The sequence below is a fragment of the Phoca vitulina genome, unplaced genomic scaffold (assembly GCF_004348235.1).
Source record: "Phoca vitulina isolate PV1807 unplaced genomic scaffold, GSC_HSeal_1.0 scaffold4, whole genome shotgun sequence".
NCBI classification, from domain to species: domain Eukaryota; kingdom Metazoa; phylum Chordata; class Mammalia; order Carnivora; family Phocidae; genus Phoca; species Phoca vitulina.
Window position 1 is genome coordinate 59,890,992 of NW_022589707.1, and position 72,089 is coordinate 59,963,080.

The 72,089-nt window shown below is 36.2% G+C and overlaps 1 long non-coding RNA gene and 1 pseudogene across 1 annotated transcript; one reads left to right on the top strand and one right to left on the bottom strand.

Moving 5' to 3' along the window:
* The first annotated feature begins 32,007 nt into the window (after nt 1-32,007).
* On the top strand, nt 32,008-57,389 carry LOC116631018. The gene is made up of 3 exons (XR_004299065.1): nt 32,008-32,214; nt 50,224-50,317; nt 56,433-57,389. It is a non-coding gene; the product is annotated as an uncharacterized LOC116631018 (long non-coding RNA).
* Nucleotides 57,390-63,078: 5,689 nt separating this feature from the next.
* Nucleotides 63,079-63,180, bottom strand: LOC116631195 (annotated as a pseudogene).
* Nucleotides 63,181-72,089: the final 8,909 nt, after the last annotated feature.

Sequence of the window (72,089 nt, forward strand, 5' to 3'; positions counted from 1 at the left end):
AACTCTGCTTTCTCTTTCAATGATTTTGATGAAACATCTTCTTGACATTTTAGACAAGAATTTTACCACTGAGCAAAAGTTTGGGGTTTAATTTCCTGTTGCCAATCTACTAATCAAAATTGCTGCTTAATTACCTGATGCCCCAATTAACCTGCACCAAGAAGGTTCAGTACATGGAGTGGGTACATTTTGACTAAATTAATTTGAATTTTATCTTATCTTCACAAGTTCCTTTTCAGCATTTAATATTATTGATTCACTAAAGCTGTGGGGAGTAACTGATATGGGGTGTAGTGCTGATTGGGCAGAGAAATCTGCGTAAGGAGAAGAGGAAAATAAAAGCACAAACCAGCTTAACTGCCTTAATTGATTTGACTAGTTGTTAGACACAAAAATAAACCCTTCAAGTTAAGGCTTTAAAAACATTTTTGTCTGGCATGCTCCTTCAGCGTGTGTGTGTGTGTACATGTGTGTATGTTTACATCTTATATTTTGAGATTATGGGAGAATTTGTGTCAGCAATTAGACAAGGCATTGGGACTTTTTTCCCTTGGGACTCCAGAACCACAGTTGTGCTTATTACACTCATGATTCCTGGCTCTATGCCAATCTTCTCTCTTGTTTTATTTCTATTTTTTTCCCTTTCACCCCAACGCCTGCTCCTTCACCAAGAGAGCCATTCTTATTTGTTTAATATGTCCCTGGATATGCACATATCTTTGAAAACTGTGTCAATATGTGCACTGATTTTGTCACTTAACACTGTGTTTTTAAGATCTATCCATGTTGCTGTATGTACACTGAGAGTATGCTTCTATCTGCTGTATGGTATTTTAAATGCACTTGCCACATTTTATTTATGCCTTTTCCTAGTGATTGCAACTAGGTTGCCTCCAAGTCACTTATCACATACCACTTCATATGAACATCCTTATATATAACTTCTACAGATCTGTGAGTTTATCTTCTGAGGTATAAACTCAGGAATGGGACTGATAGGTCAGCAAATAGAGAATATATATGCAATTTATAGAAATAAATATGTTTTTATATATATGTATACATATGTATATGTATTTAAACATAAGTACTGACAGACTTCTTTCCAGAATGGCAATTCCTGTTTCCATTCCTACCAGCAGTGCTCTGGTTTTCCTGTTTCCACGTACATCTCACCAATACTTAATATTATCCTATTTCTAGTTTTTGTTTCTCTGATCAATAAAATATGACATTTCATGTTGTTTTAATTTTTTTTGTTTTCTCTTGATTACTAATGAGGTTGAGCATTTCTTCACATATCCATTGGCTATCTTCCATTTCGTGTATCACTTCTATAGCCATGGTTCCTTTTCTCTGTATTTTTATTTTTTTTAGTTACTAGACACTCTCTTTAGAGCTAGCAAACATTTCCTTCCAAAGACCTCTCTATTAGCCTTGTCTATGGTGCCCTTCATTGAATAGAAATTCTTAAACTTTATACAGTTATAGTCATCAATTTGGGGCAGTATTGTGTATACTTCCTTGATCCAAGAAGCCATTCCTCAGGATGAAGTTACAAAACATTTCTTTACATTCTACTTATTAGCTTTATAGTTTAATATATAAGCTTTATAGTTTATAGTGTATGGTATAAAGTAGAGAACTACTTTATTCTTCTTTACGTGGCAAACCAGCACAGTCAGAATCATACATTAAAAATCTAGTTTTCTCTACTGCTTTGTAATGCTTCCTCAATCATATTCTAGTGTTTATATGTTCATGGGTCTGTTTATAAACTCTCTGTTCAATCACACTGGTCTCTGCTCTTGTACCAATACCATATTGTTTCTGTTGCTAAGAATCAGTTGTGTATCTTAATGTCTGATGTGAGTCATTTAAAAATGACTTTGCCTTTCCTTTTAAAAATTGTCCTAGTAATTTGCGGACTTTCATTCTTTCATATATCTTATTATCAGTTGGTTAAATTCCTAAAAACATACTGCTAGCATTTTATTAACATTTTCAGGTCAATATTGAAAGAAAAAAATGTTATGTTGTAATTTTATCTATTTCCTAAGATTTTCTTTTACATTCTTTTTTTTTTAATTTTTTAAGATTTTATTTATATATTTGACAGAGAGAGACAGCGAGAGCAGGAACACAAGCAGGGGGAGTGGGAGAGGGAGAAGCAGGCTTCCCGCGGAGCAGGGAGCCCGACGCGGGGCTCAATCCCAGGACCCCGGGATCACAACCTGAACAGAAGGCAGACGCTTAACTGAGCCACCCAGGCGCCCCTCTATTAATGTTTTTAAGCTAATTATTGCTGGTTGAAATTTTTAAACTGTTTTTGTTTGCCAAATTTGCCAAACTCTAGCAAAACTCCTAATACTTTAATAGTTTGTCTGCTAAACCCTTTGAGTTTTTTTATATAGATAGGAAAAATAAATTTATATAGTAATATAAATTTATAAAATGAATTATAAAGTAAATTTATATAGTTGTTTGTTCCATTTTAATCTTACAGCTCTTATTTTGTTTCAAATATTATTGTTTGTCCAGAACTTCTGGTATTATATCAAATAATGGTAACCACTGCAACCAACCATTGCAACTAACCTTCTCTATTCAGTATAATGTTGGCTTTAAAGTTTTAGTAAATAAGTTTTATTCAGAGAAAAAAAAATTCCCTTAAAAGGAAAACAGTTTTTAAAAATCATCTTTATCAAATTCTTTTTCTACAGCTATTTGAATAACATAGATTTTTTTTTTCTTTTAGTCCCTTAATGTGTACATTTTCTTATGTTGAATGACCTTTGTATTCTCAAGAGAAAAACTTATTAATCATGATGCTATTTTTTTAAACACACAGCTTGATTCCATTAGCTAATAATTTTATTTAGAATTTTCTCATCTATATTCATAAGTAAGGTGGATCTACATATATTTTTTTCTTATACTCTTTTCATCTGGGTTTAAAATCAAGGTTTTATTGGCTTTATAAAATTACTTGAGCAGTTTTCCCTTTTTGTGTTTTCTGGGATAACTGATATAAAGTTTAACAGTTCTTTAATAATTTAGTAAAACTCAGCTATAAAATCGTAAAAATGCTTTGATTACCATAAAAATGTAATTATATCAGTCTATTAAGCTTTTCTATTTCTTCTTGGGCTAATTATGCATTTTTTTGGTTTTTTGTTTTTTCAAAATTATATATTTTATCCAGGTTTTTTTGCTATTCTCTATCTCATTGCTTTGTTGTTTTTTTCCCCCTTGATTGAATTCTTAGCTCATGTATTTTCAGACTTTCTTGTTTTCTGATAAATATATTTAAGTCTATATCCCACATTAGCTATGTTTTGATTGGTAAAGGAGGGATTTTCCCACCCTAAATAGTAAGAGATGGCCAAACACAAGACACCTGACAAGTCATATGAGCTTGATAGCAGTGTATTAGTCATATACTCACAACCCAGGAGAGGAGGACACCACACACCAAAGGGGGCCACACCGGTTGCATTTGGGATCAGAGTGATCTATTTTTTTCCTACTGGAAATATTTGTCCAAGGGTACATTTTATGGAAATCTTATCATTTTATCTGCCTTACATTACTGAGAATATCATAAAACCCTAAGTTCAAAGACTTCCTTTAATACTTTGTGTTAACCGGTAACACAAATATTACTCTATTGTCTTCCATCTAGGAAAAGTTTGATAATAATAATAGTTAACACTTAAAGAATGTTTACTGTGCAAGGGAGTGTTCGACACAATTTACATACATTAACTCCTTTAATGTTGATAATAGCAAACTCATTCTTGTTTCTTTATAGATCTAATACCCTGTGCCTACCCCCCACCCCCATTCTGGAAGCTTGTAGAATTTTTCTTTTTTGGTTGATGGTCTTAAATGTTAGTATATTATGCCTAGGTATGATTTCTTTTTTTCGTCCACTCTATTTACTAGTTCATGGTCTTTTTTATCTAAGGTCTTATATATTTCTTCAGTTCTGAAAAATTCTTGTTTATTATCTCCTCAAATATTCCCTTTCCTTCATTTATTTGGTTTGGTTTGGGGCTTTTTTCCAGCTTTACTGAGATATAACTGACCTGTAACACTGTGTAAGTTTAAGATGGATGTGATGATTTGATACACATATATTATGAAATGATTACCACAGTAAGGTTAGTTAATACATTCATTACCTCACATAATTACCTTTTTTTGTGTGTGCTGAAAACATTTAAGATCTACTCTTAGTAACTTTCAGGAATACAATACAGTATTGTTAACAATAGTCACCATGTTGTACACTAGATCCCAGAACTTATTCACCTTATAACTGGAAGTTCGTACCCTTTGACCAATACTTCCTCCTTTCTGTCACTCCCAGCTCTTGGCAACCACCCTTCTACTCTCTGTTTCTATGAGTTTGGCTTTTTTAGATTCCACATGTGAGTGTTATCATACAGTATTTAACTTTCTCTGTCAGACTTATTTCACTAAGCATAATAATCTAAAGGTCTATCCATATTGTTAAAATGGCAAGACTTCCTTCCTCCATCTATTTGTTCCCTCTTCCCAAAACGCCTATTTATAGATCTCAACATTTTTTTTTAACTTCTATCCTCTGTATCTCTTACCTTTCTTTTTTATTTTCTTGTCTGTTGCTTCCAGGGAGAGTTCTTCAGCTGATCTTCCAGTTCACTAATTTATTTTCAGGTATGTTGAGTTCTTTATTTCAAGCCTCACATTTTGATCCCAGTTTCTTTCATTGATTCATTCTTATAATGATTTGTGTCTGTTTTGTATTCCTAATAATCTCCCTTAGTTCTTTGAAAATCTTTATTACGCTTTAAAAATCTTTTTCTTCTATCTGGTACATTAATGGTGCTTCATCTAGTACAGGTTGTTCAGTTTGTCTTCTTTTATAGTACTTACACCTCAGAAAATTTCTACTTTGGCTGGTAATGTTTCCAATCTGAAGCAGCAAAAGCCTAGGTCCTGTCTAGCACCCATCTGACTGTATTTGGCATTGGGGAGGGAATGCTCTTCTTAGAAGATGAGCTCTGGTATTAAAATTCACCCTCTATCCCTCATTCCACTTGTTCTCCCCACCATCAACTTGGCAACTGGCTTTGAAACCTTATACCTTGGCCTATGGCGCGACTCTGTCAAAAGCTACCTTTCTGAACGACAATCACCTATCTCATGGGGTATTGAAAAGAAAAGGGGAGAGGGAGGGATAAATGCTTAAGGACTAGCCTCCTGCATGTATGGGTTTTGTTCGTTTAATTTTTTTTCAATTATTTTTTTTATTATGTTATGTTAATCACCATACATTACATCATTGGTTTTTGACGTAGTGTTCCATGATTCATTGTTTGCGTATAACACTCAGTGCTCCATTCAGTACGTGCCCTCTTTAATACCCATCACCAGGCTAACCCATCCCCCGAACCCCCTCCCCTCTAGAACCCTCAGTTTGTTTCTCAGAGTCCATAGTCTCTCATGGTTCGTCTCCCCCTCCGATTCCCCCCCCTTCATTTTTCCCTTCCTACTATCTTCTTTTTTTTTTTTAACATATAATGTATTATTTGTTTCAGAGGTACAGGTCTGTGATTCAACAGTCTTACACAATTCACAGAGCTCACCATAGCGTTTGTTTAATTTTTATCACTCTCCATCCAAGATAGGGAGCTCTTCCCTATTTGACTCTGATCCAGAGCACAGGATGGTTCCTTGCTTTTGAGTTGATACGATTCTAACACCTGGACCTAATCTTCTGTCTCCGAGGAGCTCCTCACAGTTTCAATGTCAGGTTCTAGGATTCCTCAACCTTTTTTCTTTCTCTTTTGGCATCCCCAGAAGTGAGTTAGGGGGAAGCCAGCCCCTAGAACTACTTTACTCTCTTAACAGAATCAGCCAAGTATGGCCTGGGTACTCCCAACTGTATCCCAGTCCTCACTTACAAAATATGTCTAAGAAAACATATTTGCCCAGAAATATGTTAAGGCTGAGTTTTTAATCCAGAAAGCTGTACTTCTACAATGATAGAAGAGGGTATTTCACAGACTTGAGGTGGCAGTTTTGTGCCAAGGTATATAGTTTTTAGAAAGAATATAGCTGGGCCGCCTGGGTGGCTTAGTAGGTAAAGCGTCTGTCTTTGGCTCAGGTCATGATCCCAGTGTCCTGGGATTGAGCCCTGCATCCAGCTCCCTGCTCAGCGGGGAGCCTGCTTCTCCCTCTCCTCCCCGCTCCTGCTCTCTCTCGCTATCTCTGTCTCTGTCTCTCTCTCTCTCAAATAAATAAATAAAATATTTAAAAACAAAACAAAACAGAAAGAACATAGCCAGGGCAAGACAGTATGACCAGCTTTGATAAGTACATATACCTCAGTCATATTTATTGGCCTCCAGTAACCCTGTAGAGAATTTTTCATTCATTTTCCTCTTTCTCTCCTTCTTGTCTTCTCTTCTCCCCACTCCCACCCCACCTTCTCTCCTTCCTGCCCTCTTTTTCTGCATGTGAAATAATCAGAAGCTGCTTGCCCAAAGCAATATGATTCCACACAGTGGGACACAGGTAAAAGCGGATTTGCAGCAGGAAGTTTGGTGGAAGGGTAAAGAAGCACTTTCCTCCGTAGTCAGAGGATTATGTCTAGACAAGGATGACTGATTTGACTTCCAAATTAAATATTGCGATGAAATTTCCCCAACAACAATAGGTGATTCTTATAAGCAAAGCATTATATGGTTCTTCTTTGCTCTTCTAATTGTAATGTCCCCTCTGATTTCTTCCATTAATGTGCTTCTTGCCAGAAGCAAGCCAGATAATTGAGTAAAGACAGCCAGATTAGTCACTCCAAATTACCTATACTCTACAAAAGAAAAAAAATTACCAGAAATCGACAGTCAATTTTTATTTTCTCCCAAAGTAAAAATGTGCAGGGTACTATTCAAAAAATGTTATTTTATTTGTATTCTACATTTATGTAAATTCACAAGAATAAATGGTTTCCAATGACATCATCCTCCCTCCTAAGTAGATAATTAACTGACTGGTACACTTTCCAAAAGAAGGATTTTACCAAATAAGGACCATTGCAAATGCAAATGCACAAAGCGAACACTCGCTGAATAGAAAAATAAGTCTACCCCCAGAAGAGAAAGAATATACCTAAGTAACTGCTTCTTAAGAATAATAATGTTATTCATTTACTTCAGATTTTCTTATTCAGATATTCTCGATTTATTCAATAAAGGAAAAAAGGTTTTTAAAGCTATTCTTTTGCTTTTTTAACATATAAATGTATTTCATTATGGCCAGAACCTATTTCAACCAATTAATTTATCCTTCAAAATTATGTCATAATCATTCCCTTCCTTCTTTCTATGCCACTATCTCATCCCTATCCCCTGTATCAGTTACTATTGCTGTATAACAAACACACCAAAACCCAATGGCTTAAAACAATTACTTAGTATTTATCATGTGTTTGTGGGCTGCCTGGGGTTAGTCGGGGCTCAACTGCTTCCCACTTCTCTCTCTATAGACTAACTAAGACATGTTCTTCTCTTGATGACCACTGAAGTAAGTCCAATCACACAAGTGCTTCTCAAGCCCTACTAACATTCTAGCAGCCAAAGCAGATCACATCATCAAGTCCAGAGGCAAGAGGTGAGAGATGTAGGGTGGAAGAGAGAGGGAATGAATATTTGGAAGAGTAATTTAACTTACCTCATCTCCTTATTTATATATTATGGTACATCAACCTCTTAACTGCTTTTGATGATGTAGAACCATCCTTGTCCAATGTTTTTTGTATATATTTCCGATCAATCTTCTTTTTTTTTTTTTTTTAAGATTATTTATCTGAGAGAGAGCATGAGCAGGGGAGGGGCAGAGGGAGAGGGAGAGGGAGAAGCAGGCTCCCCACTGAGCAGAGAGCCCAATGTGGGGCTTGATCCCAGGACCCTGAGATCGTGACCTGAGCCGAAGGCAGACGCTCAACCAACTGAGGTACCCAGGCGCCCCCCAGATCAATCTTCTCCAAAAAGCACTTTTATTATGTCATTCATTTGCTCTAAAATCATGAATAGGTCTCAATTTCCAACTATACTATGTCAAAAAACCCTGTCTTTCAAAATCCTTCATAATTTGGCCATTCTCCATTTTCTCAGCATATATCCTCCACTCTAATAAAGCTAGACTCTTCAATATTTTATGAACGTTTTTTACCTATTCTCCTCTAGATACTTCTGTTCATACAGTTTCTCCCACCATAAATGCCACCTTGTCTGCCTGGTCCTAATTTCATCTTCTCCACAAAGTTCCCGAGGTAATTTCCCCTAGCTTGTATGCCTTTTATGCTATTGAATCAATGTGTTACTTCTCCCAGGGGAAGATTTGTTTTTCACTTATTGATTCAACAAGGTTTTACTTAGTATTTACTAAGCATTGCCAGGCATTATAATAAATGTTGGAGATAACACAGGGAAAAAGACCCAGTCCCTATATAACAACAAACTGGATAACCTAGAAGAACTGGATAAATTCCTAGAAATACCCAACCTTCCAAGACTGAATCATAAAGAAATAGAAAGCCTGAATAGACTGATAACAAGTGATAAAATTGAATCAGTAATTTAAAAACTCCTAAAAAACAAAAGCCCAGGACCAGACCACCTCATAGGTGAATTCTATCAAACATATAAAGAGTTAGTATCTATCCTTCTCCAATTATTCCAAAAAATTGAAAAGGAAGGAACACTTTGAGGCCAGCATTACCCTGATACCAAAACCAGACAAAGACCCTACAAAAAGAAAATTATAGGTTAATATCCCTGATGAATGTATATGTAAAAATTCTCAACAAATGAATGGATATGTATATATCCATTATATGTATGTCTACACACACACACACACACACACACACACACACACACACACACAATGGACTATCACTCAGCCACAAAAAGAGAACGAAATCTTGCTATTTGCAACATGGTTGAATCTAGAGGGTATTATGCTAAGTGAAATAAGATTCTAATATGTAGAATCTAAAAAACAAAACAAATGAATAAAACAAAACAGAAACAGACTTGTAGATACAGGAAAGAAACTCTTGGTTATCAGTTGGAGCAGGGTTTGGGGAGTAGGAAAAATAGGTGAAGGGGATTAAGAGGTAAAAACTTCCAGTTATAAAATAAGTTAAGTCATGAGGATGTAATATACAACATAGGGAATATAGTCAATAATATTATAATAACTTTGTATGGTGACACACAGTAACTAGACTTATTATGAAGATTATTTCATAATGTATAAAAATCAAATCTCTATGATGTACACCTGAAACTAATAGGATATTATATGTCCATTTTATTTCAATAAAAAATAAAATAAATATAAATAAAAATCAATAAATACATTAGTTAAAAAAAAGTCCCAGTTTTGGGACTTGCTGATTGACAATCTCTTAGGAAATACTAAGGTGTGATAGAACTGCAGAGAGGTGAACATATAAGGGGGCAGAGAAGTGCACAGGAGGGGCATTTAATCCTGTCTTGGGGGACTATGGAAAGACTTGGAGAACAAGTTGTCTAGAGTTCATCTATGTGGCAAGTGAGAGTTATTCAGTTGAAAAGGGATTAGCAGAGAGCATTAAGGGTTGAAGGAACTAAGATGAGGAAGAAAGAACCAGCATATTTAAAGTGCTGCCCATAATTCTGTGTGGCTGCGGCACTGAATGTGAGACAGAGAGAGGAGAGAAATAAGGCTAGAAAGGAAATCCATGTGTAAGGAATATGAAACTCACTGAAGTCAGCAGGGAAGTAAGTACTGTGCTTAAGCAGGGACATGACATAATCAGGTTACTGTTTGGATTTTTTGTTTTATTTTGCTTTCTTCAATTGAGATATAATTGAAATATAACATTATATTACTTTCAGGTGTACAACATAATGATTCAATTTTGTATGTATTATGGTATAATCACCACAAATCTACTTAATATCCATCGCCATACATAGTTACAATTTTTTAGAAAGATTTATTTATTTGAGAGAGAGAGAGCATGCCCACATGTGAGCAGGGGGAGGAGCAAAGGGTGAGGGAGAGGGAGAGAATCTCAAGCAGACTCTCTGCTTAGCATGGAGTCCATCACAGGGCTTGATCTCACAACTCTGAGATCATGACCTGAGCCAAAATCAGGAGTCGGATGTTTAACCAACTGAGCTACCCAGGTGCCCCATTCTTATTTTTTTCTTATGATGAGAACTTTTAATATCCACTCTCTTAGTAATTTTTAAATATACAATAGGGTATTATTAACTATAGTCATCATTCTGTACATCACATCCCCATGTCCTATTTATTTTATATTTGGCAGTTTGTACCTGTTGACCCCCTTCACCCATTTCACGTCTCACTACCACCCGCTTACCTCTGGCAATCACCAATCTGTTCTCAATATTTATGAGCTCATTTTTAAAATTCCACATATAAGTGAGATCATATGGTATTTGTCTTTCTCTGACTTATTTCCCTTAGTATAATGACCTCAAGGTCCATCATGCTATTGCAAATGGCAGGATTCCTTTTTTATGTCTGCATTCCATTTCATATATATAAGTACTATACATTTATGTTATAATTACATATATTATAGTACATATAAATTTTTTTTTAAAGATTTTATTTATTCATTTGAGACAAAGAGATACAGAGGGAGAGAGCATGAGCAGGGAGAGAGGCAGAGGGAGAAGGAGAAGCAGGCTCCCCGCTGAGCCAGGAGCCCGATGTGGGGCTCGATCCCAGGACCCTGGGATCATGACCTGAGCCGAAGGCAGATGCTTAACCATCTGAGCCACCCAGGCACCCCAGTATATATAAATATTATAGATACATTATAAACATTATAAGTTATTTACAAATATTATAAATGTATTATGATATATAATATAATACTAATAATACATAATATATGTATACCATTTTCTTTATCCATTCATCCATTGATGGACACTTAGTCTGTTTTCATGTCTTGGCCATTGTAAATAATGCTACAGTGAATACATGGGTGCAGATATCTTTTTGAGTTAGTGTATTAGTTTCCTTTGGATACAGAATTCCAGAAGTGAAATTGCCAGATCATATGCACAAGTGCACAAGTATTCTCTTTTCTCCATATCCTTCCCTATTTTAAATCTTTTAACATAGATTAGTGTTTTAAAAGATCACCTTGGCTGGTCTGTGGACTATGGATTAAAGGGAGATAAGAAGAGAAGCAAAAAAAAAAAAAAAAAAAAAAAGAAAGAAAGAAAAAAAGAAAAGCAAGACCAGTTCAGGAGGCTGTTGTAATAATCCAGGAGAGAGATGAGTGTGAATCAAACTATAGTAGTGGAGAAGAGTAGATTATTTTAGAGATATTTGGAAGTGGATTTAACAGGTCTTGGCTACTAAAATGAAATAAGGGTACAAAGCAAATAGCAATGCCCCAAAATAGTTTGGGGAGCTTGAGAGGAAAAAGAGAGATACAGAGAAGTGGAAAGCAGAACAGGAGCAGGATGAAGAGGTGGACGATAATGGGTAGGTGGGGGGGCGGGGAGGATGTCACGCCTTGATGCTAATTAAAGAATGATATTTGTTGCAGATATCACAAAGCAGGCAGGTAAGGAAGACCTTCCCAGCACCCCTAAAATCACTCCACATAGGTGGCCACCTAGCCTGCTCATCAATGGGTATAAGTTCAAGTTGTAATGGGTCTAGGAGGAGTGCTATGGCCCAGTGTTGCCTGAGATTCAGAGCAGCCCAGCTGTGGATACCACAGGTGGGGTACAAATTTGCTGAAGCTAAGACTATGGGTCTGTGTGCACTTTCTCCTTATTCGACTTAAAAGAGTGATAGTTAACAATTCCTCATTCCTTAAATACATACCCACTGGTGGGGTTCCTGAGACTTGCAGCTCATCCTTACTCACTTGATGTTACTAAACTAATAGTGTTCTACTAAAAAAGAAATGAAATAATTAACTCCAAAAATTTAAAGTCAGTTTTGCATTAAATGAAAATTTATATTCCTTTTAAGGAAACTGAAATTAATAATTAATCCTTTATATCTGGAGAAATAAAATTTTCTTTGTTGGAAGAATGGTCAAAATATATACATTGGATCTTAAAAACAAAGACAGACAAGGAATTTTTATGGTAATATCAGTGATATTGGAAGGCTGCCCCCCCAAAAAATAGTGCCTATAATAATGACAGCTACACACTCAAGGGAGGGAACTGCATGCCTGGTGGTTTACAGTGTGTTCAATTACTGGGTAGATCAGCGACTCAAGGCTCTTAGCAGTGCAAAAGGCTATTAGATCACTTACCAACCCCCCCCCCCCCCAATACTCCCACCAGTGCAGGATTCTTCTCTCTGGTATGTTCATAAGGACTCTGTTCAGTCTCGTTTTAAAGGTCTTAGGCTTGGAGGTTTTAATCACCTTCTTTAGAAGACTCTTCCCTCCTATCATAGGAAGTATGTCCTTAAGGGAAATTCAGTGATACTTAACCCATATTTTACTTGTTATAATTTCCTATTACTCTAATTAATACCTTTCTCTGAGCTTTTTCCTTGTGACTCACCCACCATGTATCACCTCTTCCTCTGTGGTGTTTTTGCCATTTAGATCCCTTGCATGTGGACAGTTATCCTGAGTCTCTAGTCAGTCTTAATAGTTAGGAAATGTTTAAGCCTGTAGCACTAATAAATCAGCTCAAGGTATAATTAGAGGCTTAACTCTGTGAAGAGAAGATGTAACCCATTTGTTAATAACATCACTTAGGTCTTTTGAAAACATTCCTGCCTAAAATAACTGAGTCAAATTAAGAACTAGCCTTAGACAAAATGTCAAAATAATGGCCTTCGAGGACATTAAGAGCCCAATTTCTCTATTGAAAGTGTAGCTAAGAATGTTCTGCAGCTTTCTGCTAGTTATTCCATAGGCAAGTTGACTTTTAGCTTCTCCAAAGTTGATTAAAATTCAGATGAAGTTAATATTAATTGATGTGCTAGATGCTTTTATTTAATCCCCACATTATAGTCATCTTATAGAGAACTACACCACAGCTAAGAGATATTAAATAATGTTTACAATGCCACACAGTAGAAAGTGACAGACTTAGGATAGAGAACCTGGTCTTTTGACTCCAAATACTGAGCTCTTAAAATTTCATTCACCTGATTCAGAGATAATAACACTATTACTTAGTAGGCTTGAGTCTCTCCCTCACACCATGAGGCTTTAGCAAAATATCTGCTTTGTATTTTCTGCTGTGCCATAAAGCATATGGGCATTAAGCTATGGAATTCATATTCTCCACCTTGTAATAATCATGCCTCCTTGCTAAACTTACTTCACATTTATTCCTTTTGTGTTCTTATACGTATGGCCACTGTTCCCTTTTATGGACAAGGTACTCTCAAAAGTTTTCCAAAGAGCACTCAATAGAAAGTGGCTAAGTTCAAAATCAAACACAAATTTCTCCAAAGTCCTTCTTTCATTTGTTGAAAGTGAATGAAGGAAGCCCTACTTTGCTTCCTCATTAGGAATGGGAGGTAGGGAAGGGAGATAACCAAAGAGCAATTGCAACATGTTTTGCAAAGTAAAATATGCTAGTGAACTGATTTTATCATCCAGCTCCAGAGGAATCCTGCACATGATAAACTTTAAGACTCACTAAACCAGTTTTTCTGTTGTGTAATTCCTCCTCCTGTCACCCTCCTAAATATGCAATGTCATCTCTTATGTATTGTAACCTGTTCAGTGATAGCTAGTTCTAATTCTATTGCTATTTGGACAAATTACATTTAAAATTAAAGTTAAGAATTTTTAATAACAAGAACATTCTCTATGATTAAATGAAAATTCTAAAGAGCATGTAACCTGACAAACACTACCTGAGCTAGGTGGTCAAGGTGATCAACAGTGATAAATCATGGGATTAAATTGGCACTTTATGTCTGAGGTCTTGCTTCTAAAGATTGTTAACTTCCATCTAATCGAGAGAAAAAATATTAGAAAAATCTCAATAGAAGGACATTTTACAAGACAGCTAATATAGATATAGATATAGCCGAAACCAAAATACCTAAGTATTCCTCAAAACTGTCAAGGTCATCAAAAACCAAGAAAGTCTAAGAAACTGTCACTGTCAAAAGAAGCTTAAGGACACAGAATGACTAAATGTAATGTGACATCCTGGATGATATCCTGGAACAGAAAAAGGACATTAGGTAAAAACTAAGAAAATCTGAGAAAAGCACAGACTTTAATTAAAAATAAAGTATTGATATTGGTTCATTAATTGTGACAAATATACCATACTAAGGTAAGATACTAATTGTTGTGGGGGTTGTGGGAATCTCCATACTCTCCTCATAATTTTTCTATAAATCTAAAACTGTTCTAGAAAATAAAGTGTATTAGACAAATAACTGAAATAAAAGAGTATGTAAGTAGGGTTTTGTTTTGAATAAATTCCTTAAAATGTATGTTCTTCTGTTCTCATGTTTTTTTTTTAAATCACAAGCACACAGAATAGCATTTTTAAAAATTCACAGGAAATGCGTTTATCATGGAAGTGTAATAAATTACTTTTCCCATCCTGCCATCATGAACAGAGATTAAGAAATTCAGGGCTATTTTTATTTAGGTTTATTATTGATTATGATCTTTAAAAAGTCATTTTTCCATTTGTAAAATAGATAAAATTTTACCTCGTGGGAGGCTTATAAAGTTTAATGCAATGAAATAGATAGTTTATAGAAAGAATTACTTTAGGGCTAACGTTATAATATCAGAGCTTTTTAAAATAATCAATTTTCATCCATTTCATCCAGTGACCAGAATATTTGACTTTCCTGTAAATGATGATGCCTATAATGATTTTATTCCTTTGTTGAATTTTCTTCACACAAATCAGCATGCACTTAAACTCTGCTTAAATACCAAGACATGCTGACACAGGCTGGGGACAGGATTGCATAGACAGTGCACACCCTGGCTCCTGCTCAGTTTTTTAAATCCAGGACACGGTGTAACCCAGCAAGTCACTGTTTCATGAATCAGCCCCTCGATGTGAGGGGAAAAGTCTTTGGCAACCTGACTGTGCTGTTCTAAGGTAAGAGAGGTGATTGCCTAGGGAAAAGACATCAAGGCCACCACATGTACAGACTTGCTCTGCCCAGGATGTGGGGAATTTTACTTTGCTTGGAATCAGCCCCAGAATTCAGAATTAAGCTAACTACAGCTTGCTCTTCTAATATCCTGAAAATGCATGCTTTTCATAAGACCCTAGGTGCTGGCTTTCACTATCCATACTTGCTTTGCCTCTGCTCACCATCCCTGAGCCCTTGGAGTTGACACACCATTGCTTGATCTTGTCAGGTAATGTGAAACAGAGTGAGGCAATCAGCTATTCAATTCAGTCACAGGTGTGAGTGTAGAAACAACCCCACATGTAATCAGAAGTCACAAGACAGTAAAGATGACTGCAGGTTCTGAAAAGAGACCTGATTAGGTCTATATCAGAAACTAGGCAGCCAGAGGGTATGGTCATCACTTCTGTGGTGTCTGTTGTTCTTATGGTTTGTGCTATCATTGCCTAATTCAAGAGAATCTCACTTGGTAGGACCAACAGGAGACAGGCAGGTTCTCTGTGGAACCTGCTGGGTCCAGTCTCTGGCCTAAGGTAATTTCCAACTGCTCCTTTTCTTCCCTCATGTAGGTCCATGGAACTCATGGTGATTAAGACTTATGACTCATGGTAGCTACTGACAAGAATTTTATAGAACATAAATTCACCACATGACTTTAAAGTTGTAAGACTTGAATTCCATAGCTTGCATTCCTTTTCTCTTTAATACTATGCCTACTGCATCTATCCCTAGAGATTCCTGTTTCTTCTCATCTCCAAGATTGGCTGTGAGTGGATCATGTACTCCCTAGTACTTTATTGCTAACTGTACGGACATGCACACCATTTCTGCTTTAGAAGTTTAGATCTAAGTACTGTAGGAATGCTGACACCAGAAAAGAATGTAATAAGCATGGAGGAAGTTGTAAAAACTAATAAATTATATAAAAGTCTTCCAGTCATAGTCCCTAGTCTGAGGTTGTGGGATAACACCCTTTGGTTTTCAGTTCTTGTTCATAAGAGTGAAGTTCATAAGAAATAGTAAGGAAAAATGTTGATTTGATTCTTATTTGGGGGTAATGTGTATTTTTCAGAAACTTTCAACTGCATGTTACCAAATTTAGTGGGCATTTTCACAGGAATAGGTATTTAAAGAATTACTACCTCCCTTAAACATACTGAGGTACTTACATCCCTATCCAGAATTCTTTGAATGCTAAGGAGTTATTAAATTAATTTACTCAAAAAGAAGAATCTTACTTCACATTTTATTTCTATCATTTGACTCACTATAGTAACTAATGAGAATTTTATTGAGTATATATGTGATTCTGAAACAAATGTACAAGGCTCTATGGCTTGGCTTCTAATTTCATTATCATGTTCTACTCAGCAATGTTGCGTGGACTCAATGCTAGTCTAGGATTTTTTCCTTAGTTCTTACATCCAGAACTTCATCTAACAGAGTTTAGGCTTATGTTCCATAAAGTCACTAGAAAACTTTATTCATTTACAATGTGAAGTATTTACATTAAGAAATTTTTTTTTCTCCAGATATTGATCTCAGAAATGAACCAAGGACAAACATAGGCTTAATAACTATGGAGGCAGGGAATAAAGCAAAGAGAATGTTTTCAAGCTGAAACAGCTTGATGAAACTTCCCCTTACAATTATGGCACACAGACTTTTATCTGCCCAGGAGCCTAAATATTCCTGTCACTGGTCTGGGACACACCAAAACATTCTTACTTTAAAATTCTCATTTTTCTGGATGCCACATGCACCCACACCTTTATATTTCTATATCTTCACCCCCACTGCAACCTTCTTACAACATTTGGACAATGTTTTTTACATTCCATTTAGCTGACTTCCTATGGGAAGGAAGTATCTATGTACATTAATTACTGTCAGTCTCACAGTAGGACTTGTCTTTTTTCTCTCCTTTCTAAATTTTTTTTCCTAGCATTTATCTTATTTTGGTCTCTTTTGTATATTACTACAATTGCATATAGCAATAACTCACTACATTTCAAATTCGTAGCTATCAGTTGAATAGGTACCATAAGCACAAACAAGAGGGGAATGGTATTATAAAATCACAAAGGAGAATCATATAGGACAAACATTCCTTTGTTCCTCATCCTATGTGTGTGAATGGGAGAATTAATATAGGTTGACATAATGGCAGGGATGTTGGAACTTTAATACATAACAGTAAATGAAGGAGTGCAATTGAACAAGCCTATCTTGTGGTCGGTCATTACTGACTTGAAGTTTTAATTCAGTGGATATTTGTTTTGTTCTAAATACACTGTTTACAAAGCTTTGATGGAATAGCAGGGAAGCACCCAGAGGGGGAAAATAGTATTGTAATTAATATTAATAAACATACTATAATTAATACAGCCTCTGAAGTATTTTTACCTAAGTTTTAAAAGGATCCTATGATCAGCAAATGGTGCTGGTATAACTGGATATCCATATGAAAAAGAATAAAGTTGGACCCTTATTTCACACCATGTACAAAAATTAACTGAAAATGGATCATTGACCTAAATCTTTCATGACCTTGGATTAAGCAATGGTTTCTATATGTGACCTAAAAGTGCAAATGATAAAAAACAGATAAATTGGATTTCATCAAGATTAAAAACTTACTGGTAACTATGCCAGGAGATGATATGTTATTCTGTTTAATTGTACTAATCATTTCACAGTGTATATGTATACCAAATCATCATGTTGTACACTTAACTATATACAGTTTCTATTTTAAAAATATATAAATTACAAGATTAAAAACTTTTTGCTTCAATGGACACCATCAAGAAAGTGAAAAGACAACCCACAGAATGGGAGAAATTGCAAATTATATATATCTAATAAGGAACTTGTGCCCAGAATACATAAAGAATTCTTATACCACAACAATAAAAAGGCAACCCAATTTAAAAATGGGCAAAGGACTTGAATAGACATTTCTCCGAAGAAGATATACAAATGTCCAATAAGCACTTGAAAAAATGAACATCATTAGTCATTAGAGAAATGCAAATCAAAACCATAATGAGACACTACTTCACACCCACTAGGTTGGCTATAATCAAAATGAGAGACAATGACAAGTGCTGGCAAGGTTATGGAAAAACTGGAGTCCTCATACATTGCCAACGGTAATGTAAAATGCTACAATGCTTTGGAAACAGTTTGATAGTTCTTCAAAAGGTTAAATATAGAGTTACCATATGAGTCAGCAATTCTACTCCTACTGGATCCACTCCTAGTTATATCCCATGAAAAAATGAAAACATATCCACACAAATTCATAATAACCAAAAAGTGGAAACAATCCAAATGTGCATCAACTGATGAATGGACAAACAAAATCTGTGCACCACAAAAAATGGTACAATTTTATATTATTTGACCATAAAATGAAGTATCAATACATACTATAACATGGATGAACCTTGAAAACCTTATGGTAAGGGAAAGAAGTCAGACACAAAAGCCACATATTATATGACTTCATTTGCCTGAAATGTCCAGAATAGGCAAATCCATAGAGAAAGAAAGTAGATTAGTGGTTGCCAGGGCCTGGGGAAGAGGGAAATGGAATGACTGCTAACAGGTATTGGGTTTCTTTTTGGAGTGATGGAAATATTTTGGAATTAGATAGCAACGATAGTTGCAAAACTGTGAACATACTAAAACCCTGGAGTTGTACTCTTCAAAATGGGAAATTTTCTGGTATGTGAAGTAGGTATATGAAATATCCACAGTTTAAGGTAAAGAAATTATGGTTCAAAAAGGCTGAGGACTGTATTAAAATTGGAGGCTGGTGGTATAAGTGTATTGAATTAGGCTAATGGTTCTCAAAATGTGGTTTGCAAATCAGCAGCATCAACATCACCTGGAAACTCATTCGTTATGCACATTCTCAGGTTACACTCCAGATCAAATGAGTCTGAAACCTCTGGAGGGGGAGCTCAGCAATCTGTGTTTTAACAAGCTCTGCAGGTGATTTTGATGAACACTCAGGTGTGAGAGTCACGGGGTTAGTTACAGCTTTAAAGCCTTCCTGCTCTCCTGGTCACTAGATGTGTACCCTTTGGCAAGCTTCTTGACCTTTTGGTGCCTCAAATTATTCATCCAGAGAAATCATTCCTCACAGGGTTATTATGAGGATTAAATGTTTAAATACAAGTAATTTGCTTGGAAGAGAGTTTGCCACTCAGTGAGCTGAGTACTCATAAGAACAGGCTATTACTATGCAATAGTACTGAGCTGATACAGGAAACAAATACAGATGCCCTCTCTTGGGGAAATTGAGCCACAGATATAAGTTTAAATTTTCTAGTAGCCACATATAAAAAGTAAAAAGAAATAAGAAAGTAATAACATATTTTATTTAACCCAATGTGTTAAAAATATTATTTCAACATGTAATCAACATAAAAAATGTTTAGATGGTTTGCATTCTCTTTTTCAAACTGAGTCATCAAAATCCAGTATACTTTATACTTAGAGCACATCTCAATTTGGACTAGCCACATTTCAATTGCCCAGTAGTCACTCATGGCTGGTGGCTGGTATATTGGACAACAAAGCTCTTACTCAAATGTTATGCTCTTTTCCTCACCTAAGTTCTTAAAACTTCAGCATGTTGTCTGTGCCTGAGGAGAATGACCAGATGGGGACAAGTCATGAAGCATCCTTTCCTGACATATCCCATCCTAAAAGGTGATGTTGGGTTGCAGATGAGCCTCCAACCTATGTCCTCAACTGTATATTGTTACACAAGGATGATCTGGTGAACTGCCTGAGGAGAATCTTAAGGGAGAAACATAGGAGACTGCAGGCTTTCCTGTATTATTTGCTCTTGTATCCACAGAGTCTAGAAAACTTGCCAGGCACACAGCAGGCACTCAGCACAATTTTTTCAATTAATGAATGAACATTGAGAGTGCTTTTCTAACTTAACTTAATTTTATTATAATTTTTTTCAAATATCTGAAAACATCTAATAATTCCTTTCATAATATCTTTACTTCTCATAAGCAGATCCATTTTTTGTTTTCTAAATTGATTTTTTATGCTTCTCCTTACATTTAAATATTCATCACCTAATAAAGATTAGGTTTCAAGACATGAGCCCATAATAATATTGCCGATATTAGAGGTTTATTTTGTGTTACAGAAGACATACTTCATATATGTGCAAATAACATACAAAGATCACAGATATAACTGGATTTTTTATTGCTGATCTAAGAATAAATGGAAGCAAATATTCAGAGTTTCAATATTGATGAGTCTTCCTCATTCTCAGTAGCAGTAACTACAGGACATATTTTTATACTAAGGGGCCATATCCCTGGATAATGCTGACATTACTGAAGCTTACAGACTGAAGTAACCTGCAGAAACACTGTTGACATGTGGGTGGAGTGGTTTCCCAGGGAGGTTGCTACCTGGCATGAATTAGTTTCTCACTGAGTTCCTAGGATCCTAAAAGCAAGATGCTGTGGGTAGTTAACTCAGAGTAAAAGACAAGGTCCTAATAACAACCTAGAAGGCTACCTTGACTCACTCTATACTTTTCCTTATGCTCATTCCCCTCCAGCCACACTAGCCTCCTTCCTGTTCCTCAGACATACCACGTTTGCTCCAACCGTCCTGCTACACTGAATATTCTTCCCCCCCACAAAACCACCTGGCTACCTCCTTTCACTTCCAGTCTTGCTCAGATGTCTCTCCTCCCTCAGTTCTACCCTGGTTGCACTATTAAATACAGTCACCTCCCCGGATTCCACCCCCTGCCCCTCATCTTCTTAAATCTGCTTTTTACCCCACTTAGCACTTACTACCCCTTAACTTACGATATACCATCCTGTGTTACTGTTCCTTATACTAGAATGTAAGTATCACAAGAACAGAGATCTTGTCTGTTTTGTTCACTGAGGTACCTTATCCTATAGTAGTGGCTGGTGTAGAGCAGGCACTCCATAAATCCTTGTTGAATGAACAATTCACTCATAGACCAGATTCTTTAATAGATTTCTTTCCCTTTTCACTTTTTAAGCCTGCTCTAGTATTAAGATATCTGGGAGGTTTTGCAAGCCTGACTGAGAAGTTGAACTCTCCCCACTTTTTGGTTGGGCTTGCTCACTGAAGGGTACTGTCTCTGGAATTCATTTCTCTGGGCAGGTTGCCAGAGCCTGAATTTGTCGCCTTTGGTGTATGATGCAAGATTTAGGGTTTTTGTTTTTCTTTTTGGAGGGGCGTGTTTCAATTTTGGCTAACTTTATTGTTTTGTCTGGGGTTTTATTCTTGTGTTGAGTTTTGTTTGTCTGGGTTGATCAAGCAATTTAGCAACTATTCTTCACAGAGCTATGGAATACTAGAAATTAGAGCTTGAAAAGACCTCATGGTTGATCCAGTCCATCCCCCTTGCCATTGAAGTCTTGCTCTCCATAATACAATGTCCATGGCTTTGTTCAATGAGGTTTTAAATGTCCTCAGAGATTCCTTTAGGCGCCCACTCAACTAACCTAATACTCTCAACTATTAACAAAAATTCCCAGTGTATGTCTAAACTCTCCTTTTCATATTTTCATTTTATTTCTATTTGTAGTCCAAGGTAGCAAGCCTTCTCTCTTATGGGATTTTATATCTTTCAAAGAAGTGTGGACTTATATTACTGCTCTTAACAGTTCTTTAGCCAAACTAGCTATACATGCATTCCTACCTTTCTTCATTCTCTTCAATTTTGGTTTTGCTTAGTGAATTCTTTCAAACTCCTCACCTTGATTTTTAGTATGTGTAGTTTCACTACACTGAATGACTATAAAACAATGCTTTTCCTTCTGAAACCTTAAGACAAAGCACTGCCATCTACCATATGAAATTGCAAATATATCCAATTTGCTGCCATAATCAAGCTAGGCTGTTTTTATTTTATTCATCAGAATATTAAACAAGTTCTGTGCAACGCTCTTCCCTTGACTTTAAAATTTTGATGGTAATTGTGTAATATCAGACATCTCACTTAAGCCCTTTGTACTTTTGTTTTTATATCTGCAAAAGGAGAGAATATCGGCTTCAGCTTCCTTTGCTATAATTTATGAAAATAAAGATGTTATTATAGGGCTAGAAAGAGATCTTTCAGAGATAAAAACCTTTCACTTCCTAGCTTTCAGACAGAATCAGATAGGATAAATTATTTTCAATACTATGAAGTTCAAATAGCACTCTTTTTTTTTCCTGGTTTATAGTAATTTATGCTAAATCAGTGCAACTCAAACTAATTGTAGTAAAGGGCAAATTTCACAAATTCCCAAATGCTATGGATTGATTTTTGTAAAATACAAAATCACAGGGTTGGATGAAGTGGCAATGTCAGATTGCTCTAAAGTCACTTTTTGTATTTATCTCTTCCTAGATGGGCACTGGTCCATGGACCCTACTTTGAGTAGCCCTAACAATCATTCTCCTCACTTTCAGATTCAGATACTTTATAAATATTTCTTTTCTGAAGATTAACATAATACCTGCTTTTACTTTTCAGCTTGTTTTCTGCTTCACTTGAAAATCAACTTTAGGAAATAGAAGAGCCAATCAATTAATCATTTTCCCAAAACATTTGGTTGCACGTTTCCCATTTATTTATCTTCACTTTTTTCTTTCTTTTTTTTTTTTTTTTTTAAATGTTTTTTATTTATTTATTTGAGAGAGACAGAGATAGTGAGAGAGAGCTCGAGCAGGAAGGAGGGGGAGAAGCAGGCTTCCCGCAGAGCAGGGAGCCCGATGCGGGGCTCGATCCCAGGACCCCGGGATCATGACCTGAGCCGAAGGCAGAGGCTTAACCATCTGAGCCACCCAGGCGCCCCTATCTTCACTTTTTTCGAAGTATAATAATCCCTAACTTATTTCATAAAATCAAATCTGAATGAAAAATACTTTTACGGAAGAAAAAAAAACAACCTCTTGGAGTTTATACCAAGTCAGTACTTTACAGGATAGTCTCTTGGTCACACAATGCCAGCAGCCTCACTTCTCAAACTGTCTCTAGTCACTAGCAATCCTGACCAAGGCTAGGGTAACACTGTTAACAGCAGAAATCCACCAATCCAAGAAGGTAAAAAACACTCTGGCTTATTCCACCCTGCCTGGCACTCTGCCATCAACCTGCACTTTTTGGATTTAAGACACAGATTATATGTCAGCAATAACTGGAGTAGCTATTACATAAGTTGGTTATGGGATGCCATGTGCTTTCAACCGGCATCTTTTATAGTTTGGGCATTATGAAAATTTAGTTTTAGCACTCTTTTCTGAAATAAGCTTCTCTTATTTTTAGTGGGTTTTAATTTTTTGAGAGGGAATTAAATAAAAATATACTGAAATATCATTTCTCCAGGGAATTAAAAAAATAAAGTTTATGGGAAAACATGAAATGTGAGGAAATATTAAATATAGTAAACTGCACAAATGTATACATAAGTTACACACTGGGCTTTTTATGATCTAAAAATCTATTCCAAGAAAAAGAAAAAATGAAATTCGAAGACTTATGAGCTTGTTCAAAAAATACTAAAAATAAGTTCCAGCTGGTGTGAGAACATGGTAAAGGTATAACATGGTACCAGGGTAAATAATAGCACAGGATGGGTGAGGCATTGGCAGAAGGAAACTTTAAATGCAGAACATTTTATACTGCTTTTTAAAGGGATTTTTACAAAAGTAAGAAAACATATATACACACATCAATAGCAGAGAAAATGTATTGAAACAATTTATCAGATGATATATTTACACAATTTTTCAAGAGTAAGCACATGGCCAATATGGATTAATCACTAATGAATTTAATAAAGTGAACAGATTATTAGCTCCTAAAGCTAGTTATTTTAGTTTCTAATGTTTCAATGCGCCAGATGTTTCATAAAAATAGTTTTTACTATTTAAAATGATTTATGAAGCTAGAATGCCCAACTTTTATTTCTGTGTTAAAATTTAAGAGTTAAAAACCGTTAACAAACAGAATTTGCAGTTCAGTTAGCAGTCACTGAATGTAAAAAGAGTTCTTAAAATGCTCCTCTTCAGAGCCATTCTCGTTCCCATAGAAACCAATGTGAGATCCTGGAAAACAAGGTAAGTTCTAAAATAATCACCATTATAAATACCCATTATATAAATGTAAATACAGGCAATTGAAATGATTTAGATGATTTTGAAATTGCATATCATTTCCCAAACCATAATGATTCCTTCAGAGTGGTTCTTGTCTGTCATATAAACACAGCATTTACAAAATTTTTAAAATTCTTATGATTTACTTGTGAGACCATAATCGCCTTTTCAAACAAGTCTTGGGCATGCAAATATCGATTTTTGAACATGTATTTTGGTGCAAGAAGGGTATTTTGACTGGGCTTTTCCTTTGTGGTAGATTAAGTACTTACCATTATTAGTATTTGGATTTCATATAACCATTTTGTTATTCATTATTAATTGTTCTACAATGAGATCTAGATATTCTGGAGAGTTATCTTACAATTATAATTTTTACATTTTATTTATGCAAGTATTTTGTCATATTAAAAGAGCCAAGAACTCTTCTTTTATTGGGACTGTAATTCTTCTGAAAGTCCAGGACCAATCACTGAGTATAGAGCACTCATAATATTAACAAAGATGTGAGTGTACGTTGTTCACAGATGTATATGCCTCTAAGAGATAAGCCTCCTAATGTTTAAGGAGCAAGAGCATTTCAGGGGTAAAGTTCCAGTAGCAAGAAACAAGTATTTTAATTTAGTATGGCTGTTGAAGGAGTTCTGGACATGCCACCCCAAAACATGTCACTTTGGTATAGTGATTATTTTGAAGTAAAGGCAGATACAGGAGGAGGCTTTCTCTGAACTTTCCTTTTCTGCCTAAAAGACAGAGCCTTCAAAAGGAATTCAATTGTCATAAATCCCCTTCCTGGGACTGACTCCTACCACTAGGAGGAAACTAGAAGTCAACTCAACACCCACACAACCTTTGTCACAAATTATCATATCTCCTATCTATTCTTCTAACAGCCCATTCATCTTTCCTAAAAATAATTTACTCTCCCCTAAGTTGCCTATATATCCCCTCCTTCCTCTGTTAAAGATGGCATATAAGCTCTCAAATCTCACCACTTTTTTGGGTGTTCACTTTTTTTTCCCTGTGATGCCCTGGTGTGCATAATATTAAAAATTAATAAGTTTGTTTACCTTTGCTCCTGTTAATCTGCCTGTTGTCAATTTATTTTATAGACCTAGTTATTGAACCTAGGACAACAAAGGGAAAGTCTTTTCTCCCCTACACTGTTAAAGGAGCCACAGGTTATAGACTAGTCATGCAGTATTGTTAGCTGGATCAATGATCAGAAAGTCAGGTATTTTCTCTTCCATTTCATCTAAACCCTTGCTTCTTAAAATCTAGTCCCCAGACCAGCAAAATGAAAGCCTGGTAAAGATGTAGAATTTCAGGCCCTAGGTAGACTAGCTGATTCAGAAACTGCATTTTAACAAGATCACCAGGGGAAAATGAACATTAAAGTTTAGAAACACAGTCTCAAATATTTGCTTCAAACAAATTTTAGCTTTATTCCAGGTGAACTGATGGAAGCTAAAAAGCCTAAGAGGATGTAAACTCTAAGAGGGGACTATGTCTGCAAGTGGCATCTGCACATCATGTAGTTTAGAGCAAAATCCATAAACAATGTTAAATCATTTTGACAAAAGAGAATGAAACATATCCCTTTATTTCAAAAATGACGTATTTCAAGTTTTATGTTTTTAAAAGAAAATGTTCTTATATTTCATTTTGTTTTTCCCACTCCCCCAAACCAAACCATTAAACATAGATCACATACAAAAATCAACTCAAAGTGGATGAAAGATTTGAACGTAGACCCGAAGTTATAAAACTCCTGAAAGAAAACATAGGCAAGAGCTTCATGACATTGGTTTAGGCAGTAATTTCTTGATATGACACCAAAAGCACAAGCCATAAAAGCAAAAATAGACAAGTGGGACTACATCAAACTAAAAAATTCTGCATAATAAAATAAATAATCCACAGAGGCAACTTACAGAATGGGAGAAAATATGTGCAAACTATATGTAACTAATAAGGGGTTAATCTCCAAAATATATATGGAACTCCTTACAATTCAATAGCAAAAAAACAAATAACCCAATTAAAAAAATGGGCAAAGGGGGGCTTCTGGGGGTAGCTCAGTCAGTTAAGCCTCTGACTCTTGATTTTGGCTCAGGTCATGATCTGAGGATCATGAGATTGAGTCCCCCACTGAGCTCTGCACTGGGTGTGAAGCCTGCTTAAGATTCTTTCCCTGCCTTTGCCCCTCCCTCCACCTCATGCATGCACGTGCGCTCTCTCTCTCTCTCAAAAAAGAAAAAAAAATGGGCAAAGGACTTAAATAGACATTTCTCTAAAGAAAACATACAAATGACCAGTAGGTATATGAAAAGATACCCAACATCATGAATCATCAAGGAAATGCAAATAAAAACCACAATGAAATATCACCACCTCACATCTATTTGTCAGGGTGGCAATAATAATAATAATAATAATAACAAAAACAATAATAAAAGGGTAACATGTATTGACAAGGATGTGGGGAAACTAAAACCCTTATGCACTGTTTTGGGGAATGTAAAATGATGCAAGCACTATAGAAAACAGTATGAAGATTTTCCCAAAAATTACAAATAGAACTAGTATATGATCCAGCAATTCCACTTCTGGGAATTTATTCAAAAGAACTGAAATCAAAATCTCAAGAAAATATCTGCACTCCCATGTTTTTTGCAGCACTGTTCACAATAGCCAAGACACAGAAACAACCTAAATTCCCAGTGACAAATGAAGGGATGGAATATTACTCAGCCTTAAAAAAGAAGGAAATTCTGCCATATTCAACAACATGGATGAACCTGGAGGACATTATGATAAATAAAATAAGCCAGCCACAGAAGGACAAATATTGCATGATTCCACTTACATGAGGTGTCTATAATAGTCAAACTCATAAAAAGAGAGAATAAAATGGTGATTGCCAGGGTTTGGAAGAAGAGGGAAATGGGGAATTCCTGTTCAATAGGTATAAAGTTTCAGTTATACAAAAATGAGTAAGTTCTAGAGAGCTGCTGTACAGCATCATGCCTATAGTTAATAATACTGTATTGTGCATTCAAAAATGTAAGAGGGTAGATATATTAAGTGCTCTTACCACAATAAATTAAAAAAAAATAGATCATAGCAGGGTTTAGAGCTAGCTGCAGGTGTTCAGAGTCTGACCTCACAGTTACAGTCCACTTTTTAAAAGACCTTCAAGATCTGTTTTAGGGGAAAGTGAATAAGTTTTAAAGGCCCAGAAAGAATGAAAATGTGAACACGGAGCTATGGACTTATATGAAATAAAAGATGTTCTATAAAAGATATCCCAAAGTCTACTTTCTAAATTTCATCCTTTCTACATTTCCTGCTTTATTTCCATATGCTGCAAATTGCATATGGTTTAGTTTGCCCCACCCTTTCAAATTTCCATTTTCTCCTAACAGAGTTACACCTGCATTTATCAGAAATATATGTGAAATTTTGATGATGGTGTTGGTTAACTGCCTAAATGTTGTGACCTGGTGGGGAGAGGAGGGTCCTGAAGGTCTACTTTACAGATTTAATTTCATCTAGGACCTGTCCTTTGGAGACTCAGAGAGAAGCTCCAGCAAATAGTTGTGTTCTGGAGGTTAGAAAGGTCAGATAAAAAATTAGGGCACAGCAAAAGTTCAGTACTTCTTGATGACAAGCATGTAAGCTGTTGGAATTAAATTTTTCTTCTAACCTCGAGGAGTTTTATGAATTGCTAGAGGGTAGAAATCAACATTATCATTCTCCTTTTTACTTCAAACTATTACTATTTATTGCCTGTTCACCATATGCCAGGCATCCTTCTGAGTGTGTTTCATACGAAATAGTTCATTTAGGGCGCCTGGGTGGCTCAGTTGGTTAAGCCACTGCCTTCGGCTCAGGTCATGATCCTGGAGTCCCGGGATCGAGTCCTGCATCGGGCTCCCTGCTCGGCAGGGAGTCTGCTTCTCCCTCTGACCCTCCCCCTTCTCATGCTCTCTCTCTCTCTCTGTCTCATTCTCTCTCTCAAATAAATAAATAAAATCTTAAAAAAAAAAAAAAAAAAAGAAATAGTTCATTTAATCTTTTCAACAACCTTATGAAGAAGGTAACGGATTACTCCCATTTCAAAGATGAGTAAACTGAGGACCAAGAGGGAAAGTAATTTTCTAGGGCCCCACACGTGGTAAGAGCCTGAGTTAAGTAGAGTGATTCTGGCACCAAAGTTTTTTTACATACCCTGAAAGGACATCTTAGAGACTTGATGTGTAGACCTGTCTCCTCAGTTCTTCATGGTTGGCTAATTAGCTGTAACTTCCTGAGGTCAAAATGAAGGTGACTTTGAAATCAGTCCTTCCTCCAGATATCAGGCATTTAGCAGTCCCTCACCATTTCTTCCTGGTTAGAGATAGATATAGGAAAGTCAACCTTGTAGAATCCATTCTGCCTAGTTAGTGAATGGTCACTCTATAGCAAACTTAAAGATTCAGGTATTTGTGGTATAACTAAAACTATATAAATCCCAAATGTGACTTTAGGGAAAAAAAAGATTTGCTAGAGACAAACTGAATCATCTACTATAAAATCTGCTGCTAGCTTGATTTCTTGTGAAGTTAAATATAATCAACCAATTACAGATTTCGTATGTAGATAAAGGCATAGTTTTGACTGCAGTGCTTCTTTCTAATGTTGTAGAGGGTTTCCTAGCCATACACAGCTAAGTCAATTTTAAGATTCGATTTTCTTCTTCATTCTACCTCTTTGCCCTCTGTACTTCTGTCTGCATTTATGTGTTTCTGCCATTTTCCTACATGTGCATATGTTCAGTAGTGTTAGAAAGAAATGATTCCAGGGGTTCTTATGTCAACTGTCTGCCTCTCTACACATTGAGATGGTTTTTTTCTTATTCTTTAAAAAGCCCTTAGGATACAATAGCTCCACCACTTCTTAGCACTGTGACTTCGGCCACATTACAACCTCTCTGTGCCTCAGTTCCCTCAAGTATTAAATAGATTTAAATTGTACTCAATACAAAAAAGGACTTGGCACAGTGCCTGATACAAAGTAAACACTAAATACATGTTAGCTATTATTATTATTACTATTATTATTATTAACTTGTGGAGGAACTCACTTCTTCCCAAAGTATTACCAAGGTATCATTTAGGAAACAAAACCCACATTTAAAGACTTTTAGGGTTAGTATGGAGGATCTGAGATATTTTAAAATTTAAGACCCTTTTTTAATAAGAGCTAACACGTATTTATTACTTATTACATGCCAGGTATTGGGTTATGCCATGTGTTTGTATGTATATATATATGACATACACACACATATATGTATATATATAGTCACTTAATCTTTGCTGTAACTCTACAAATCACTAAAATTACTTCAGAGAAATTAAGCAATTTGCCTAAACCTCCTGTTTAGTAAGACTTGAGCCTAGGTTTGATTCCTGGTCCATCAAATATGTATTCTTATGTGCGTAAGTTAGCAAAGCAATAATGCCTCTTACACTTTAATGGCTATCATTTTCCAGAGTTTTTCCATGTGCCATGGCCATTTAAATGAGAAGTTGCTCACTGTGGCATGTGTCATGATGATTAAAATACATTATTTCAGGGGCGCTTGGGTGGCTCAATCGGTTAAGCCTCCAACTCTTGATATCAGCTCAGGTCTTGATCTCAGGGTTGTTAGTTTAAGCCCTGAGTTGGGCTCCACACTGAGTGTGGAGCCTACTTAAAAAAAAAAAAAAAGTTATTTCTGTGGTTCCAGCATTCTGGACTTAACGGATCAGTAAATTTTTCAAAAATTGGAGACTTAACACAAAATTGTGTTCAATTTTATGGGGGAAATCACTGTATCACCATTGATTTTTTTCTTTTGCTAAGAATTAATATAAACATCAATCACATATCAGATAAATTATACACGTAGAATTTGGGATTCCTGATTCCTTGGCCAAATTTTTTATAGCATTTTAAAAAATGCAGATACACTTCACATAACATAAAATTTATCATTTTGAAACGTACGCTTCAGTAGTTTTTAGTATATTCACTCTGTTTTGCAACCATCATCACTACCTAATTCCAGAATATTTTTATCATCCCACAAACCTTATACCTATTAGCAGTTAGTCCCAATTCCCCCCCTTCTTCATCTCCTGGCAGCCATTAATTTTTCTGTCTCTATGGATACGTCCTTAGGCAAATCTTTTATTTCTGCACAAAATGGCTGTCTCAGATCTGTGATTTCTTATTCCTTGCCGCATAAATCAAACTGCCTGCCCGAAGCTTTATGTTGGTGTGTTGTTCCCAGTGGTATATGTAATATATATGATAGACGGCATCAAAGTACAAAATTCTAAGAGGTCCCATCAAGGTTAGCAAATGCTGCCATACGTATGGATTTTAATATGAAGAAATATACTACATACTTTCTACATTTCCACTGTCCACATTTACTTACAGTTTTAGTTTACTTCTAATTTTAATTCCAATTTTAGATTTTCCTCATCTTTTCTTTCTCTTTTGGTATTTATTCATATAACATGTCAAATTACGTAACTTTGAACTTAATCTGAAGGCTGCTAATGTTTTTGGTAACCACTACAAATCAAAATAGTATTATAAGGGCCATCTTATTTTTTTTTTTAATTTACATCTAATTGAGGTTCCCAAATTCTGGTCCAAATCTGTGCTATATTTAGTTGCTCTATTCTCTGTACATCCATACACTCTGTTCATTTCTCAGATAATTTCCTTTTAAAATAGAAATTCAAATGTATTACTATGTTCCACTGTGATTTACTTATTTACATGTCTCCGAGTGGAATCTGAACCCCTGGAAGGTAAGGACTTTGTCTATCCAAGTTTGATTTCCAGTACGGTGCCTGGTGCGTGGTATGAACTAACATAACTACTGTTGTTGAATGAAGGAATAGGTTTTAAATGTATACACAAGCGTATGCATAAAAATTTATAACACCCAATTGTATGTTATATTACATAATATCCATGTATATTATTACATACACATATAAGTTCACAGCTACATTAAAAATATTTAATATTTGAAAAATTCAAATGATATATTTGAACATCATAAAATGTTAAATATATCGAGTTTTACATAGTATGATTTTATAATAACCTGTGAACTAGTTATTACACACACAAAAACACACTCTATTTAACAGGGTATTCCCCACAGCGTAATTACAAGATGGAGGAACAACAAAGAGTGTGGAGATTGGAGATTGACTGACTTTGGCTATTTCTTTCTGAACCTGAATTTTCTGTGACGTGGAGATAGTTATTACCATGCTTAGGGAATTGGTTTAAGGATAGGGCTAATCTATATTCGGGGCTCGACACTTTAGCAGGCCCTTCAGGAATCTTAGCGGGCACTTTATCCCTCAGACTTTAAGTAAAGGTGTTTAATTTTTCTACATATTATGAGTCTTTTCCAGTGAGGGAAACCTACCCGGATGCCAAATTTGTCAATTCAGAAAGTCCAGATAAAACTAAAAGCACAAAATGATCCATCTCTAACTCTGACCGATTGCTAAACCCGCAGGAAGCGCTGGGTGGACCTCCACTATCCCAGCATTCCTCGCGCTGCTCCCGTAGCTCTTCTACCGCGTCTCTATGGTAGAGCCGGCCTCCGAGGCGGCAGCGGCGTTGGTGGCTTCGGTGAGAAAAAGTGAGAGTTCTAACTTTCCTCTTGGCCTGAGAGGTTTTTGGCGCGGAGCGTCGTCATGTCAGAGAAAAAGCAGCCGGTAGATTTGGGTCTCTTGGAGGAGGACGACGAGTTCGAGGAGTTCCCTGCCGAAGGTAACCGGCTGGGCCCCGGCCTCTGGGCCGCGCGGACGGTGACTCAGGCCTCCGGGTGGAGTCGGCGCGGATGCTTGGGCTCGTCCTCGAGGCGCCCGCGGGAAGTCCGGACCCCTGCGGCCGGCTCTCGAGGCTCTGCACGCGCGACCCTCCATGCGACCGGCTTCGGGTTCGGAGTGTTTCGGTGGGCCTCACTAGTGAGGCTGAATGCCTTCTGCTTCCTTATTGGGAGGAGCCACAGTGACCTGGGCCTCTAGCTCTGAGTCCGGGATGGTTGGTCCTTTTTTTTTTTTTTTTAAACTCTTCAGCCGAGTTACCGCCACTTCGTTCATGGCTATATAAACCTCTTTTTTCTTTATTTTCTTGTAATGTAGCAGCCTTCCTTTGTCCTTAAACCATCCAGAATTAAATTGCTGTACTTGCTTAGGCCAATATTGCTTACTTTTAGGACTTTACAAATGAAGCCTCTTAAGTAGGATGGGAGGATCAGGTGTTGGTGGGTAAAAAGACGTTATTACCCTATCCTTGTTTCTCATTTTTGATCACTTCAAACTAACAAAGTTTAAGGATTTATAAGATCCTAAAACGTCTACATTTTTATTAGTTTTCATGGTTACCAAGAGGAACTTTAGTTTTCTCATTGTAAGTGAAAGCAAATAGCTAACATTTACTGGGTAATTACTTGTCTAAGTGTTTTGCTTATATTCATTTTCACAGTTCTAGCAACTAGGTACCGGTATTACCGTTTTTCAGATAAAGAAATTGAAGTTTGGAACTATTAAGAAACTTGTCCAGTGTCACATAGCTGGCTAGAAATGATGGATACCTTCTAGGAATGATGTACTGCTTCTGTTTATTTTTTAGATTGTTGTTGCCAGGTCGGTTTCCAGAATTATTTGCTTTATTGTCTGTTATGTGTAGGATAAATATTTGTCTTGTAAGAAAAGGCTACTATTGGGTAGCCTTTCTGAAGGTGGTAGGAAGAGAATTGTGGTTAATGGTGTACAAATCTGTTACGTTAAGCAATTACAACTTCACTAAAATTGTCCTAAGTTGTACCCCATCGTGACCCTATTGTGCATAAAAACCACATAGCTTGAACATTTGTTCTTTTTATTTATGGTGTACTCTATTATTTTGTTTAGCGGTAGAAGACATTAGTGTTCATATGACACAAACTCATAAACTAACCCAAAGCACATTTCAGTTATGGGATTCATTATATATTGAGGGGATTGTTTTGTTTTTGTTTTGGTAGTGGATTTATTTGTCCAGACATGTTTTCTCTCTCTTTTTTTTTTAGTAAGATTTTATTTATTTATTTGAGAGTAGCGGGGGGCAGGGGAGAGACAGAGTGAGAGGGAGAAGCAGGCTCCCCGCTAAACAGGAGGGTGGGGGGCTGGATCCCAGGACCCCGGGGATCAGGACCTGAGCTGAAGGCAGACCCTTAACTGACTGAGCCACCCAGGCTTCTTTCCTTTACCTCACTGTCAAGTTGGTTCATAATCTAACATTGAGCTATACAGTAGAGAACTGACTTATTGAGGGCAGGATCAACTTTTTGCTCAAACTTCATATTTCAAATAGCTTTTATCCATTGTTTATCACAGTGCTGGGCACTTTGTTTACATTATATAGTCTGTCACCACAACTGGTGAGGAAACCGATGCTTAGATTTAAAAAGCTTGTCATTAAGTAGTCAAGCCAGGATCTGAAAGGTCTATGTGACTCCCCAACATAAGCTTTATTTTTAACCTTTAGCAAAGTGCCTGGCACATAGTAGGTGGTTAATATATGCTTGTTGAATGAATAAACCTGCATTTAAAGCAAGTAGTTGAGAATTGACTGCTTAGAAAGTTCTAGAGATAACTGTACCTAATGATACACATGATTTTTCTCAGCAACTTTGAGTTCATCAGTTTTTGCAGAATATGTAGTTTGTTTTTATTCTAAGTTTATGTTGTAAGTTTATATTTGTTCAAAGTGTTGGTAGTCATATAGTAAAAAATCTCATTAAAGTTACAAGGAAAAGCAGAGAATATTTTTTAGGGGGGAGGGGCTGAGGGAGAGAGAATCTTAAGCAGGCTCCATGCTCAGCATGGAGCCTGACGCAGGGCTTATCTCACAACCCTGAGATCATGACCTGAACCAAAATCAAGAGTCGGTCAATTAACCAATTGAGCCATCCAGGTGCCCTGAGAATTTTTTTTTTTTTTTTGAAGACCAAGGCCTCTCATGATCAACCAGTTTGTTAAAATTAAGTAACTCACCACTTAACTGGTCACCTTATAGAATATTTGTTGTCTTCAGGTTTGGATGTGTAGAACCTAATTCATTTAGGAATTTTTCCATTTAGAATGAGAAATAACATTGAAATGTTCAGGTTTCTATGTTTCTTCTGTGGTTTATAATTTAGACAGGTTTTCCTTTTGTGTTAATTTGAATTGAGATTTTGCTGGGTACAAAATTAGCCCAATAGGTGAAACCAATCAATATTTACTAATAAAAACTCTTATAAAAAACAAAACTAAAAGAGAAAAAACCTGGAAAAATATCACCAAGGAATTACTGAATTATTTATCTTTTGAAACTATACATTTTTAGTTTGTTTGTTTTTTACGGCCTAGTCATGGTTTAGTCTCCATTGCTGTTCAGTTGTGATCCATGGACCAGCAGTTTTGGCATTAACTGGCAGCTTATTAGAAATGCAGTGTCTCAGCCTAGACCTACTGAATTAGTCTGGACGTTACCAAGATTCTTTAAAGATTTGTATGCACATTACAGTTGGAGAATAAATGGCCTATTTTGAATTTTTTAGTATTTGAATTTTCAGTTCAGTGATTATGCCCTGAATTACTTTCCAAGTTCTCTGCCTTCTTTGGAAATTCTCTTTCTTGTGATTGTCCTTTTGGTAAATGTGCTATTGACAAGCACAGTAACAGATAAAACTTAAAATGGCCTATAATCATCTTTTCTGTCTAGAGGAGATCTGATTTTCACGGGCCTTGTTGCCTCTCTGCTCCAGAAAGTAGATGTAATGGATTGTCCATCTTTTTTGGGAGTGTTGTTGCTTCATCTTATCCCAGATAAGAATTTGGTAGGATGTCATTCAGTCATTTTAAAGAAGGGGAATTTCTGTTTTAAAAAGGAAACTATGGTAATGTGTTTTCATGGAGCTCTTTGTTTCTTCTGAATAGTTCTTCAGTGGTGGTGGGGCACAATTCTCTGAAGGTCCAGAGGAACAAATGCTTCTTTTTTTAAAACTTGTCGTTATTTAGTCTGTGGATCTGTGTTACATTGGCAGTTCTTCACAGTTACTCTAACTGATGGGTATATGATCTGGTCATTAAGAACTGTTTAAAAATCATGTTTAGGGGACACCTGGGTGGCTCAGACGGTTAAGCCTCTGCCTTCGGCTCAGGTCATGACCCCAGGGTCCTGGGATCGAGCCCCACATCGGGCTCCCTGCTCCGCAGGAAGCCTGCTTCTCCCTCTCCCATTCCCCCTGCTTGTGTTACCTCTCTTGCTGTGTCTCTCTCTGTCAAATACATAAATAAATAAAATCTTTTTTAAAAAATCATGTTTAGGATCTTTGTGAAATGCATTCTGCAACTTTTTGACTATTTAAACTGAGAATAGGCTTTGTTAGGAGGACATTCAACATATTGGGTGTAATTGATTATAATTAATTTTGGAGGCTTTGTCATGGTTAGAACTGGAAAGCAACTTAAAATATAGAGAAGATAAAACTTGTCAAGCTCATATAGCTAGGTTGGTAGTAGTAGAGCAGGGTCTAAAACCGAAATCCTTTATAATTTGTTTGAAATGTCAAAAGATTTTTCATCAGATATTGAAAGGATATTTAAAATATTTTCATTAATCACCTTTCTCTGACAATTAGAAGTGGGTGAGAAAAGAAAAGTGGGAAGAACAAGTGGGCCTTTAGGTTCTTTTATTCTCTTCTTTCTGTGCCAGAACTGAGAAGGATTTTTGTTTTGTTTTTTTGTTTTGGGGGCGTTTTTTTTCGGGGGGGGGGGGGGAACTTTTTAGAATATTTGAAAGGAAACTCAGTTTGCTTCCAGAAGTAATGATATTTACAAGAGAATTCTAATACTAAGTATTCTATAATTTTTCTATGATCAGTGGAACTGCTTTATTATCTGATGAATTCAAGAGGAGTATACTACCTACCTTCCCACCCTCCTTGAGAAATTGCTAGGTAAGAGACTGTTATTGATGGAAATCTGTCTGTTGAGGCAGACAGTAAACAAGCTAGTGGTCCCCTCTGGAATAACTGAGGTACTCTCACCTAACAAAGTAGGGCATCTTACAGTGGTTCTTACCTAGAGAAGTATTTTTGGATGTCACATTTACCTGACAGGTGCAAATGTGAAGTAATGACATTTAGGGGTAGAGGCCAAGGATTTTAAATGCTTGTTGTGCATAGACGAGTACAGTACAAGAAGAACTGTCCTATGAAAAATGCCATGGAGAAATATTTACATTGATTGGATTCCAACTGGACTAAACCATCAATAGGATTCCTGAGAATCTTAAATATAAAAGTAGATACAACTGATAACTCACTGTATCAGATAATGTACCTAGTCAGTTAACTAATGACCACAGGGGCTCTGCTATTTTCAATTATTAAATGTAATATAGTGGACACATAAATAACACTATCACACATTTAAATTAGTTACATGATGGCAAGAAATGGAGAAATTGTGTTACTAAAAATAAAAAAAAAGTAAATATGTATGGCACAGTGCCTGTTGAGTGTCCATTCATGGTAATCATATGCAAGGAGAAAGTTTTTGAACGCTGGGATGGAAAAAGCACAATGAATCTTAAGATCAGACCTAGGTTCAGAATCCATCTCTCATCAACTTGTAGATTGTCAATTAATGTTAGTTACTTAATTTCTTTAAAATGCTTTTTTAGTATTACATATATGATAATTGTACAAAAAACTGCTTAGAGAAAATCTTAAGCCTATAAAAGGGCATAAAGTAAAAAGTAAAAGCACTGTTTCTCCCTGCCTGTCCCCCAAAACATTTGCCATACTCCAGGGATAGCCACTGTTAATTGTTTTTTTTAGTATCCTTCCAGAATTTATGTATATATTGTGTGTTTATATATATTTTAAAAATACAGAGGACCATATACTATTTTTCATTCTAGAGCAGTTCTCAGTTTGTCTTTGACTTTCATGATTTTGTCACTATTGAAGTTTACAGGCCAGTTATTTTGTAGGATGTTCCTCAACTTGGATTTGTCTGATATTTTCACCTGATTAGATTCAGGTTCTACACCTTGGCAGGAATATTGTAGTTGTGATTCTGTGTTCTCATTGAATCCTGTCAGGTGGAACATGATTCACATTTGTTCCATTACTAATGATGTTCACTTTGATCACTTTATTAAGGTAGTGTCTATGAGACTTTTCCAACATTAGATTACTCCTTTTCCCTTTGTAATTAATAGGCATTTTGTGAAACTATGGAAATATAAAATTCCATTATCAAACTTTCAATTTATTAATTTGGTTATTTATATCCATACAGACTCATGGATTCTCATTTAATGGGTTATAATATGGTGCTATTATTTATTTTGATCCTCACATTGTCCTATATTTGAACATGGGGAGCCCCTTCATACTGTCTTCTGTGACCATTTGACATGGCACCATCATTCTCTGTGCATTTCCAAGCATTCTGACACAAAAAGGTATTCCAGGTTAACCTTGTTCTTTCCCTGCTCTAATCCTGGAATCAGCTGTTTCTCCAAGGAGCATTTCTTTTAGTGGAGAATGATATTCAGAAGGCAGGATCTTAACTCCAGTTTTGCTAGTTGCTTAGGGGACCCTCTCAGTGGAAGGAACTAGGAAATATGCAAATGTGTGTATACATTTATACACTTTTATATTTATGTGTGTGTATAAAACCATGAGTTCACACAGTATCTCCAATTACAGTTCAACACCGCAGGGTTCATTCTAGCTCTTTTTCTTTCCATATTTGTAACTCCCTTCCCCAGCAGTGAGAAACCTGGCTTTCATTGTCTTAAATACATTGTCTGTTTGGTCATCCTGCTCCCTAGCCAATCTTTGTTGCCCCCTCCACCCACAGTTGCCTTTCTTATGTCACTTGGGCTTCAGCATTCTTTGCCAGGCCACCCTCTCCCCTCCTCACTTCAGCACGGGATGACCTCTTCACCCAGTTCAGATCTGACACACCAGTCACTCTATGTTTTGTCTGTAGGAATGCCCTCTTGGCTCTGCCACCTCATCTGGTACCAGGTGCATTTTGAATTTTGACATACAGCCTTAAGTTGCCTTCGAGAATGGTTATACCAGTTAAAATTTCTATCACAGTTTACCTCTTCCCTCATAAGGTTGCCTATTCTCCATATTAAGCATTTTAGTTGTTGTGAACCTGATGAATGAAAAATGGAATGTCATCATTTTGATTTTGGGATTGATTTGAGTGAGATTGACCATTATGTTTTTCTTTGAACTGTTACCGTCTTAATCCTCAGTTTCTTCATATGTAATTTATGGATAATAGAGTTATGTATTACATGAGTATGTTAATCTGTTGTAGCTGCCATAGCAAAATACTGTAGACTGAGTGGCTTAAGCAATGGAAATTTATTTTGTAACAGTTCTGGAGGCTGGGAAGTCCAAGATTGAGGTGTTGGCTGATTCAGTTACTGGTGAGGACTCTCTGGCTTGCAGACTGCTGCCTTCTCACTGTGTCCTCACAAGGTGGAGAGAGAAAGAGCAAGCTGTTCGGTGTCTCTTCCTATAATGGCACTAATGACATCATGAGGACTTCACCATCATGACCTTACGCAACCCTAATTACCTTCCAAAGACCCCATCTCCAGATATCATTACATTGGGGGTTAGGGCTTCAACATAAGTATTTTGGGATTCAGGGAAGGATACAAACATACCAGTGATAACATGTAGATTGCATAACACAGAGTTTGGCACAAAGTGGTATTCAATAAACATTAGTCCCTTTTCTTTTCTTCCCTCTAATCTCCTTAGAGAATTGGATTTTGGATATTTGGTATTAGAATTTGAATTGTTTCTGACAAATATTTTATTTGTAATTTTAGGTATATCCAAAATTAAGCTTGTTGAGTTTGTTAGTTATTTAAAAATTGATTTATTTTCTAGTATTAAAAACTTTTAATTTCCAAAAGTACTTTAAAAATAGTGTATTTGTATAAAAGATAAAGATACATAAAACAATAGCATATATTGCTTAAGGATGCATACAGATGTGCAAGAGGTATAAAGAAATACAGTGGAGTTAAATAAAAAAACCCAAATCAAGATACTGGTGCTTGGGGACGCCTAGGTGGCTCAGTCGGTTAAACGTCTGCCTTCGGCTCAGGTCATGATACCAGGTCCTGGGATCAAGTTCCACATTGGCCTCCCTGCTCAGTGGGGAGCCTGCTTCTCCCTCTGCCTGACGCTCCCCCTGCTTTGTGCTCTCATTCTCTCTTTCTAACAGATAAATAAATCTTTTAAAAAAATTATTAAAAAAAAGATACCAGTGCTTGGGACGGGTTAGTGAGAGGTGTGGTCCAGGATATTAAGCAGTAAAAATTACTTTGAGAAACTATTTGGATTAGCTGTTTCACTGATTCTATAGAATAAACAAGCAGTAAGCAATTGAGACTTCAGTATTTAACATTATTACTGGATTGTTGTTAAACATTACTCATTGAAAGATGTGATGAATTGTTGAGAATATTAAGGGGAAAATAAAAGTTTCAAAGACTATACTTATATTCTTCTTCTGAAGTATTAAAAATTCACCAAATGTATTTTTTTTCCTGTGTTGTGTTGTACATGTAATGTTTGGTAGAAATAGTATTGTCTTTATTCTGGAACATTTTTCTTCTTACTTTTCTTACCCCTCAAGTTCCTGTGAGGTGATTGGTGCATAATAAATGATTTATTCATTCAATATGTATTTGTTGAGTGCTTCCTATAAATCTGGCACTGAATGGTAATAAGTGCTTTAGATACATAGTCTCATTTAATCCACATAGCAGCTTTATGAAGGTTTTATGCTTGGGGCTCAGCAAAATTTGGTAATTTACCAGGTCACAGTTAACTAGAGGTGGCACTGAGGCAAACTTGACTCCTTAGGTAGATACTTGTCTTTGAACTTAGAAATACCAGAGAGGCAGGGCACAGTGATTTTCATAGTAAGCTTGAGCTTTTTAGTATTTTGGAAGTGCTTATCTTGGGAGGTGGAGCTCCAAGCCCTTCTCTCTCTACCCCCAATTAAATCAGAGCAACTTTGCTTTTGCTTATCTTTATCTGTTGGGCTTCTGGGTAAGATTTCACTTGAGTTTCATTCCAGTGGTGGGGCAGGGATAGGGAGGGCAAGGAATTAGACAACTGGTAGTAAAGTGTAACTAACAGCAGTTGAAAATAAGTGGAAATCAGTTCTGTACAAGGTGAGATAGCAACATTGGAACAGAGCTTTCAAAAGATAGAAATGTAGAACAAGGGTTTCCAAAAGAAGGGGAAAAGAGTAGATACTTGGAGGTGAAAAAATAGTGTGTTTGTGTGTTTTATTTGACCGTAAAAATAGTGATTGTAAATGCAAGTAGTTTGGGGCCTAATACTAGAAAGCTTTAACCCAAATGTCCAGTTTGGACTTTATCCTTAGATACATGAGAAGTAGAGTTTTTTTGGTTTGGTATGTGTAAGCTTCCTTTAAGCAGTAGGCAGTTTAGGAAAAATCAACCCAGCAAAATTAATTTGGAAAGATAGAAAAGAGACCGAGTCAGGGAAACTGATTAGCAAATTGTTGAAGTAGCTTAGCTGAGGACTAAGGGCCTGAGAAAGGTAGTTATTGGGAAAGAAGTGAAGAGAGTGACACAAGAGTAACAAGTGAGCTTTGGCAACTGGTTTGATAAGGACCGTTGGGAATAAGAAATTGGAGGTTGTGATTTGCACTTGCATATCTAGTGGAAAACAGGTGGTGGGGTTCTCTTCTTAACTCAGTCATATGGAGGATCAGAATGAGGGAATTGAGACAAGTGTAGGGCATTAAGGCTTGCAAAAGATGAGAGTAATGACTTTGGGGAATTTTATAAAAGTACAGAAAAAGAGAAGCAAAGTCAGCAAGACGTTATTGTGGAACCATTCTCCCAGAGGCATGTATTTTTTTTTTTTTTTTTTTTAAGATTTATTTATTTGTCAGCGCAGAAGCAGGGGTAGCTGCGAGCAGAGGGAGAAGCAGGCTCCCCGCTGAGCAGGGAGCCCGATGCGGGACTTGATCCCAAGACCCTGGGATCATGACCTGAGCCGAAGGCAGTCGCTTATCTGACTGAGCCAGCCAGGTGTCCCCCGAGGCTTGTATTTTTAAATTATCGATGAAAGGAATTGTGTTTGAATTTTCTTCTTTTAAAATATAAGAAAAATTATAAATGGTTATGTAAGTTATTTTGAGCCTCTATTTCAGACTGCTGACCACAAATAACTGAAAGCTCCCAGTGGTCTGGTAGCAACATCATTTATGACTTGCTTTTGGTTGTTTGGTCTGAAGTTCCTCACTGACATTTTTGGTCCTTATTGGAGAAAATATAGGAATATTATGGTGCTGTGCTAGGTACTGATTTTTTAGCTACTGAATAGATGTTAGATCTCTAGGATATAGTTGTTTTTATATCGTGATAACCTATAGAACTTACATTTTTTGTTTTAATCTATTTTATACAGTTTAAGCAAGAACACGTATATTTATCTCAAAATGACTAGATTTAGTGTGGCTTCATTATCATATTCATGAGCATAAAGATGATGTTTGCAACTATTGCTGTTCTCTTTTACTTACCTATGATGATAGGTAGTTCTCTACATTTACCTATGGTGGTAAGTTACAATTAAGAATTTTTCAAACTTTCACTTGTTTTTTAAAATATTTTTCTGCATTATAGATGCACATTTTTTATTTGAAGAAACTTTGTTGAGGATTAGTTTGTTTATATTTAGGGTAGCTTTACTATTAAGGATTGAATGAGAATTTGATGCTCCTACACATTGGTATAGAATAGGGCATTTGCAACCCTATTTGATATAAGTGGAATTTCTTCTTTACTTTTCTTCAAAATAGTGTACTTCATACTTTTAAGAAATTTTGGAATGTGTATTGGAGAGTGGGGAGAGTAAGTAATTTCAAAAATACTAAGTTGAGAGAAAACCCTTTCCATACTTAAATGTCAAGGTGATACTTAGATGAAGTATGTGGGATCTTTGATAGTTCAGATTTGTGAAATTTAAGGCTAGTCACAGATATAATTCTCACTGGCAAATGTGAACAAAGCCAAATTTGGGGGCAAAGTCCTAAATGATTTAGAATTCCTAGAAACTTATGTATTAGGCATCTGTTACTGGTTACTTCCAATTCTGACTTCTTAAAATATGGTAATTTTTTTACCAGTACACATCTGGAGGCCTGCACACTGAAGTAAACACAGCTGTGGTTATTTAAATGATTAATCACAATCCTGGCAATGCATTTAGTGTTGAAGATAAAGTGTATACTTTATGAAGTCAGCTAAGTATTGAAGGAAAGCATAGACATGAATCAGGTATCCTTTGTTTCATTTTATTATTTTGCCCTTTTCAAAAACTATTTTTGGGTTTAAGGCCTTAAAAAGGAGTGATTAAATAAAATTGCATAGTTATCGGTAGTTATAATTGAAAATTAAAACACAAATCAGGGAAATATTGCAAGAAATTCCAGATACCAGAGATTACAACAATCATGGCTTTTTAATTTACACATTCACTTAGTATGATTATACATATATTGTAATTTACATATATTGCAACATGTACAGCATGGAAGATTTATAAGTATTTAGAAATAATATTTGGATATATTATACCTTATCACTTAAACTTCTTACATAATATGTTTAGTACATTCTTTGTTAATAAAATCTTTAACGTTTCCACCTAAAATAGATTATGGATTCCTGTTTGTCAGTATGAATGAACACATGCTTCTTCATTGGTGCTTTTGTTAAATAATTTAAAATGCTTAATAAGTTGTAATTCAAAAGGTTATATATTGTCTTAGATTCTTCACCTGTGGTAATTGGAAGGATAGTATGTCATACAGATGCAGTGTGTCGTACTCCTAAGATAAGGCAGTAAGTTTAAAGAGTAATATATTGAAATTCATATGATGATTTGTGAAGAATTTAACCAGCTTTTCTATTTTTGTGTTTTTGTATACTCAGTAATGTCATAATTATGAAGTGCTGTATAATACTACTAAAGAAATACAGAACTATCATTGTGAATTTTTTTTGTGTGCTCTACCTGAAATTTTAATCACAGTACTGTCCTGCCCCACCCTCAGGAGCTAGTTTCCTTTTTTTTTTTTTTTACTTTATTTTTACCTTCTTCTTTTTCCTTTCCTTGTCATTAAAATAGCACAAGATGGTTTTTAAAGGAGGGAGAGATACTTTATCTGTATGCTAGATGATCATCAGAATTCAACTTTTTAAACCAAAACTTGTACCACTCTTAAAATTTTAAGACACTGTTCAAACTAGTATCTTTCATGTTAAGAATTTTGACTTTTTCTGTCCTATGTAGAGTTAAGAATTGGGAGCTCCTACAAAACAAGTTATTGAATCTGTTGTTTCTTGTTGGTGATTCTCTGAGGAAGCTGGATATATATTAACATGTTTGATTTTGTGTTTTGTTTTTTTAAGTCTCTTTAGTTAAAAATTCTTCAGTTAAAAGCCAGCTTGAATGACATCAAATAATAACAGTATTGAAATCAACATTTTGAATCAGGTCATAGTAAGATTAAAAGTTCCAGGGGTGGGGGGAGCTATGTTTTTACTCTTCTTGAAAGGGTAGGCCTACAAGATTAGCAGAGAAATATTAAATAAATATTCTTTTATTTTATATTTCTAACTTAAATCTTTTGACACATTTTTGTTTATTAGGGAGTAGTGTTGGTAGAAATAACCTAGTTAACAATTTAGGAAGCTGTTTAATTAGAAGTGTTGCAGGCTGATATGAGGCTTTGTTCTTAGAACTTTAAAACAGTTCAGTTGTGACTTATGTCACCCCCTTTACTCAAGAACATATTATCCAGTCTTAATATATTTAGATTATTTTGTGGAACATTACACTCCATTAGATATCTTTATGAAGACTGCTTAAAGTATCAGTAAAACAAATACTTAATTTGGCAATTCCTATTTTTAGGCTCAACACAGATATTATATTTAAAGTCTAGGATTTGAGGTCATGAAATATTGGTAGAAAAAGTTAAATATTTTCTTGTAAGACAGTCTTCACCTTTGTTTTATAGTAGTGGTAATGGTGGTGGTTTTCAGACAAAGCGGGATGTACAGTGATCTCCAAGGCTTTCTCTAAAGTTCTGTAATTTTAAACAGTACTTCATCTTAGCCATTTTATAAAAACTTGAAGTGTAAAACCAAACCTTGCTACACTGCAGTGTAATGATATAGTTAGTTTTATGTGAATTTTTTATACTGGAAGACCTTAGTGTAATTAGCACAACACGAGAAAATCCTAAGCTGTCCATTAATACTATTAGACACTCAAAGAAGTATAGGTTATAGTAAGACTGGAGGGAATGTGGAAGAATGCATATAGTCATTGTTCACTTGCCATAAGAGGAATTATGAATTTAGTTGTCCCAACACAAGTTCAACATACAAGAATACAAATTTCTATGAAAATTAAATTTGAGATTATTTGAAGTGCTTTATTCAGTTTTAATTTTAAAATTAAAATCAATCAGTATCACAGAAATATATCTACCGTTTGAAATGAGTCTCCTTTTTAATTTAAAATTTTATCTTAGCTGCACCCAAAGCTGCACCACCTTTACTTAATGTTCCTCTCATGTACTTAACATTGCAATTTCTGCCCCCTTATTTTTTCCCTTAGAATATCTTACTTCTTCTTAGATTTCCCTCTTAGAAGAATAAAAAGAAAGTTTATACATAATATTATAACATATATAGTGAACGGTTTATTATTGATTGCAACAGCAATATGAGAATTAACGGTACTATTTTATCCCAATACCAAATGATTAACTCCTAACTAAGTCACTTTTCTAGTCTATAAAGGTGCAAAAATGTTTTTCTTTCAGTTTATTTTAGCTTTGGGAGTGTGTGTATGTAAAAATGGGTTGGGCACCTTGGTGGCTCAGTCGTTAAGCCTCTGCCTTCAGCTCAGGTCATATTTCCAGGGTCCTGGAATCAAGTCCTGCATTGGGCTCCCTGCTCAGCAGGGAGTCTGCTTCTCCCTTTGCCCCTCCCCCTTCTCGTGTGCACTCTCTCTCTCTCTCTCTCTCTCAAATAGATGAATAAAATCTTCTAAAAAAATAAAAATGGGTTTCAGTAGCTTTCTGATCACACTTCCACAGACTAAGGGGAATCCTTAATGTGGTTCCCTAATTTTTTTTTAAACTTTTTTACTCTCATTATAAAATATAGCTAGTTTCACAAACAGAATAAAAATTTTCAGTTTGAGTTTCAAGGTACTGTAGAAAATGTAAGGCTGTTTCTAGCCCAGTCAATATTGACATGTAATTAATACTACTGTTAAGTATTACTATTGTTAAGGACCTCAGAGAATAGCGTAGGAATTGAATTCAGGTAATTACAGTATTCTCTGTTTGAAAATAATATTGCTGAGAGATACAAGAAAATTTATGTGGGTAAAAATACTTTTGATTATTGAGAGCTTTTATTAATGAATATACATTCACTGCCTATATATCCAATAATTAAAGTTGGGTATACATTCTGTGTGTGTGTGTGTTTTAAGTAAGCTCTACACCCAATGTGGAGCTTGAACTCATGACTCTGAGATCGAGTTGCATGATCTGGGGTGCCTGGGTGGCTCAGTGGGTTAAGTGTCTGCCTTCAGCTCAGGTCATTATCTCAGGGTCCATTATCTCAGGTCTAGTCGGCTCCCTACTCAGCGGGAAGTTTGCTTCTCCCTCTCCCTCTGCCACTCGCCCTGCTTGTGCTCTCTTTTAAATAAATAAAATCTTAAAAAAAAAGATCACACGCTCTACCAACTGAGCCAGCCAGGTGCCCCTAAAGTTGCGTATACATTTGACTGAGCTTCCTAACAACCTGAAATAAATTGCCTAAGAGAAACTTTTTCATCTTTTCAGGTACTGGGGTCTTAAATTTCCCCCATGATCTCTCCTTGGGGAGCATTGGATGAAATGATCACTATTCTCAAAGACATTCTTAAATATAATTGAGAATTTTACATGACCAATTCATAATACATGGTCTTGTTGATCTCTTCTATGTTGAAATATATACTCTTGGCTTCACTGAAATCACACTGGCCTCTGTTTTCTTGAGATTGACCACTTGGAGGGCACTTGAGAAGTATAGCTCCATTTACCCAGTGTTTTATTGAGTGTCTGTGGTGTGCCCAGCACTCAGCTGTGTGCATCAGAGTTGCAGATTTAATAAAATGTGGTTCCTACCTGAAGGTTTTGAATAGTAATGGACAGGAATGGTGGTGGCATTTTAGGCATCAGTGGAGGAATGGTATAAACTGTGTAACACTGGGGAGGAGAGGACAGAAAGAAGACTACAGTAATATTTATGAAGGGAATAATCCTAAATTGATAAGTTTCAGTAAGAATAGGGAAGGAGAGACTTATTCTGGAGATAATTGGGAGTTGAAATGGAAGGGACATAATGAGTGATTGTGGTAGTTGAAGGAGAAAGAGTAGTTAAGAAGCCTCCTAAGTTTCTGTCTTGGGGGACCAGATAGATGTACTTGCTTCTATTCTTAAATCATGATGATGACATGTATTGCATTCAAAAATTTTTGTTAGGTATATAACGTAATGAATAATATACCCATATTATGAATGATTGTTGAATAGATTTAAATTTATATGTACTTTATAAGAAAAACCTAAATTGTACCTTTTGTTATTTTTCTTTTCAAGTTGAAATGTTCTTAGCCATGTCTCTGATAAGTAATTACTAAGGTGAAACTTATGGCTAGGACGTATTAAGAGAGAGTGTAACTTTACTGTTTTGGGAGGGGAGGGGGTTATAACTACAACAATATACAAGGTGTGATTTAAGAGTTTTGTTTCATCTTTCATAGCCATTTGTTGTGCATGATGCTAGGTACTGTTTGTAGTTTAAGAATACAAAGGTAAATAACACAGAGTTTACTCTTAAGGAGCTCAGACACCAGTAATGGACATAGACATGTAAACTGATAATTATGGTTGTACAGTATGTAAGTGCTGTAATAGAGATAGACACAAAAGAGGGGACCTAATCTCCGAGGGTAAGGAGGAGGAGATGGGCATAGGGAAGGCTTCCAGAGTTGATTTCCAAAGTGATTTTTTTAAAACTACTTTTCAAACTTTCAATCCTATAGAAAAGTATTAAAAAAGAGGACAAGGTAGGGGGTGAGCAAAATGGATGAGGGGTCAAAAGGTACAAACTTCCAGTTACAAAATAAATAAGTCATGGGAATGTACTGTATATAGCATGGCAACTATAATAATACTGTATTGCATATTTAAAAGTTGCTAAGAGAGTAAATCTCAAAAGTCCTCATCACAAGAAAAAAATTTGTAACTATGGTGATGGATGTTAACTACACTTATTGTTATCATTTTGCAAAATATACAATTATTGAATCATTATACTGTATACCTGAAACTAATGTAATGTTATATGTCAGTTGTACTTTAGTTAAAAAAAGACAACAAATACCTAAGGTTTATCAGTTGCTAACATTTTGTCATGTTTACTTTATTTCTATCATGTATGATAGAAATATATATGATATATATCGAATATTTTTGAGAACCACTTGCAAGTAAACTGTTGACAAAATGACACAGCTCTTAAATATTTTAACATTCATGTCATAAAGGGGGACATGCCCCTCTAAAACAATTTTACAATCATGTTTAAGAAAATCAGCATTAATTCAATAATATCCAGATACACAGTCCATATCCAGACTTTACCAACTGTTCCAGAAAATGTCTCGTCGCTTTTTTCCCCAATCCAGAACGGTCCCTTCCTTTTTTTGTTTTGTTTTGTTTTTCATGACATTAACTTACTTGAAGATACCAGTTATAAAGAGTTTCACATTCTGGATTTACCTGATAATTCCCTCATGATTAGATTAAGGGTTAGCATTTTTAGTGAATACTACATAGGTGATGTTTATTTCTCAGAGATATATGTCAAGTTGTCGAAATTTATTGATGTTAAGTTTAATCATTGGTTAAGATTGTGATTACCAGATCTACAGGATAGGTACTCTATCCTGTAGTCCCAGCTATTTTTCACTCAGTAGTTTTAGTATCCATTGTTGATCCTTGCCTGAATTGTACTGAGGGTTGCAAAATGCTAATTTTCTAATTCTGTCATTCTTTCTGCATTTATGTGCCTGGGAATGGTAAAGAGCATCCCCTCCCCATCATCCCATCCCCCCAGCATATTGCTATGGACTCATGGATTTTTTTTATTTAATTCAGTGTGTCATTCTTTGTGATTCTTAAGTTATTCCAGATTTGGCCAGTGGAAACACCTTAAAGCCAGTTTTTGTACCTTTTGACATGTTTTCGGGCGTTATAAAAAGGAATCCCAAACTTACCTATTAACTTCCTTATTCCAGATCTGAGATCAGCCATTTCTTCAGGGAGCCATAGTTCCTTTTAATGGGGAATGGTATTTTAACTAATTAAGGTTTTTTAATTAAGTATATGTAAGGCCAACTAGTAGGTTCAAAAGATGGCAGAAAGACAAAGAGTTGAGGAACAGCATGTTTGATGAATAGAAAATTTTAAGCAATTTCAAAACAAGTAAAGTTAGGACTGAATAAAAATGAAGATATTGTGGATTGCTCTTCACTGTTATTTTTTACGAGGAGGAAATGTATATAAGAGAGTACTTCAAGCTGCATGACTAACATGAGTGAATCATCCCAGTGAATTTAAATTTAAATAATTAAAAATATTTGTTTTAAAACAAATATATCACACAAAATCATAACAATTTTTTATAATAACGCTATGTCAAGATTATAGCAGGTGGTGCCTCTTAAGTAGGACAGCAGAGTATGCATAAACTCTCTTCTGGGATGGTTTGATGTCATTTAAAAAAAAGAATACATAATGACATTATCACCCACGAGGCTAGATTTTTATCAGGATCAAGAGAGTAGAAGCAAGAAGAACCTGATAGAAGAATATTGCCATTGTATAGGTAAGAAATGATAATGCAAATATCTGAGGTAATAGGGAAGGAGATGTTAGTTTATATATGTTTTCTGAGTCTTCTAAACAAAAGCTAAAATTTAACCCCTCTCCCCACCACCAAAAGGGAAGGAAGAAAAAAAGAAAATTGGGAAAATTAAAAACTACAACATTCCTCTTTGTACATATTTACATTTGTCCTCTCTTTAAAAATAAAAATTTTATATTGATGATAGGCAAATGTTAGTGATGCTTATAATTTGGTCCATTTTTTATTTATGTATGACTTATCATTTTTTATGTTTAGAAGTTTTAAATTCCAGGCTGGTATCTTCCTGCTCCCCAACTTGCTTTCACATTGTTGGTGTTGTATTTTGGAAGATTGTGAAATAGACCTTATAAAAATTAGCCCAAGGAAAAATCAGGAAAGTAAATATCCTCCTGAAACTATAATACATTTTCATGGCAAATAGAATTTTTTTTGTATTAACTTCTGTTTAAGATTATCTGCAAATTTAAGAATTGAGAGAACAAGACAGCATAAATTGAGATTTAAAGAGGAAGTTTACCATTTCTTATAGATATGGTATTAGATGTTTTGAATTGTGTCTTAAGTGGCAAACTTTCTGAAGTTTCTGTATTTATGGAAATAGCATGTGAGAAGTATTTAAACAGCATCTGTTTTTGTTTTTAGACTGGGCTGGTTTAGATGAAGATGAAGATGCACATGTCTGGGAGGATAATTGGGATGATGACAATGTAGAGGATGACTTCTCCAATCAGTTACGGTAAGTTTTAAGTCAGATTTTATATAGCTTAGTATTAATTGTAAGAATGGAATATGTAACTTACATATGATAATTGACCTCTTTAAAAGATAATTAATCTTTGAAATACATTTTTGAATTATGAAAAGGAAAACCTTTTACCTTCATCTGTGTTTCTAGAAATGAGTACTTTGTGTAATTGCATAGAACTTTTATTCTTTCTAATTTCTTTACAAAGGTAGTTAAATAGAAGCATATTTGCTGTTTTTTATTTTAGTGGGTTTAATTCTGTCAACATTAATTTTCCACTCAACAGAAATTAGAACCAGAGTGCTAGGACCCAAAAGATTGGTGATTCTCAAACTGGAATGGAGATTGGGGTGATGGGAGTGTACTTTTTCATATTCATGTACAAATTTACCTAATATGATTGATTAAAGTAAAATTCATATATCATAAAATTAATCATTTTAAAGTGTACAATTCAGTGGCATTTTGTATAGTCACAATTTTGTGCAGCCATCATCTCTATGTAATTCCAAAGCATTTCCATCACTCCAAAAGGAAGCACCATACCTATTAAGCAGTCACTGTGCAGTCTTCTTTTCCTGGCCCCTGGCACCCACTAATTTTCTTTCTGTCTATAGATTTGCCTGTTTTAGAGAAGTCATAAAAATGGAATCATACTGGGGCACCTGGGTGGCTCAGTCGTTAAGCGTCTGCCTTCGGCTCAGGTCGCGGTCCCAGGGTCCTGGGATCGAGCCCCGCATCGGGCTCCCTGCTCGGCGGGAAGCCTGATTCTCCCTCTCCCAGTCCCCCTGCTTGTGTGCCCTCTCTCGCTGTGCCTCTCTCTCTGTCAAATAAATAAATAAAAATCTTTAAAAAAAAAAATGGAATCATACAATAAGTGATCTTGTGTGTCTAGTTTCTTACAGTTAGCATAATATTCTCACTTTTCATCCATGCCACAGCATATACCATACTTCATTCCTTTTAACGGCTGAATAATATTCCATTGTGTGATATGCCACAGTTTGTTTATCCATTCATCAGTTGATGGTCATTTGGGTTGTTTCCAGCTTTTGACTACTGTGAACTGTGTTACTATGAGCATTCATGTACAGGTTTTTGTTTGAATACCTATTTCCAGCTTTGGGGATATAATCCTAGGAGTGGAATTTCTGGGTCATATCATAATTCTGTTAACTTTTTGCAGAACTGCCAAACTGTTTTCCACAGCAGCTGCACAATTTTACATTACTACCAATAGTGTATGAAGGTTCTAAATTGTCCACATTCTCATCAAAACTTGGACTGGTATCTCATTGTGGTTTTTATTTGCATTTCCCTAATGACTAGTGAAGAGCCTTTTTTCACGTATTTGTTGACAATTTGTATATCTTCTTTCAAGAAATAATCTAGTCAAATCCTTTACCCATTTTTAAGTTGGGTTGATTATTTTTTTATTATTGAGTTGTCAGAGTTCTTTATATATTCTGAGTACTAAGCCCTTATCAGACCTATTATTTACAGATAGTTTTTCCCATTCTGTTCACTTCCCTTTTCACTTTCCTCATAGTGTTCTTTGCACATAACTTTTTAATTCAGATGAAGTCCAGTTTATCTACTTTTTAAGAATTTATTGCCAAATTCAAGGAAAATTTATCCCTATGTTTTCTTCTAACAGTTTTAGAATTTTAGTTCTTACATTTAGGTCTAAGATCCATTTCAAATTAATATTTGTACATTGTTTGAAATGAGTCCAACTTCATTCTTTTGCAAATGGGTATCCAGTTATACCAGTGCCATTTGTTGTAGAGATAATTCTTTCCTCTCTAATTTTATTTTGTTTCAACCCATATGTATCTGTCTTGGCCACAGAGTTATCTAAGTAAACTGTCGTACTTTGCTCAAATCAAGATCTAGCAGTTCTACTGCAGTCTTCTAATTTTCTAGTCTAGTACATTTGTTCAAAAAGAAAGATGATTTATAATAAATTTAATGATAATGCAGTACCTTTTGTTCTACACTGCATTTTTCACGGGCTCAAAGGCCCTACATTCTAAAGACATTTTAGTATTTTTCTGGGGACTAATAACAATTTTATCTATCACCTTTCTCCCCTTTTTGGAAATAGCATAATTTACCTTTCACTGTTATTCTGGTACTTTTACAATTCTCCATGATTTCTCAAAATGGCTGACTCTGTTTTTTGACTATATCTTTTCATTCTTTCAGTACCCTGAGATGTAATTATTCAGAGCCTAGAGGTTTTAAGCTACTTTAATGCAGTTTAGAGTTCTCTCACCTGTCTTACTTTTCAATTTTGTGTTAATGATGTTTTTCCTATTGCAGTTTTATGAACAAGATAGGAACAATAGCTGTTGAACAATAATTCTGCTTTTTCTCTAAATCTGTTAATATTACATCTATTCCAAGCATTGGATCTATTCTCATTCTTCTTTATTCATGTATGGCTCTCAGAGCCTTTTTTGTTCTTTCTGTAGCTCTCAGTCCATTCTGGGATTAAATTCTGTGTGTACAAATTCTTGCCACTTTTCTTTTTGTATTAATTTTTGGTTTATATTCTTTTAAAACTGAGCAACGTCAGAGAACACCCTGCCTTTTTTCTCTCTCTCTCTCTCTTTTTTTTTAGTAGGCATCCCCCCCTTTCTTCCCTCACTAGAATCATATTATGCTGTTAGAATATTTTCAGGCCTTCGAACTCTGTTGATCCCCATTCTGAGTTCTTAATCATCTATCAGTTTTTTCTTTCCTGTTATATTGAAATTTTTCAAGTTGAAGCTAAATGAGTTATCTTCCTTTGCTATTCACAAAAAAGTCAAATTTCTTCAAAATGGTTTTCTTTTTTGTCTTTCAAAGTCAGAAAATAGCACTTTTCTCTTAAAAAATTAAACTAAGACATTATTAAATACTGGGTCATCTGGGTGGCTCAGTCTGTTAAGCATTAGACTTTGGCTGAGGTCATGATCACAGGGTCCTGGGATTGAGCCCCACATTCGGGCTCTCCACTCAGCAGGTAGCCTGCTTCTCCCTCTCTCCCTGTTCATGCGTGCGTGCGCTCGCTCGCTCTCATAATAAATAAAATCTTTTTTCTTTAAAGACATTATTAAATACAGTGATCTTATCAGGAGACTTTTAGTAGTAAATATATTGATAATTGGATTTCTTGCCACTACTGCATCTTGCTTTTTTGCTGGTTTGGAAGTAGAGCATTATTCATATATTATTTGTGGCTTGTTGTTTATACAATACACCTACACAGTGTTCTTATGTTCTCTCTTGTGTTCTGCCTTTAGGTTTGTGGATTTCCATAAGAGTATAAATTTTGATACCTTTATTAGTGAATAAGATTTTTCTTTTTATTTCCCTGTTTGAGTCATGAGTTTCTTTCTTCATGTGGGTTGATATATCACCAGTGCTATAAACTAGAACTTACTGTATTGGTGGAAATGTTCTATAAACTGCCCTATCCAGTACAGAAGCCACTAGCCACATACGGCTCTTGAGCACATGAAATGTAGCTAGTGAAGCTGATGAACTGAATTTTTCATTTTATTTAATTTTAATAAATAGCCACAAGTGACTCCTGTATTGGACATTGCAGCCTCAGATAATACTTTTATCTTTGCTTTAAAAAAGTTGTCATGATTAAAAAGTCTCCTGCAAAGATGTTCTTCCTAGTCTTTGTAAAACATATAGAGGTCCTCAATGTGATACTATAAACCATGGTAAAGCATATGTTTTACTGTGTTCTGATATTGTATATGGGTCCGAATTCCATCTAACTTTGGAGAGGCAGTACATTTTCTAGAGTCACTCTGATTCCCCGGGTTCCAACTCTGGATCTCCCTTTTATTAGCTACATGTCTTAGCAAGGACTTAGCCTTCCACTTTCCATGTTTTTCTCTTAAACTGTAATTACCTTTAATAAGTAAAAGTAGAAAGAAAAAGGCCACCTGTATCTCCAAGTAACTAAAAGTCAAAGAGAAACAAATGTATCAGAAGCAGCAAAAACAATGACTTTTACTTCTTCTTGGAGTTACTTGGAGACACATTCAGTAGAAATGGGTAGGATTAATTTTTCTGACCTTGCATCACATGTTACATAAAAAAATCCAAGAAGCCAATATTGTTCTTGATTTACCATGTCAAATACAGCCACTGTCCTATAGCAGAATAGTTTCTTGGATAATAAGAGTTCTCAAACCTACCAGTGGCTATTTGTCTTATCCTTGTTTTGTTGAAAAAGGAAAGCTGCTGTTTTTGTTTCAAATCGTGTACATTCACTATGTGGGTCCTGTGATACTGTTCCAATTGTGCTGAATTTCTTTCTCATCTCTTTCTTAGGTTTTTTTCATCCCACAGGCTGATGATGATACTAGTGTGTTTGTATTGTTTTGTGTTTTGTACTTAGTGGCCTCGATTTATTTCCTTTTAATTTTTTTGTATGTCCTAAATTCTAGCAAAAAAACTTCATCTTCTCCAAAAATAGAGAAGCATATCATAATCTCCTTTGTGTTTGTTAACAGTTTATAAATGTAATTGGTCACCACCTCCTGTCAGGAAGGCAGATGCAAACCTGGACAGATTTGGTGTACTTGTTAACTAAATTGTAGGCTGATTTTTGGGGATTTTTGTTGTTGTTGTAAAATAAGAGAAAATGAATAATCTACATTGATTCTGTTAAAGGCAGCAGAAAGCTATTATTTAAGAAACTTTTAAAATTATTTCCTTTTTAAGTAGAAAACATGAACAGATAAAATCTTTAATCTCCTGGAAAGGGGTCGGGGGGGGGTGTGTAAAGGAAGCATTTTGGTTAAATTTAGCAAAGGAAGGAGTAGTGTCAGAAACTTGTGCTGATCTTTTGACTCCTAAATGAGTGATTTACCACCAGCCCATACTATCCTCTACACCTGAGCAGAAGATAAAAATGTTTTATATGAATAATCTCTGGCTTTAATATTATTCATGGACTTTAGGTCAGTATTTGTATTATAAATAACTGTAAAACTTTTAGTGACATTTGGGTAAATGAATAATAAATATTATACATCATTCCTACATGTGTTTTTTTGTGTTGTGTTCACATTGGATAGTGTGATAGTGTCCAAGCTAAATTATACTTGAGAACAAATGTCATTTTATCTTATTGGATGTAATGGTGTAAGGCACATTAATTATACTTTACATTTATACAATGTTTTATCATATTTTGGCCCTGAAATAATTTTGTTGTGAACTTCTATAAAATTGAATTGTAGCAGAGAAGTTACTGATGATACTTGGAGTGGTAGTTCAGCTGAAATTGATTATAGGGCTAAACTTTTTTGTGCATCGGTTTTATACAAAGCATATCAAAAATTGCAATTGATATTCTTAAAGTATGACTGAAACTTCAGCTTGAATAAATTACTTAAAATTAAAAAATGTCTTTTTAAAGGGTGTATATTTATAAATTTTTGGAGGTTTTTATACACATTTAAAATTTTTAAAGTAAAATCTTGTTTAGTATTTTATAACTTACTATATTTATTTTGTCTACATATAGTTAATGGGGAATAATTCCCATGTACTTTTAAATTTGATTAATAATTTTTGTCTTGGTCAGAGCAGTAGATCTATGTCAATATGGAAAGCAGTCTGTTTATTCTTTATGTGTAAATAGCAATAATACCTATTATGATTATAAAATTCCTAAAAATTTGATAACAAATGTCTTGTTTTCTTAGCCATATGGTTGATAATTCTTAAAATTTGTTTAAATATTTATTATGAACAGGACATTTATTTGTATGGTATTTCAAAGATACTTGGAAGATAGTGGTTAATCTCTCACATTTCTTCCTTAAATAGATTTATCAGAAAAGTAAGGAATATAAAATATAAGTTTACTAATGGGAAAGCAGAATTTTATTAGCATTATGTTGATTCACATTTCGTTTCCTTCTTATACAGATTTCTTTTAAGGGTATAAAGTAAAAGCTACTTGGTAGTATTTTATATTGGTGCCTAGGCTTGGCTCATTGTTTTATTAATTGTGTTATTTCTAAAAACATTGTTTCTTTATCATGAAGAATGTCCAGTGATGTTGTTCTTTTGTGTTTTATTATAGAGCTGAACTAGAGAAACATGGTTATAAGATGGAGACCTCATAGCATCCAGAAGAAGTGTTGAAGCAACCTAAACTTGAACTGTTTACTAAATTCTAGGACAGAGAAACCAGGATGGGACACTTAAAAAAAAAATGTTTATTTCATTACCTGCTTGGATTTATTTTTGTTTTTGTAACACAAAAAATAAATGTTTTGATCTAATCTTGGTTTGGTTCAGAAGTCTCGATCTTTTGCTTCTCCCGTCATTAATTTTCTCCGACTGCTTATGATTTTCTAGGACTTTATTATATAGAGACAGTAAATTCATCTGATCCCTAATTCAGTACTTTTTTTTAGCCACATCAATTTAATGTTGATCTTATTTATAAGGTTACTTCTTTTAAGTTGCATTTAACCTTAATCTCATCTGTATTTTGAAAGCTTAGGAAACATTTGCTGACATCTCTAAGGTGACCCTTTAAAACCTGTATTTTAAAATATTAATCATTTTTAATTGCTATGATTAGCTTCTGAGCCATTAATAATAGTATTAATAGTTGATAGAGTATTATTAGTACTTAAAATCAAATGGTTTGATCACAGTCTAAGAACAGTGTCCTCTGTCAAAATTGGTGAAGTCATCTCAAGATACTTTGTTAACATAGGCATATTCTCAGGTACTACATAACAGTCATTTGGTATAATTAAGATTCTGCAAAGTGATTATCATTGCCACATCTACTTTTGTGAGTGGGAGATACAATTTAGTTGGTAAAGGATTCTTCCTCATAAGACTTAGAATGAAGCTAATGTATAGTTTTTATTAGGAATATTTTCAAACTTGAATGTGTTACTTAAAGGAGAATTAGCAGAACTGTTGAATAATTTAAAGTGTAAAATTTATGTGACATGATGTATTAACACCAAAATAAAATTGGGTGCCTGAAAGTTAAGCCTCAAAATGATTTTGAACAGAAGTTTTTCTCCTCCTAAAACGAGCATAAATCTGCCTTGCCTACCTGGAGAACTGCTAGATGATCAGATAGACTAAGGAATAAGAAAGAACTTTGGAAAGTATAAAAGCATCTTCTATATTTATAATCCTGTAGTGCAGCACAGGCAACCATGCTACTGTTGTGGCATGTGAAGGAATATTTTGATGTATATGTTCTTGGTACTCTGGTCATTGACTATCTTTAGACACCATATGACAGTGTCAGATCATTACCCAGAAGGATGGCCACCTCATATGACTTTAAATTGGTGCAAGGTACAATTTTGAAACCTTATAGGAATTGGGCAGAGGCTTTAATGTGTCTTTATTAGTTATCTAGTGTTTTGTTCTTAATGAAATTTCAAAATTTAGTTCTTTTCTGTTAAGGATTGAGTACCTGAAAATTGGTATTTGGTATCGGGATGGTGAAGCCATCAATGGTAGAAAGTGAGACAAGTCGAGCAGCTGAAGAAAATTATTTTTGTGGGACTTTACAAAAGTTAATAGATTCTTTAACTTTTGATCTTCACAACAGCCCTGCCAAAGCAGGCAGGAAGGGCCTATCTGTTGTAAACATTTCATCAAATAGAAAACCACCTCATAGAAAATAAGGAAGTGAAAGGGGCCATGATTGCATAGCTAATACGTGTCAGATAAAGACAAGAATCCTGGGTTGTTTTTTTTTCCTTTGTCATTTTCCATAAACTTAAGTCCATTTGAAATCGTTTTGAATTTAAATTGTAGGTGTAATAATGGTCAGTATTTTTCGTCAGGCCTTGGATTAGAATTGTTGCCACTGGATGCCATGTCTCTTCTTCCTATTTTCACTAGAAATGTTTAATTTAGAGAACTATGATAATGAGCCAACACTGTTTTGAAAGATTGTATGGTGTATTAATAATGCCTTTTTATGGCATATCATGATCTATCCTGTACGTTTTAAAGATAGCCATATCCTTTCTGTCCCACAGTTACCAAGTTGAGAGAGGGAACATCTTCCATTCTTTTGGCAGAGAGCTAACAATTTACGCTACTCTCCATCTACCACAAAGATGATGCTGGAGAATTAGACTTGAGTTTTCTAGCTGCCTTAATGGCTCTGGTTGTATTCCAACTCTAAATCTTGGCATAGATCTAGATTCTATCCTGTACCCACTTCTTGCTCTATCCATACTACATTCTCTTTAGTAATTTCGTCCAGTCTCAGCTGCTTAAAAAAAAAAATCTCCATATGTATGATTTTATTTTCTATTTTCAGTCTTTGCCTCTCCTTGAAGTTCTAAACTTTCATATCCACTAACAACTTGATCACCTTTTCAGTATTTATAATGGGTATTTTAAAGTTAACTGGGTGAAAACAGAAGATTTGATTATTCTCAAACCTGTATCTTTCATCCAGTCTTTCGCATCTTAGTAAATACCCCACCTTCTTCCCAATTGCTGAAGCCAACACTTTTAAGAACTGTTCTTGAAATCTTCTTAGTATTTAATCTAGTGGCAAGCCATGTCAACACCTGCAAAGCATTATCCCATGTAGTTGATACCCCTGCTTGCCTACCGAGCATCTATTTCCCCCTTACTCTTTTCTAACAAATCTTCATTTTTTTTTTCCCTCAGGTATCTATCTGTTCACATAAGCCATGTGACTCAAGGCCAGTCAACCCCATACCCAGTTCAGGGTGGGCTCTGCTTAATCTTTAGTCAGTCATAACTCCATCTCTCATACAAATGAATGGATGATGGATGGGCAGGCTTAAATAAATATGGGCCAATAAACAATCGGCGAGGGGCATCTGGTAAAGAGGAATCCTGGCTTATGAAATAGCCACATAAAGCAAGCCTCTCTATAGGTGTGAATAAGGAGCATGTAGTCTTAATTGCTAGTGGCAGTTATCTAACAACTATTCCAGTTTGAGGCCTAGGATAATTAGTCTGGAAGAATGTGATTCTTTGATAATATCATTGAGGCTGTTGTGGCACTAAACTTCCTGTAAAATACGCATACGAATATCTTTATTTAAGACATCTTAGGTTGGGTATTTGGTTACTGGTATCCAGAAACAACTGATAAATTCAGAATCTATCTACTTCCGCTTTCTAGTATCTTAATCTAAACCACCACCATCATTCACTAGGATTTTCTGTAATGATCGCCTAACTAGTCTCCCTACTTTTACTTTTTCTGCCCTACAGTCTTTTCTGTAAAAAACGGATCTTGTTGAAATTTAGACCATGTCATCTTTAAATGCCATCAAGGACTTCTTTTTTTTTTTTTTTTTAGATTTTATTTATTTATTTGAGAGAGAGAATGAGAGACAGCACAAGAGGGAAGAGGGTCAGAGGGAGAAGCAGACTCCCCGCCGAGCAGGGAGCCCGATGTGGGACTCGATCCCGGGACTCCAGGATCATGACCCGAGCCGAAGGCAGTCGCTTAACCAACTGAGCCACCCAGGCGCCCCCATCAAGGACTTCTTAAAGCAGCATAAAACTAAACTCGTAAAGCCCATTATAATCGGCCTCTGCTTATCTCAGTTTACATCACTTGATTTTCAGTAATGTCTTATTGTGGTCACTTCTGAAAAGTAAATGAAAGATAAATCACTAAGCAGAAAATCATTATACTCAATTGCTTGAACGCACCAGAGGCCTTTCCACCAGTTGGTACCTGGAAGGCTTGCCCACCTCATCCTCACAAGTCAGGCCCTTAGAAGGTCCGGCAGAGTCATTATAGACCAGGAAATAGAGGAGATACTTTTTTTTTTTTTAACAGTGAGAGATGACTTTTACCTTGCTTCTTGGTTATAAGGCACAAATCCTTATAATAGGCCGTGTCATCTCATTGGTTGTACCTAGATAATTCAAACCTTGTATCTTGCCAGAAGATCACCAATGACTATGAGATATATATATAGATATATCTATATATATATATTTTTGTTGTTGTTGTTGTTATTGCCTGCAGTGAATGTCTTGGAGAAAAAATTTTCGTAACTTTTTACTTTGCCCAAAATATGACATCATTGTTCATTAATTATTCAATACATTAATTACATGAATCTTATGTTTTCAAGAGTAATCCTTAAGGTAAAATGATGTTCTCTTATCTACATTAGTGTTGATAAATGAAGATAACTTATTTAATAAGGATGTTTGAACTTTGCAGAGCTCATAATCAAAGACTCATTGCATTGTGTGTGTAGAAACCTGTGGTTCAAGTTGATAGGCTATATCCTAGTGATTTTGATGATGATATTTCCAAGTAGAGGAATGGACAGATTTTATGAAAAGAGCAATTGCTTTTCTTTGCTAGGGCTAAGAAGGTCACTATCATTAATCACAAAGATGACAATTTGTGTTTAGGCCATTTAATATTTTTCAGTAATTTCCCCTTTGGTGATTAAGAACAGGGTGTATGTATCTAAATATATACACAGATAGGTAGATACAGATATATAGATAGATATAGATAGGCTAAATTACTTTGGCTTTGGAGACATGTATCTTTCCTCTGAAGCAGGACTATAGGAAAAACATTTCATGGGATAAAGAAGTCTTGCTAAAATGTATAAAAATTATAAGCAAAGTTTTAGATACTATTGATTTATATATTGGAGAAGTTTCTTCATATTTTACAATTTAGTTCGTTAAATTAGTAAAACATTTTGGAAGCTAAGTTTTCACTGATACAGTAGTCTCAATCTGTGTATTACTAGTTGACATAGCATAGGGGATTAATTGCTGTTAGATTTTATTTTGTTTTTCAAATTAAAATTGCTGATAGACTAACAATTGTCTCTCTTTTGAATGCCATTGAAAGAGAGCATATATACTTTTCCTTTCCCTTGGAAAACTTTTTCCTTAATTTTTCTTGCATGAATGAAATTGGTAATCTCATTTTCGAGCTGTCACAAGGTACAGAAAAGTCTAGGATATTCAGTCAGGAATGCGATGAGTGATGTCTAATAGTATTCCTAGGAGCTTGTGGATGAAGGTGTGAGGATAGGGGTCCACACATCCCCCTTTGGACCTTTTCGACCTTTACTTGTGTTAGACATTGGGATTCAATGTAGGATTTCATTTGAAAAATTGATTTCACTGCCTTTCTTTAAAGTTTGATAACAGTGATCTAGATTTTCTATGACATTGGCAATTTCTCCTAAGTACTGCCAAGTAAGTTAGGTTTTACTTTCTGTCCAGATTCAGGGTAAAACCACTACATACTGTGAAAATTATAAACATTTTTTTTTCTAAATTTGCTAAGTCTTAGGCATCTTTATATTTGTCACCATGATGTTAGACTTACAGAATTGGACAGATTCTTAAGGAGCATCTACCTCTACCACTTCATCTTGCAGTTGAAGAAATAAACCCAAATCAATTATGACCTGTCCCCAAGGTCACATAGGGCAGAAGCAAGAAAAGCTTCTACTCCAGTACTCTTTCCACTGCATTGAACTTTCTCTTTTGGGGGTTCTAACTTCATCAATCTAGAATAAGGAATAGTTATTAAATATTAGGAAATATAAATGGTATAAAGGAAGGGATGAGAACAAATACCACTGAAGAAGAAATTCGTTTAAAAAAATATTTATTGAGTAGCTACCATGCATCAGGCACTGTGTATTTACTGAAACTAAGCTGTTAACTTACATACAAAATCTACCTGTGCTCTATACAGTGTTAATATAAGTTGTTATATAGATAGATAGATGATAGATAGATAGATAGATAGATAGATAGATAGATAGATAGATAGTTCCTGGCCTTTGGGTTAAAACAATTTATGTTTTAACCTCAAGAGGCACGCAGTCTTGTGAAGAAGAAAAACGTGGCAACATATAGTTAATAAAGCAGGTCTTGCCAGTGAGAAGTGGGGCAATTAGAAGCTGCCCCCAAGGATTGGCAGGAGGCTCAGGCCTCATTCTGAACCAGGGCCCAAAATGCCAGGATGCACAGAGTTGCCCTCATGCATGCGTGTCTTGCTGGCAGCAATGTGATGTGATGTGACAAGGAGCCAAGCTAGAAGGCTCAGAGGACCCAGAGGACCAAATCTGTCACTGGAGACCCTCTGCAACCTGGCAGACACTCTCCTTCCATCCTCTCTCTTGTTATCTCTTGCCCGACTCTCTTCACTCAATTACCCTCCATTCTCCCACCTGTCTTACCCAGTGCTCTCCCTTCTCTGTACCTCTCCCATGGCAGGTATTACCTCTGCTGGAAAGGCTTCCTAAGTCAGATCTCTTTGTTGAGCATCGGCTGTCTGTCCAGGGCAGACAAAAAGATACACAGGGCTCCTACCTTGATAGAGCTTAACTGTTAGTGGGGGGTACACACAAACAAAACAAGAAAAAAAAAAAAAGCTGGACATTGGTTTCAACTTGGCCACCCACAATACATTGCCCTTACATTGATAACAATACCCAGATTTCCTTATGGGTAGTTAACACCACCACCTCCCCATCATTCCCCTCCAGTCTTCATGAAGCCAAGAATTAAGGTCCCCTATTCAGCCCAAGCCAAAAGGATGAAAGCCTGTGGCCAATTCTAGGCCAATTAAACTCTTGTCTCAGACTTTCTATCTCAGAGAGATAAAAAGATGGGAAAAACTGTCCCAATTCATTCCTGCTTCTGAGACTCTTCTCCCTACCAGGGTATCTTGGATTCTATCTTTTTCAAACTTGGCACTTCAACATCATCTTTGATTCTCTTAACTCTCACTTCCATCAAAGTCCCTTTTAACGAACTATAGAAATGATCCCTGAAAGTATAGTCATTCAAAGTCCCTTTTAAGTCAAGTTGGTTTCTGTCACTTACAACAAGTTAACCCCAATTGGTATCTGTATTTGTGAAAGATTCTGCAGTTCTTCGTTGGATATGACAACACAAACTGCTAGAGAAGAACAGGACCTATGAAAGTTTAGGCTCTTTGTCTCAAAGTCCAAAACCTGAGTCACTGTACCAAGAGATGGTGACCCTAACCCCCAAATGAAACTTTTAGCTCTTTGTTACATGAACAAGCTTGGTACCAGAAGACCTGCTACATAATAAAGATAATTCCCTTCCCTCAATCATCTTCTCCCTTCCTGCTTAGAGGCAACTTCCTAAGAAGCCATACTGGGTCTCTTAGGACTGTGAAGCACTGCCATTTTTTTTCTCAGTCTTCATTTTGATCTGCTGAAGTACTATTGCACTGATCCTCTGTGGAGTGCTGTTGACCTTGCTCGCTGATTGCTTTTAGTGATTCTTTTCAGTGATTGATGGAATGACTGGACAGTAATGAAAACAGAGTTGGTTCATGTTATCTTATCAGGATTAAAGCCTGGAAACAAATCTAATTTTCCTTTATGGGAAGGAGAAGTAGAAACAAAAGATTTTGATCATTTTAAAGTAACATGAAAAGAAGACTGAAGGATTTAATATGGTAAAAGGAAAAGAAGCATAACTGTTAGATTCCTAATGGAAGAACTGGTGGTGCTCTAATTTCCTTGTTAACAATAAATACCATTTGCATACCAGGCACGATATACATACTAGCCCACAGATTCTCCAGATAAATTTATGATCTAAGCTGGGGAGAAAAGACATGTGGGAAATGTAAAAGCTATCATGTGAAAATTGAAGAGATTAGAATAAGAGCTTTGGACAGCATAATTGGAGATCTTTCCCCTTCCGCAGTACCTCTATAAAATCGGAAAAATTCAGTTTACAGGAAATTAAAGATACTTGGAAAGTTCTTAAATTCTTTGAGTTGTTTTTCTGCCAGTGATGATGAATATGAAGGGTTAATTAAAAACTAGTATAACACAGAATGTTAGATATCTGTAAATATATTTTAAATTAAAATTCCAACCCTATTAATACTTGAATGCAAATTACAAGTACCTCGGACTGTGGTAGGCCCAATTATAGAAGGATGAACTGTACAAGAACATTCCTTGTCCTTTCACATTTTCCCTGCAGGAATAAATAGGTGGTTCAATCTACAGGTAGAGAGAAAGGCAGCAGAATAGCCCATTGTAGTATCATTACATTACTGTAATCATAGTTTATATGTCAATGACTTAATCTTTAGGCCTCTGTTTTACAACTGAAAAATGGGGATCCGTATCAGTCAGGGGCAGGGCCCCTGCCCACCTATAAATGCCTCTAAGGAAATTGGAAAATGCCACCCTTGCCTTCAGCAGAATGTAGCCTCACAAGCTTGGCAAGTGGAGCACAGGCTAGATTTCAGCCACTACACTTTATTTTGCTGGGTTCTCTTGTACAAGGTACAGTTTAGATAGCTGTATGTAGCAGCCTTGGTCTGAGTTCTTGGTTGCCTGCAACAAAGACCAACCCTAAATATCTTAAGTCAAAGGAGAATTCATTGACAGGGATTTGGGGCTGTAGGGCTATGAGAAAGTGACAAGAGCTAGGGCATCTCTGGCATCAGGACCTTAGTTAACCAAGGTTTCAAGTCAGGAGCTGCCTGATTCTTGGGCCCTGAGTACCACTACAATGAATTTGGCCTCTGCCTGTGCCCTCCTCCTTTGCATTGCCCACTCACTGGGATTTACAGCCCTAAGAGTGGTGTTTGATTGCCTGGTCGCAGGATGTACTGGGGAGCTAGCGAAGGAAGGAAGGAATGAAGGAATAAACAGGCTCCCTCTTCAGAAATGGGAAATGGTAGTGAAAGGTGGCACTTGGTGCCCTCCCACTAAGACTACACACCACTTGAATTATCCCCAAGGGGAATTGCTATTAGGAAGGTGGGTATGTGTGGGTACAGTTGGGTGCTGGATTTGTATTTTGGATACAAAATGGTAAATGTCTGGTATAGGTCTTAGGTATTTATATTTGCTATTTTTGCTTAGATAAGGTATTGTCTAGTCCTAGCTCCTATCAGATTCAGAGCCTTCCAAATGACCCTGTCTCCACTCCTTCTTCCTACTGTGAAAGACACTAGTGCTTGTGGACAGGATTACCAGAATGAGAGAACAATAACAGCGATTCCGGTTTTCAGTACTTGCCCAAGACCCTGCTGATTTTTCTCTTGGATGTGAATTTTTTATGCCCTTGAGTTTCTTCTGTGTGCAAAACTTTTGTAGTCAAGTCTCTATACAAACTTCTAAGCCTAACACCTAGTCCAGTGGAATTTGTCTTTTTTTTTAATCCAATGTGGTGTATTTTATTTTATTTATGTTATTTTTTGTGTGTGAAAACATATTTATTTTCTTTTTTTATTTTATTTTATTATGTTAATCACCATACATTACATCATTAGTTTTTGATGTAGTGTTCCATGATTCATTGTTTGTGTATAACACCCAGTGCTCCATGCAGTATGTGCCTCTTTAATACCCATCACCAGGCTAACCCATCCCCCCAACCCCCTCCCCTCTAAAACCCTCAGTTTGTTTCTCAGAGTCCGTAGTCTCTCGTGGTTCATCTCCCCCTTCGATTTCCTCCCCTTCATTTTTCCCTTCCTACTATCTTCTTTTTTTTTTTTAACATATAATGTATTATTTGTTTCAGAGGTACAGGTCTGTGATTCATCAGTCTTACACAATTCACAGCACTCACCATAGCACATACCCTCCCCAATGTCTATCACCCAGTCACCCCATCCCTCCCACCCCCACCACTCCAGCAACCCTCAGTTTGTTTCCTGAGATTAAGAATTCCTCGTATCAGTGAGATCATATGATACTTGTCTTTCTCTGATTGACTTATTTCGCTTAGCATAATACCCTCTAGTTCCATCCATGTCGTTGCAAATGTCAAGATTTCGGGGTTTTTTGATAGCTGCATAATATTCCATTGTATATATATACCACATCTTCTTTATCCACTCATCTGTCGATGGACATCTCGGCTCTTTCCATAGTTTGGCTATTGTGGACATTGCTGCTATAAACATTGGGGTCACATACCCCTTCAGATCACTACATTTGTATCTTTGGGGTAAATACCCAGTAGTGCAATTACTGGGTTATAGGATAGCTCTATTTTCAACTTTTTGAGGAACCTCCATACTGTTTTCCAGAGTGGCTGCACCAGCTTGCATTCCTACCAACAGTGTAGGAGGGTTCCCCTTTCTCCGCATCCTCGCCAACATCTGTCATTTCCTGACTTGTTAATTTTAGCCATTCTGACTGGTGTGAGGTGGTATCTCATTGAGGTTTTGATTTGGATTTCCCCGATGCTGAGTGATGTTGAGCACTTTTTCATGTGTCTGTTGGCCATTTGGATGTCTTCTTTGCAGAAATGTCTGTTCATGTCTTCTGCCCATTTCTTGATTGGATTCTTTGTTCTTTGGGTGTTGAGTTTGATAAGTTCTTTATAGATTTTGGATACTAGCTCTTTATCTGATTTGTCATTTGCAAATATCTTCTCCCATTCTGTCGGTTGTCTTCTAATGCCATTGTCCATATTATGAAACAACAAACTTCCTTCTACTTATATGTAGCTCTTTTGCTGGAGTGATATTCATTTATTTAAAAAAATACACTGTTTTAAGACCTAGTGATGTTCTAAGTTCTAGTTTATCTATTTTTTTAATAAGTAAAACCTAGATGATCTTATAGATTCCTTATAACAGTCTAGTGGTGGAGACAAGAAAAAATAAGTGTACATATTTATAAATATGTAAGTATAAATTATGCAGGGAATAATTTTAAGTAAAAAACAGGGCTCAATAATAGAGGATAGCAAGGGTGAGACCTTAAGAAAGGATGGTCATTAGACTTCTCTGACGAACAGATGAGTCATGATCTGAAGATTGACAAGAAACCTCTCAGACAGGTGGGTGGTGAGGTAGAGGTCAAGGATGTAGGGAGTAAGTTGAGGGGTGGGGTTGGGGTGTAAGTGGTGTATATTATTCAGTATGGGCCAGGCTTAAGCTGTAGTAACAAGTAGCCCCGAAATCATAGTGTCTTAACACTTAAAAGTTTATTTCTTGCTTATGCAAAGTCTTTTCTCTGGGACAACTATACTCTTTTGGTGACTCAGGTCCATCATATGGACCTCCATTTCCACACATGGCTGTCGTGTTCTCCACCAAAATGAAAGAGTGAGGGGGAAGGTTATGCAATACTTTTCTCCACTGTTAACAGACCATTGACCTGAATGAGTTCACAGCCCTATCTAACTGCAATAAGCTGGGATGCTGAGGGAGGAGTGGAGAGCTGTATATTGTGGGGCACTAGTTATGCTTTCCTCAAAGAATGTGGGAGTAAAAGGGGAGCTAGAGCATTCCAGGCAGAGAGAAAAGCCTGGAGGAAGGTCTGGACATAGGATTATGATTAGCATACTGCAGTACTGTTGGGTTGTAAGGGATCATGCCACCTTCTGTAGCCATGTAGAATGTGCACACTTGAAGAATGACACTTGAAGAATTATTCCAGTTACTGGAATTCAGTAGAAAATCATGTCTTTCATACAAAAATATGGCTTCTAGGACTTCTGGGGAAGATGACAGAGTAGGAGGATCCTAAGCTCACCTTGTCCCACAGATACACCTAGATAACACCCACATTAGTGTAAATAACCCAGAAAATTACCTGAAAGCTAGCAGAACATAATCTCTACAGCTAAATTAGAGAAGAAGCCATATCAATAAGAGTAGAAAGTGGAGATGTGGTTGGAAACCAAGCTGACTTGTGAGAATATCCAAAGGAGGGTGGGACACTGCAGGTACAGATAAGGAAGATGAGCAGACCCCACACCAGGTACCCCATGCCAGGAGGACCTGTACTGGGAAGATGAATCCCCATAATGATTGGAGGATTAAAAAACAGAGGGGCTTAACATCACGAGTTCTTACAATCAGCGGGGCTTAACACCTAGAACTTTAAAAGTCAGCAGGCATGGGCGCCTGGGTGGCTCAGTTGGTTAAGCGACTGCCTTCGGCTCAGGTCATGATCCTGGAGTCCCTGGATCGAGTCCCACATCGGGCTCCCTGCTCGGCAGGGAGTCTGCTTCTCCCTCTGACCCTAACCCCTCTCATGTGCTCTCTCTCATTCTCTCTCTCTCAAATAAATAAATAAATAAATTTAAAAAAAATAAAATAAAAGTCAGCAGGCTTGGCTCTGGGAGAACCTGAAGGTGATAGGAAACTGAATCCTGCCCTTAAAGAGACAGCATAACAAACAGCCCTGCTGAGATACAGCATAGAAGCGTCAGTTTGAAAAGCACTTGGGATATATTGGAGGGAGATTTGTTTACTAATCTCAGACTCTGTGTTGGAGGGGCAGGGATATTGGGAGACTTGTCCAAGAACAAAGGAGCTGGAGGGTACCATTTTCCTCCCCCACCTCCCAGACTAGATACATGGACACCTGTGGGAACCAGCACAGTGCCAAAACTCTCTACCTAGCTGCTAACAGCATACCCTGCCCCTGTACTGTTTCATGGACCCATCCCCTCCAACCCAACCTCAGAAAGTATTCTCCAAAGTGGCTATAGGTCCCCTCCCATAGCAGATGGGCTCAAACCTTGCTAACACAGGGCATCACACCCATGCGTTCTCCTGTGGACCCACCCCCTCCAACACACTCTTGGCAGGAGCCAATCCAAAGTGTCTCCACAAGCCTGGCAATGTACAAGTAGTCACAGTGGGGGCCAGCACCAATCCAAAGTGACTCCTGTCCTGGGGAGAGGAGAGGATAACCACACACTCCATTTTGACTGCAGCCCTAACCGTGGGCTGGAGCAGATGTCTGGTCTGACTCCAGGCCCTGCCCACTTACAAAAGCTTCTCAGGGGACAACACAGGGAGAGCTCCCTGCAGTCCAGTGTGACTGCAGTTCTGTCAAATGCCTGGTCTGACCCAACTCAAGCCCAAGGCAGCCCCAGACTGGCCCATTAACAAAGGGATCAAACTCTGCTCACAATAGGCAAAGAGAGCCATTGAAGATGGGACTGAATTGAAGGCAAACACAGCTCAGCCGCAGCAGTAGGGCACATGCAACACACACAGGAGACACCCGTGAAGTGCAGGACTCTGGTGAACAGGGGACATTGCACTGCAGGGCACTACAGGACCTCTATTTCATGAAGCCAGTACTTTCAAGAGCAGGAGACATAGCTAACTTACCTAACACACAGAGATAGACCCAGAAAGTTAGATAAAATGAGGGAACAGAGGGATATGTCCCAAATGAAAGAACAGGACAAAATCACAAGAGTTAAATGAAATGGATATAAGTAATATGCCTGATACAGAATTTAAAGTAATGGTCATAAATATACTCACTGGACTTGAGAAAAGAGTGAAAGATCTCAGTGAGACCCTCAACAAAGAGATGAAAACATGAAAAAGAACCAGTCAGAGATGAAGAACTCAATAACTGAAATAAAAAATACACCTAATGGAATAAATAGTAAAGTAGAGGATGCAGAAGGATGGATAAAGCAACATAGGAAGATAGAATAATGGAAAGCAAACAAGCTGAATAGGAGAAAGAAAAAGAATAATAAAAAATGAAAATAGATTAAGGAAATTCAGCCACATCTTCAAGCATAACAACATTTGCATTATAGGGATCCCAGAAGGAGAAGAGTGATAAGAGGGGGCAGAAAATATATGTGAAGAAATAATAGCTGAAAACTTTCCTAATCTGGGGACAGAAACAGAGATCCAGACCCAGGAGGCACAGAGAGCCCCCAATGAAATTAACCCAAGGAGGTCCACACCAAAACACACAGTAATTAAAATGGCAAAAAGTAGTGATAGAGAATTTTAAAAGTAGCAAGAGAAAACAGTTACATACAAAGGAAACCCCATAAGGCTATCAGCTGATTTTTCATAGAAACTTGGCAGGCCAGAAGGGAGTGGCATGATATATTCAAAGTGCTGGAAGAAAATAAACCTGCAGCCAAGAATACTCTATCTAGCAAAGCTATCATTCAGAATAGGTGACATAAAGAGTTTCTCAAAGTTAAAGGAATTCATCACCACTAAACCAACCTTATAAGAAATGTTAAAAGGAACTCTAAGTGGAATGGAAAGGCCATAAGCAGGAGTAAGAAAGGTAGGAAGCACAAAAGCAGTAAAATGAAGTATATCTATGAAAATCAGTCAAGGGGTTCACAAAATAAAGGGATATAAAGTACAATACCATATATTTAAAATGTGCAGGGGGCAAAGAAGTAAAAATTTAGTGCTTTTAGAATGGGTTCAAACTTTTTTTTTTTTAATTTTATTATGTTATGTTAGTCACCATACAATACATCATTAGTTTTTGATGTGGTGATCCACAATCCATTGTTTTCGTATAACACCCAGTGCTCCATGCAGTACGTGCCCTCCTTAATACCCATCACAGGGCTAACCCATCCCCCCAACCCCGTTTGTTTCTCAGAGTCCATAGTCTCTCATGGGTCATCTCTCCCTCCAATTTCCCCCCTTCATTTTTCCCTTCCTTCTCCTAATGTCCTCCATGCTATTCCTTATGTTCCACAAATAAGTGAAACCATATGATAATTGACTTTCTCTGCTTGACTCATTTCACTTAGCATAATCTCCTCCAGTCCCATCCATGTTGATGTAAAAGTTGGGTATTCATCCCTTCTGATGGCTAATATTCCATTGTATATATGGACCACATCTTCTTTATCCATTCATCTGTTGAAGGGCATCTCGGCTCTTTCCACAGTTTGGCTATTGTGGACATTGCTGCTATGAACATTGGGGTGCATATGGCCCTTCTTTTCACTACATCTGTGTCTTTGGGGTAAATACCCAGGAGTGCAATTGCTGGGTCATAGGGTAGCTCTCTTTTTAATTTTTTGAGGAACCTCCACACTGTTTTCCAAAGTGGCTGTACCAACTTGCATTCCCACCAACAGTGTAAGAGGGTTCCCCTTTCTCCACAACCTCTCCAACATTTGTTGTTTCTTTCCCTGTCCATTTTTGCCATTCTAACTGGTGTAAGGTGGTAGCTCAGTGTGGTTTTGATTTGAATTTCCCTGATGGCTAATGATGATAAACATTTTTTCATGTGTCTGTTAGCCATTTGTATGTCTTCTTCAGAGAAGTGTCTTTTCATGTCTTCTGCCCACTTTTTGACTTGATTATTTCAAACACAATCTTTAAATTGAGAGGGCTGGACTCTGCAAGCCTCATCCATAAATATATTTTTATTATTGAGTTCAGGGGTCAACAAACTTTTTCTGTAAAGGGCCAAATAATAAATATTTTAAGTCTTGCAGGTCATGTGGTTTCTTTCACAAATACTCAACTCTGCTGATCAAAAATGTCATAGACAATAAATAAATAAACAAGTGTGGCTGTGTTCCAATAAAACTTTACATACTGGACACTAAAGTTTGAATTTCATTTAATTTCCTTATGTCACATAATACTGTTCTCTAAAAGAAAATTTTCCCCACCATATAGAAATATAACAACCATTCTTAGCTCCCAGGCCACACAAAAACAAGCAGGGGATTAGATTTGGTCTGCAGGCTACAGTTTGCTAAACCCTGTTTCAAGTTGTTAACATAAGTTTGGCTGACTTGGCAGAAAGCATAATAGAAAAAAATATGCAGCCTTTTATCCAAGACACATGAGCTGTGCAACGTGACTTCATATGGATGCTGATAATTATGTTCACAAAACTGTATTTCTCCATAATAAAACTATTTTTTATAAAACTATCACATTTTAAAATGCATAATATTTTTTTCAAGTTTTTATTTA